At 39.5% G+C, this 72,089-nt stretch overlaps 1 protein-coding gene across 1 annotated transcript; it reads right to left on the reverse strand.

Moving 5' to 3' along the window:
• Nucleotides 1-9,033: 9,033 nt before the first annotated feature.
• On the reverse strand, nucleotides 9,034-27,074 carry LOC136857066 (transmembrane protein 230). The gene is made up of 4 exons (XM_067135437.2): nucleotides 26,942-27,074; nucleotides 19,934-20,043; nucleotides 14,269-14,391; nucleotides 9,034-10,595 (listed from the first exon to the last, which is right to left on the reverse strand). The coding sequence occupies exons 2-4, from the start codon at nucleotides 20,030-20,032 to the stop codon at nucleotides 10,458-10,460; spliced, it is 360 nt and encodes a 119-aa protein (XP_066991538.1). The 5' UTR covers nucleotides 20,033-20,043; nucleotides 26,942-27,074; the 3' UTR covers nucleotides 9,034-10,457.
• Between the last annotated feature and the right edge of the window lie 45,015 nt (nucleotides 27,075-72,089).

The following is a 72,089-nucleotide window of genomic DNA, read 5'->3' on the forward strand; positions in this document are numbered from 1 at the left end:
TGAACACTTCTTAAGGGAATTAACACAATTTTTAATGAACAACAATGTATTTAAATGTATAAATTTAAAAATTTGTATATCTCAAAAAATAATTAATTAGTAATTACTGAACTATGTTGTTTATATTACTTGCAACGTACACAAAATTACACAATTTCAAGATGAATTAAGAGTCATGAAAGTAAAATGATTTGCAAGATTTAGAAATTCGATCCAGGTAAGAGTTTCAGAGAAATAGCCTTTGCCTTATCTCACAGTCAGTAAAAAATGATTCACCTCATCACAAGTAATGTCTCCAACCTACTTGATTCTAAGATCTGCTGATATACAAAATAACATATTGCTTATGAAAAATCACTTCTAACATTTTAATAGATTAGCCTATGGCAAGTGTACTAATATATTAAAACAGAAGCAAAGTAAAACTGAAACATATTCTGATATGGAACAATATTATAACAAGGATAGACTTTTTATATCTATAACTATCACTACAATATTTCCAGGCATCAAAACTAATTTCAAATAAACAATGATATTCTAAATACAAAATGAGCAGGATGCCTTCTAGATCTGAAATGGTTTGTAGGTCGGTGCTGTGACCATATTGCCTAGAAACCACGATGATCTACGATAGAATTCTGAGGGCAAACAATTTTAACTCACTTTCATTTAGAATATTCTGCTTAAGGAAAATATATCTTCCAAAGCTATTTCTAACACACAGCATTACTGCTGGACTGAGCAAAGCCTCCATTTTGTATTTATTCTCACTCAGCCCATTCATACAGTCCTAAGAACAGATATGAAGGTAGGTGTTCTTAGTTTACCATAAAGAATGTCTCTGAAAAACCACCATATGTCACCCAGAACTTACTGTCTAGACAGGTTCGTTAAAGAAATTTAGGGAATGATAGCGCAGAGACTTTGTCAACTTCTCATCAAAGTGGCCCAACAATCGTTCAAATCCTAGTCAAGGTAAGAAAGTTTTTCAAAATTGATTCCATGTCCCTGTGGCTGAGATTCCACATTAAACACTTTAAAGTCTTATAAAACTGGAGTCTGATGGATTGCTGTTTTTACTGAGTTCCACGCAATGACAAAGGTTTTCCTATCTTAAAGAACAAACTGGTCAGTAATGGTAAAACAATACAAGCACAACAATGACAATAGTAATAATACTGTATCAAAATTGATCAGAAATAAACAAAACTGTTACACAACACAATCTTATTACATAAAATAGTAGAAAAGCCTCAATATTTTATAACTTATTTTGTAGAAGAAAATGTCTCAAGACACTTACTTCACTGGCCAAAATTCATCGGAAAACATGCTAAAATTAATGTATGACCATCCTATGGGCTACATAATTTACCATGAAAAGATATGGAGTAACCAACGAGCTAGAACAAGGACTATAGGGTAGCTAACATGGCTGCTACAGCGCCCTGGGTGGTGCCAAAGCAAAATAGCGATGCCATAGTTTAAGCGCCATCCAAACAGATTCTTCCTCTTACAGTACGCTACTTTTAATAGATTAGATCAAATAAACTGGATAAATTATGCATACATTGTTGAGAAAACACAAAGGATATATCTTATTCCAAATAAGTTTTGTTTACTAAAGTATATAGTTTTTGGCGATTAGCAGAATTACGTTGCCTGTGCTTGTAACACAATCCAGCATTTGTGCAGCAGGCCTACTTTTATTTTCTTGTAGGAACTGACCAAACAGCAAAACACGTTAAACAGTATAGTGCCTGGCTGAGCGCCTCAGACGGCAGAACATTGGCTTTCTGAAACTAAGTTGGTATTTGAAGTTGCTCAAATACGTCAAATACGTAGATTTACCGGCCCGTAAAGGAACTCCGGCGGGACAAAACTCTGGCACCTCAGCTTCTCCAAAAACCGTACAAAGTAGTTTGCAGGACAAAAAAACCAATAACACTATTACTAAATTGTATCCTACAGAGCACAGTTCCCGGCATATGAAGAACAACGATGATACAAAACTTTTGCTCTCCAACATTACACCTACAATGTTTTGAATTTCCTAGTCACCTCATCCCTCTGCTAATGATACAGAGTAATATGAGGACTTTTAGTCCTACTTCACCAACACTACTGAGCGAGTTGGCTACATGGTTCGTGGCATATAGCTCGCAGCTTGCTTTTCGGATACAGTGAGTTTGAATCCCACTGCCCTCTTGATAGCCCTGATAGATGGTTTTCTGTGGTTCCCATTTTCACATCAGGCAAATGCGGGGGTTGCTGTTCCTTAATTAAAGCCACTGCCACTTCCTTTGCAGTCTTAGCCTTGTAATATTCCATCGCAGCGGTAAGACGTGTCAGTGAGTGCAATATAAGGCAAATAAAAAGAATCGGCATCACCAGAATCTTCGTCCAAAAATATTGAAGTGAATTATTCAAGTAAGTATGTAATTTAAGATCATTAACGCAAGAAGGACTGTCCTCTTTTTAAACAATTATTTAAAATTGTTTATCCTACAACTTCTTGCTCTGATTTTATTTTTTTTAAATTATATTTATTATTATTATCGGATACTCTATTACACCATTGATCACTTCAAACCTTGTACCCCATAGCTCTAGAATATTGTACTTATTTTTCATAAATTATATATTATTATTATTATTATTATTATTATTATTATTATTATTATTATTAATGCTTAGAGTCTGGCTCCTTGGCTGAATCATCAGTGTGATGGCCTTTGGTTCAGAGGGCCCCGATTCGACCGGGTCAAGGATTTTAACTGGGTAGTCGATAGTTAATTCCTCTGGATCGGGGATGGATAACCATCTTCACCTACATACAACAGCACATACTACAAACCACCATTGAAACACGCGATAGTGAATACATAACTCCACTTAAGGTTGGTATCAGGAAGGGCATCCAGCCATAAAATTGGGCTGAATTCATACAAAATGTCGAATCCAGGTACCTGGGAAGAGACCAGGTATTATCATCATCATCATCATCATCATGAATGACTTCTCCATGTTGCTATATTATTTTGTTCAAGGTTTTCTGTTCTATACTTTCATTCTCTGTAAGCACGGCTAAATTTGTTCAATGGCAAGGTATTGTGATTTCTTTTGTAATTACTGGAAATGTGTTAATTTTCCTTCTTTATATAATATGCAAGTATGTAGTCCTATATCTTGCATATTTAATGTCCTTTTAAAAAGACATTATGCATCTTTGAGTACTTCACTATCACGAAAACTGTGAAACGGTATTTATTCCCGCAGCCAGCTTACTTGTTTCATCACCATACCCACATGTTTTGATCACTTAAAATATGGCGGACATGGCGTTCGAGTAGATTCAAATACAGCAATCCAATAGCTACTCTATAGTCCTCTTTCTAGCTCGTTGGGAGTAACTGATGATATACAGGTAAATCATTAAATGATCATTTTAGGTATAGAAAATATTAAGAATTACAGTAAAACCTCATTAATTTGAAGTCGTTGGGATGCAAAAGTCAGACTTCAAATTACGTGATTTCGAATTAACCACCAACTCGTAATTCAGAAATGCCAACCCTTGCCACGTCTAAAAATATTCTAAGACCCGTTACCGCATGCAGTTAACCTTGATTCAGAGTTTAAACTTTTCAAATGTCATGGAAAAAAAGCTATTTCTATAATATATCCAACAAGGTGTATTTACATTATTCAGTTATGCACTTTGATAACTCACTGACAAACATAACCTCACGCAACGAAAGAAAACTAAAGCATGATTCAAATACGAGGAGAAATCTATGCTGGCTCCCTTGTGTAAGTGCTTTATTCATTGGATTAATGTACTGTATGCATTTTAGATGCCCCGTACTTGCGCGGAAAGTACCCGATGCCCTTAAAACATCGTGGCTTATCAAACTTTTCTATGATAAGGGGAGAAAGTCTCTCGTTTCCGTCTGCATCGTAATTCAGAAATGCCAACCCTTGCCACGTCACAATGTATTCTAAGGCCCAGTAATGCATGCAATCACCTTGATTCACAGTTTAAGCCTTTCAAATGCCATGGAAAAAATTATTTCCGAAATGTATCCAACAAGGTGCATTTATATTATTCAAATGTCCGCCTCCATACTGTAACGGTTAGTGTTATTAGCTGCCGTCCTCAGTGGCCCGGGTTCGATTCCCGGTACTGCCAGAAATTTAAGACTGGCAGGAGGGCTGGTATGTGGTTGAAATGGTACATGCAGCTCACCTCCGATGGGGGTGTGCCTGAAAAGAGCTGCACCACCTCGGCATGAGGACACGAGTTTACTTTACTTTATTATTCAAATAATGCACTTGGATAAATCAATGGCAAACATAACCTCACACAACAAAACAGACATAATTTGGAGAAGAGGACAAATTATGCTCACTCCCCTCTGCAAATGCTTTATTTGTTGGATTACTGCACTGTTTGCATTTTTTGGATGCCTTGTACTTGCACGGAAAGTGTTTGACGCCCTTAGAACATCGTGGCTTATCAAACTTTCCTATGACGAGGGGAGAAAATCTTTCACTTCTGTGTGCATTGCAACACTATACTCTTGTACGATTTTCTGGCTGGCAATTCTTTCTTTTAAAACCATAAGTCTGTTTGGTCTTGGCATTTAAAAAAAACAATGCAGTTTCATCGGCATCAACAATACTGTTCGGTGGCTACGAATGGATGATATAAGCCATGATTTTTCGCCAATTGTTGGCATCGCCAGTGTTCATGATTTTGCTGCTCTGCACACTGCCTGCTAAGTGATATTGTGGTGTTCCTTAAAACGCAGAATACAAAAGAATTACGATTTCACTTGAACTTAGAAATAATGAGCACACTGTAGACACACCGAAGTGAGTGAAAGTGCGGAAAGCTACCCCTGCACGTTCCGGAAGACGTGTTCTATCATGATGTGGATAAATTGTGAATTTAAATTACTCTGTAAAATACTACTTCTTTTACAATTTAAAGGCAGTTTTGAATTAAAAGTCTGAATTTCGGTAATGGGACCAACACTGTTCTTCGAATTACGAATTATCCGTATTTCAAATTAAACAATTTAAATAACGTGCAAAACTGTATCTCATGTTTCCAGCAACGAAAGCTTCTTCAAATTAGGTGCAATTTTGAATTAACAGATTTCAAATTATCGAGGTTCTACTGTATTCTCTTTCCATTAGCAAGAATTACAGGAAATTTAGAAGAAATGCATTTCTACAGATGGAAAGTAAATTTAATTAATAACTATTGAAAAGGATATATCTACTTCTATATAAATAAGTATGGGAAAGGATTCCATGTCCCTGTGGCTGAGATTCCACATTAAACAATTGAAAGTCTTATAAAACTGCCAAGCTTACTAGTGAGATGGCTTGCTGTATTTACAGAGTTCCACTTAATAGCAAAAGCTTTCCAATTTTAAAGAGGGAGCTCCTTTCCCCACACTGACCCGGCATTGTATTCATCCTATTATGGCCTCTTGTTCATGACACAAATGTTTGCATGAACAGTAATTCTGCCAGCCGGTAGGTAAACCGCGTAGCCTTGTCTATGGAGATGGAAGGTGTACGATATTCCACTCCAGTCGAGGTAAGTCTATGGTGTAGATTGGATGTATACATGCTTATCGCACTATACTACTTTTACAAAAAGAGACAGTGGTGACGTAGAAGGTACTGGGTGCATCCTGTGTTGCAAGACATTCAAATTTGGTGCATTTAGCACATTGTTTGAAAAACTACGACAGGACAACACAAAGCATATTAAATTTGTTAGAATGTCAAAATAAACATCAGACAAGTTAATAAATATTTTGTTCATCCATTTGAAACATGAAGACACCAATATGCGTAACTGTATTTCTCCTCCTGAAATGCTAGCTGTGACACAAAGGTGATTACACATTCATATTATTCACCTGCTTCACTTTAAGTGAAGAAACACTCTGTAAAACAAATGAAAAGAACAAAAGGTAAACAATTCCTTTCATTTAACTTAGCACTGAATCATATATCATTCAAGTGGTGGATGATGTTGGCTCAACAAAACTTCAAAGGATTGTAGATGCATTCCACTATTTCGAAGTTTTGATGTGATACTTTTAATCAACTTCATGACTTTGTAATGAAAGTCGACAAGATCTTCGTCATAAAGTTTGTCTACAGTTGGTGCAATTCCCTTAAAAAAGGACATACTTCTACTTAGTTCCTGTTCAAGTAAAGCATCAATGATAGTTTTTTTTTTTTTTTGTCCAATTCAGTTGTAGCCCTCTTGTTTGGCAGTTTTTCACAAAAGAATTTAAGATGAAATAACATACCTATCTTGTTTCTTTCTTTCTCTCCCAGTTTTTGAAATCTTTCAAGTGTGAGCATACTTCCTTCAAAGCTTGCAAATTTAGCAGCCTGTCTTTGTACTCTTTGATGTCTTGTCCCAAAGCACTGATCTTTCCTCAACAAGCATAATTAATAGTTCACTGTCAATATTTAAGTCTGCACTCATTATAATCAAAAGAATATCGCAGATACTCTGTGAAACACTCGAACTTGCTGCCAAGTGATGACTATAACAGCAAGTTCACTGGCTTATGGATGTGCTCGTACTATTGCACGTGGAAGTGTTAATACAGTGAACAATCCAGCTGCCAGACTACAGATGGCAAATATTCATATCATGGACAAGAAGCCTATGTGTTATTCCCCTCCCTCTACTTCTATGTATGTATGTATGTATGTATGTATGTATGTATGTATGTATGTATGTATGTATGTATGTATGTATGTATGTATGTATGTATGTATGTATGTACTGCATTACTAGGATCAAAAAGATTCCCAATTTTATTTTATTTTCTCTCACTAAAATGTAGAACAACATTTGGGATATTATTGCATTAGTTGTTGGCAGCACTCATGATGCAACTTCCAAACAAATGTCATGTTCATGACCATAGTTGCTTCTGTGAGGCAATTTTCTTATTCCTTCGTCACATTTGAGAATGTCGGTTACAGAGCAGCGTGCAAATATCAAATTTTGTGTTTGGTTACACAAATCTCCTTCAAAAACATCATAACAGTGCTTGAAGAAGCTTCCGGTGAAGCAGCAATGAAAAAAATGCAAGTTTATGCCTGGAATAAATGTTTTTTGGGAAGGTTGTGCAAGTATCAAATACAATTCACAACCACTGAAGAAGTCACTCCAAATGCAACAAAAGTACTGAAAGTGGTTTCACAAACTGGTTTCCAACAATGCTTCAAAACATTTTACATGCATTCGAAGAAGTGTGTCACTGTGGAAGAGAACAGTTTTGAAAGAGTATTATCTAAATGAATGTAGACTGTTTTATTTTTGTGTTATTAACAAATTCTGGAAACTTTTTGAAGTCAATACAGTATATATATTTATTTCAAACAAGCATTCACATTCCGATGAATTTGTCTGGTCAATTCTAAGCAATCTGTAATTTTTTATAAGGAAAATCTGAATATTTCAGTATTTTATGCACAACAAAAAATGCCCACTCTCTCTCAGAACACAGAATCTTCAATTTCTAATGGTAAATCAGAGATTTTGTCAGTCTAATTCTTGACCACAGAATCTTCATTTTCACTAATACATCAGAGATTATGTCAGTCTGCTAAAGAGAGAGACACATCCAGATAAAGCAAAAACTCCACATTTACTTTCCACTATTTTTTTAAAATTATCATTCTTATTGCAATGTGGCTTTCAGAACTGGTAAAGTTGAAGCTGATCTGAGCAGATCAAAGAACTGTAGTCAGAAACTCCTGGAGTACAGTTAGGATATTAATACCAAACTACATTCTAGATTGATGTCCTTTGCATCATCATGATAAGCAACACTAACATAATGAACAAATAGTCCAGTAATTTTTGGAAAGCCAGTAGAAATCTCTGTATAGTAGTTAGGTATGGTTCCTATTTAGTGGGGGCAAATATGTTTGAGAAGCAAAACTTCTTGGACTGAAGTACATTGAACTTTGTTTTGAAAAATATAGCTGTTGAAACAGACAGAATTCACTACAAAAATCTGTCAAACTGTACAGGTCGATACCGGCTCGTAAAGTGAATGACAGTAAGTAATGTAAGGTGGTTGTACACTGTTCAGACTTGCCCTCTGGCATCTGAAACCATTGCTAATTATATACATTAAATATCCATGACCTTACAAGTAAAGAATAATAATTTAAAAATCAAACCAAATTAAGTTACTGTACATAACAGAAAAAAAGAAATGAGAAAAACAAGCCTGATCATAGCTACAGGGTCACCACTTCCCAATCACCAACTGTGAGCCATTACAGATAAGCCTATAGCCCATCTATAATTACCCTGTATGCACCATAGAGAATTATGCTTTCTAATTACCTAACATTAAGAAGGAATACATGCTGTAGATTAGATTAAGTGCCCAACCCATCAAAGAAAATCTTGTGACCTCATAAAATTAAAGTGTTACTCAAGAAAAAGGAAAGGAACTAAAGGGCCACAAAATTTTAGTTATACGTACAAGATCTTGGATATTCTAACATTGCTCTGGTTCTGAAGGAGAACAAGTATTGACAGACACAATAATGTTAATGGTTTTACATCCCATTAACTACATTTGCGGCTTTCGGAGAGGAAAAAGTTACGGAAGTTTGTCCCAGAGGAGTTCTTAAACATGCCAATAAATCTACTGACAAGAGGCTGGCTTATCTGAGCACCTTCAAATATCACCAGACTGAGAGACCCAGACAAGGGACTCCTATTCTCGAGTCTCATGGAGAGGAGAAGAGCATAATGTCCCAAAAGTCACCAATGACATTCCAGGCCAAATATTTTAGCATTTGGAGAAATGCAGTTATGCACAATTACAAAAATAATACAGATGATGAATATTAACATAAGTAAAATATTCCAGGAACACATGGAAAGTTTGTATGTGAAACTCCCGAATACAAATTTCTAGCACATCTTAAAAACAAGAAGAATTTGTTAGCACACACACAGACACAGAAATTTCAATTAGAAAAAAAAAAAAAAAAGGTCAAAACCTCTTTAGAAAAAGAGAAGGCAAGAAAAATATAAAATGTGAGCTCATATGGTACAGAATATATTTGAAAATGGAGATTACAGAGTAAAGAATGTACACAGAGAGAATTTTGTTGTTTAATAAACAGTTAAAGAAATGCACATTTTTTGATGCAGCAGAATTCTTTCGGGAATACACAGTGGGACTTGAAGTTGAGAATAACATTAAATTGACCTGGGTGTACATAAAACTTCTTTCGTAATCTTAGCCATGAGAAAAGATAATCATCATCATGTGCTTCTCTCTTCTGATCTCTTACAATGTCCAAATGGTTTAGATCACTTTCCAGCTCACCTTGTGATAGCAGCCTTGGTTTATAGTTTTTCCTGGTATTTCCTCCAAGTTGTAGTGCTTCTGTACATTATAGCTTCCTCTACAGGCTATGAACATCTCAAGTCATCAAACCCATTTACTTGAAACTTATGTATTTTTCTGTGCAGCCGTGAAGGCTGCTGCTGATGTGAATAAAAAGTGCTCTGAGAAAGAGACATATCTGTCAAACTTACATAATACAACACTTCTAATAACACAGCCTCAGCTATCTTGAATAGGTATTTTCTTTTCATGCCATTTAAGTTGGCTGCATGTCAATTTCAATGTTCCATTCTAATCTAGCAGATGGCAAAAACATCAGAACTCCCTTGGATTGCCTATTGCTGATTTTTAATTAATTTTGCCAGGTAAACACTGAATGTGTCATCATATGATGGCTGAATGGCCATCTTTTTACCCTTCAAAAATGTAACTACCTCTGCCAGGTTTGAATCTTGGGATTAGGATGCAGTCATTTTACCACAGATACACAGAGGGAGCTACTTCTTGTGATCGTTATATACTGGACTATATAATTAGCAAGAATTTTCTGTGGATTAGTACATTTTAAAAGGGATCATGGCAATCCTGAAGAGTAAGTACTATACAAGAACACTGCCAAAGACAATGTTTTAAAAGATGAACATGGTTGTGAATCAATGATCAGTAAAAAATGGCAAAGTATTCCAGTTTTCCCAGTACAAATTTCATAAAATCATACTGAGTGAAACTACATCCAAGAGATAACAGTGATGAAAGGCCACCAAATCATGAACCAGAAAGGCGAATACCATTCCCTCAAGTATAATATTGAAGTTCTTTAAATACTGAAAGGCAGCTGTAGCATCACTTACACAAAAATGAAATGAGAGCTAAAAGTTCTCCACGTTTAAGGTAGATATGCAAGAATTCATAAAAAATGAACTCTTCTCCAATTAAAACGATCCCCTACGATGATATTCAAAGATGAAAAGATTAAAACATCAACAGCAGTTAAAAATCACAGTGGGGTATGCAGAAGGCAGCCTAACTGAACTCCGGGATGTCATCAAACGAGTACCCAGGATACTGACGGTAGGCGCAGTAGGCAATGCGCACATGATACGCTCCAGGGAGGAACATAATCATACCCATGATTATGAGAGGCCACGTCCGGTCTGAATACTGTGACAAACAAAACAATCTATATTAGGGCACTGTCCTTGTGGAGTACCAGGCTAACTCGCTGCTAATCTTGTCGTCTATTAATGTACATTACATTTCATTCTACATGCCAAGAATATCCCTGCAAGTAATCAAGTAGACTCCAGAGTTCATAACCACAAAGCATAGTGAAAATAATTATGTCAAAGTCAATGGTTTCATGCAACAGATGATGTGCTGCATAGTGCCACAGACAATTACCCTACAATTACTAGCCACGGCGAAAACCTTCAATAGTGTACAGTATTCAAGTATAATAAAAATTATATGAGCAAAAAACTTTCCACAACATAAATTAAAAATCAAGTCACTGAGCAGTAGCAATAGTAACAACTGTCTGTAAAGTATCAATACAATGTATAAACCCACTAAACGTTAAGATCTGTCAAGACCCACCCTTCTGAAGAAGCTAAGAAGTAGAAGCAAGCTCGCCAGAGACTAAGAAGAAATGAATGTAGAACAGCAGGGACCAATGAGGAGGGAACCTATCTATGTGAACATAACAGTGTATGAAGGTGTGGAAATTGTCCCTGTCCTTTGTGTTTCCTTGTTTGTCCCTGTCTCCACCTTTTGTTACTCACTCTCCCCACACTGACTTACGGAGTTTAACCTGTCATATATTCCTACTCAAGTTCCTATCTTTCTCTACCCGATTCATCACTTGTTTGTTCCTTACCATTACTTACATTGTCCCATAAGGCTCCTTTTCTCCTTCTGTGTTTCTCATCCATCACTTCCCACAAAGACTGCAGATCTGTTAACATGGTCCCTCAATGAGTGTCAATGCCCACCCTTCTAAAGAAGCTGGCAAGCAAAAATTAGCTCACATCAGTGGCAGAAAAGAAATGAAAGAACTGGGATTGTTCCTTTACATTACTTCCTCATATTTTACAGTTTGTTTTGTTGGAAAATACTGTTGAAAATTTTTTGTTTCAAATTTTTCCTTGTTTAGTAACAAAAATCAATGTTGTTTTGTTAAATCATAGATAAAAATCATTATTTTTCTCTAGTGATATGCAACAGCATGCAGTAGTGCCACTTTTTCTTTGTGCTTTGTATTCCCCATCCATAAAATTTGTGATTTTCTGATGGAAAGTAAAATGAATTTTTAGGTCTGAGCACATACAAATTGATACACTGAATATCAAGTAATAGTATGAGGCTGGAATGCAACTGAAAATAGAATGCTCTTGAATTTCCAAAGTAATACCCATTCTAGATCCACTTTTCAAGAGACAGGTGTAAATGGTGTAGGCTACGTCTGATTTTGAAAGTGATCACAATCAAATCAATGAAATTTTCCTTCTGCATCAAATGGTAGCTATTTTAAGGTAGTGAAAAGTAAAAGGAAGACAAAAGAAACAAAAATTGTTCAACTCACTTCCCATCCTTCAAAACATCATGAAACTACATGTGGTCAAGTCAATGAAAATTCTAGCCGTGAACAGCCAGAATGTTGGACAGTAATACAAAAAGATATATGTATATATTTCTGTTATACAACTGGTGAAGAATGAAATATGGGGCTCTAAAGTATGTAAATACGTTTGTAATCTCACTGTCAAATAACAGATGGAAATTAAAATATGTGTAGAGTGTAAAATAGGCAAAATTAATGATTCTGGAGAAATATTAAAAAAGAAATGGTGTCTAAGTTTAAAAAATACAAACACAAAGAAAATACGTCTCACAAAGAGACAGAAAAAAAATAAAAGCTGAGGCTGAAAATATAACATCAGAGAAAGTCTTCTTAAATAAAAGTCTCACAGTAAAGCAGTGACAAAGTGTTCTGTACTACACATAAACTTCCCAGGAAATCAAATTTAAAAATATCACAGACAAAATATATTTACATTGCACAAGAGAAAAATATTAATTCCAAACAAAACAAATATCAATAAGAACCTTCTTGGTTGCAAGGTCAACATACCGGCCTTCAATTTAGCGGACCTAGGTTCGAATCCTGGCCAGACTGGGGATTTTAACTGTGTAAGTTTAATTTATTTTGTTCAGGGACTGGATGTTTGTGTTTATACACTTATCTTCATTTACATTCAACACTTCACACTACTAACCATCACAGAAACATGGGAATGTTTATTTTCTTGTGACTTATAATGGTGCTGGTGGGCTGCAGGTTATTTGCTGTACATAATGGTGTAAGGAAGTTGATAATGTAAAAGAAAGATTTCTATGAGTTATTTTCCAACAGTGCACTAATCATTGTCTTAAACTGTCTGTTGCTGGTAGACCTACAGTGAGCAGAGTGACTGGAGTGAACTGTTTTGAAGAGTTTTATGGACAAAGTTTATGTAGGCTTTGCCAATGGGTCTGACAAACAGCTTTGACAAAACCTATTGTAAAGACGGCAAAATATGGCCACTCGCCAATCTAGGACGCAGCACAAAAGCCCCAATTACCGTGGAAAACAGTATTATCTCTTAACGCAAAGTCCACAAAGCAAGTTTAATGTAATCTACTGTATGTCATGTAAGAATATACAGCAATAGAACAGCAGCTTCTAAAATCTGGCTACCAGTTACTGAACAGTTTATGCACGGTAGCAAGATTATGAAGTCTAAGTGTGATACTTTTAGGAGGCACAAGAAGACAGTAACCCTGTTGCATATGTTCATATGTTTCCTCAAAAAGTTTAAAACAGCTGGAAAGTGTTTGCTAAGATGATCATGCTGATTTTTTCTGAGTGTGCCAAGGTTTTAGATCACAAATATTGGTCAGAAAATCCCAAAAGCCAACTGACATTTTTGTGGAACTTTCAAGGTTATCTTTGTTTTAACACACAATTTGTGCAATTATGTTCACCTGGAAAATAGAATCTTATCTCCTCTTACATAGTTCAAATCTACCAAACATATGGATGCTTAGCTGCTATGGAAAGGTCATTCTGTGGCTCGTACAACAGAACAAGAGGCATCTAGAGAAGACAAGTCTGTTTTCAAGGATATGATAAAAGCTACAGTAATTTCCGTACAAGTTTCTTTTCCAGGAAAAATGAACAGTGAGGAAGAACAAAAAAAACCACGCCTGTACAACCTCCATATTAGAAGCTCAACATGAGAGAGAGAGAGAGAGAGAGACCAGACCGTAAAATAGTGATCATCCTTGCAAGCAAATATCAGTCAAAAAATTAGGGGTGTGTAATAAAGCGTCAGTTAAAGAGAATGCACTCTGCATAACATTATACTACAAAACTGTACTTCAAAATGGAACAAGGATATATTATCAAACACTTCAGGAATCCCCTCAGTCTAAAAACATTCAATTATAATTATCCTCAACTGAACTCTTGGTAAAACTGAATGAAATACAGTACTGGAGAAAGTTGTCAACAAGTAAAGCTATGGTACTGGGTATTTCTAAAACAACAGAGTAAGTACAAAGTGACATTCATATCCTAAGAAATAGGGATAAAAACACAGAATCATATGACATCTTATAGTGCTAGAATACATTAGACACACAGGTTTCTCTCATTACATTCAACCTCCTCTCACTAAATTCAAACAGTTATTTAAAAAAACACCTATAATACTCACATATTTCAAAGTTCATAAAAACATTATAAAGAATGCAATTCCTTTTCACCAAATGGTCAACAATGAATTATACTTACTTTAACTCCAAAATATCCACTGACCAACAGGCTTCCCATCACAAGTAAAACGGTTCCTCCAACACAGAGAAGGAAAGCTAATATCAGGGCCTTCCATGGGATCTCCGAAGGTGGACTTTCGAACTGCACAGCAAGAAAATATGTATTGAATTATTCATACTACTTCTTTATATTATCAATATATTGCTAATAATAATAATAATAATAATAATAATAATAATAATAATAATAATAATAATAATAATAATAATAATAATAATAATAATATCAAGCATATTTACTTTTAGAAAAAATATAACCCTTGTGTCGAACAAGTCAAGAAGAGACACTTTAAATGAGGACGTTTCTATTGATGACAATTCAGATGGTAGTCATTGAAGTTTTGATCCTTCTATAAAGATACAAAGTCAGGGGTTGATAAGGTGGATCAGATGAAATGCATTGTACTCTATGGCAAGAACATCACAACAATGAACTTTGGTTGTGTTCTTTTCTTTCCTAAATATTACTGTTGTAAATGGCTATATACTGTAATTTTCAAAGACAATACAGTCACAAAGAAAGCACCTCTTTTTTGACTACTGGAAATCAAAGGTTCAACTTAAGCACATTTCAACTACAATCAAGCTTCATTTTCAAGAAATCTTGGGACTTCCTCATGTAGGGCCTGTAAGAAGGCCAAAAGTAGAAACGACACAAGGACGATGCAATTTCTGTGATTGGAAGAACTAACAAGGTTACAGTCCAAAGACTGTGAAAGTACACTTGCCAACACAGAAAATAAGCGTGCTGAAAAATCCTAAGTCCACCTATTCAGTGACAAACATTGTCACGTGCAGCATGATGTTGTGGTTTGTAGTTTAATACTCAGAGGCAGTGAAATACTACACATACAGAAGTTGCCATCATAATTGGAGTATTAACTGGTGTAGGAAGCAATTAGATAGCACCGTTTCCAGTAAACAGCTTTAAATACTATTGAGGTGGTAGGTAGCAGCAAATACAGTAGAGACAATACACGACACTGAGCGAGATATCGAGGGACAGCTATTGGAGCTCACTCTAGCGGATAGACCTGAACGGTACTGATTCTGTCATAAGAGCACGTGTATTTTTGTGTGAAGTTTTTGGTGTTATTTTTGCGTTTTCAGTGAGTTGACATAATTAAATAGTAGCGTGTGTCATTCCTTGATATCTCCTCTCAACATGAGGGGAAAGGTATGTGCTGTGTTTGGCTGCAGTAATTACGAAGTAGAGAAAAATGCGCGCTCGTTCTTCAGGTTCCCTCGTGACAAGAACATGTAAGTAATATTGTGTTTTGCATATATATTCTTCCAGTGACAGAGATTTTTATAGTACTTCATAATCTTCTGACCTGCTCGACCCATGTTTTAACGGGCTTAAAATATAATACGCATATTTTATTGTATAGTGCAGCAGTTAACCTTCAATACCGATGTGTTGTTGTAGGTGTGATCTGTGGGTTTTGAAATGTCACAGAAGCAATTTGGATAAAGTGTACAAGAAAGAAGGGACGTTACGCTTGTATAAGAATTATAAGATCTGTTCAGATCATTTCCAGGCCAGCGACTTTAAAAATCCTCGACTATACAGCCAAGGGTATGTTACATTTTTACTCTAATTGTACGTAAATATTCCTCAAAGCATCGCTATCAACAACATTTTCAAACTTTTCTTTCTTTTATCCCTCTTCTCAGATTAAAGCCGGGATTTTATAGATTTTCTTTCTGTTAGTAGGCTTCATGTTAAGAGGAAAATTGTCCAGCTATTAAATGTTAATTCATTGCATCATATGTGTAAGGAATGTGCCGATATTTTTATTGACAAATGTCTTAATGTGAAGATACATTGTTTTTAAATGAGGAAAAAAGACAAATCCAACAGTACGATTTCAGGCAGGTATGCTAAAGCTAAAAAAGTAATGCATAAATGAAAGATCAAGCCATTTCACACCTTGTTTATATGTCTAATTTCAGTCTTTGAATAATAACCTTTTAAATAATTCTTCATTCATTTATCCAGAATTGCTTTAGCAACTTCGAAGTTAATATCTCAATACCACTGTCTTTCTAGACGTAATTTATTTATCCATTTCCGTATATACATTTCCATTGATATTTGAATTTAGCACGATTTGTTCAGGTCAAGTCACTAGGAGCGCCACCGTCGAATTGTCTCCCATTTTAGCAAGGCGAAATCCGTAAGTGTCGTGTATTGTCTCTACTGTATTTGGTAGCAGGTAGACTAATAAGTGTGTTATGTGTACTTGTTCACTGATGTGCCATAGCCCAGTGGGTATGCACTAAAGTTTACAGTGGGAAGGTGGGTGGTTCAAATCTGCCAGCAGCAAAAGTTGGCAAACCAATCAGATTGCAGGATGCCACTGCATTAATTACATACAGGTAGATCATTCTACCAGCAACTGTGGCACATTAAGGCCCTCACACCTGTGAGCAGGTAGTTGCTCTTGTTAAACAAGGAAATCTCACCACAACAGAGGCTGGGCGACATCCCAAAGAGGACAGCAACATACTGGATAAGACATTTTTGAGAATTGGGAGACGTAAGTCAACATACTGGCTTGGGTTCATGGTGGGTCTTGAACCAGGAACAAGACGATCACTGAGGCCCATTTGACCTCATTCATGGGCACCATGCAGCTACACCAGGCCAAGTGATTACCTGGCAGCTCGAGGACAGTCTTGAGATGCCTGAATGAGGCAGGGTTACAATCTCGGTGAGCGGCTAAGAAACTAAAGCTCACTGATGACCAGAGGGTGTACTGCTTTGCATTTGCTGGGGATAACACACTACATGATTGGTCGAATATCATATCCTCTGACGGGCAAATTTTCCTCGGCGAACACAACAACGCATGTTTCAACCTTTTTGTACCTGGCACAATACAGCATATATGGCCACACATTGGCGCTCTGGCTGTGTACCTGTTGCATGCTGGGGTTGGATGAGCTATAAAGGGATAGGAATGTTCCACAGAATCGAGCAACGTCTCACCACCGGGTAATATGTGCACATATTAGAGATTATTATGATCCCTTTCATGTGAATGCTTCATCCCACCAGTGTTATACCATATCAGCAAGACTCATCTCCAACCCACATGTCCTGATCAGTTCAGAAATGGTTTACAAGGCAGGGTCAGGACAAGATTATCGACCGGCCTCCTTGTAGGGCAGACAGGAATCCCATTGAGAATGTGAGGGCCAAGATAAAGAGAGTAATGGTGGAGACCTGGCCCGATCCTCTGCCAAATACGAATGACACTCTCTGGGATATTGCCTATGCAGCCTGGATGATGTAGCAGGCAAAGAGAAGACGTATGCTTTTGCTCTTATCGATTACATGGCCACCACCACACGGTGGTGCGTGGTTGACCACCCCATAGCCCTTTTTAGGGCCGCAAATAAGCCCACTCACTGTCAATAATGGCATGATAAAACAAAGGAAGTTATGTGACTCGTCATATAAGTCAGTGTAGGAATGAAAATATTTAACCCTACTGAGACTTGAACTCTTGACTTCAGAGGCAAGCAGCATAACTCCTGATTTAGCATGCATGGCTACTGCCTTGTCTAATAGAACCTGCACGTTTAGAGGCACTTCAGAAAACTATAATGCGACCGCTGGACAAAATATAGCGCATACATTACATTACAACTAATGTGGCCACTAAACAGATGGTATTACGCTCCAGGCCAAGAGATGTAACAAGCCATGTCCTGTGGCCATATAACGGCAACAAAATGGAATGTAACTCGGCAAGGCCATGTTGCTTGTCCTATCTCCCCACCAAATGTGCAACTATGTAACTTCCAGGGGATGATCACTGTCTGTGTCGGCAAGTGTACATTTGCCTAGAACACGCTGCCACACACTTGTGCATTGACTGCTGCAACAGAACACAAATTATGATCGACATGGAGTAAGACAGTGAGAAGTAAAGCCGGAATCAGGAATACCCACTTTTAAAATTTATGGTGATTGAACCAGTCAGGAATGGGTTTCACAGTTATATTCATTTATCAAGAACATGTTCATATTGTGTGTTTTTTCACAATTATTTTTGTTTACTGTTATTACTTCTAAGCTTTTATTAGATTTTGCACTTCAATTGAGATACCTTGTTTAGAGTTTAGATTCATTATTGTGTTGATTTAGATTTGGTTTAGCTAAGTCCTGGTATTTGCATGTAAGAAAATGTTGAATATATCCTAAAATATGCAAATGTTCCCATAAATATAGTTTATGTACTGATTTAGGAATATAACTGAAGTCAAAAGAAAGTAATTACTATGTAAAATAGACAGATAAAAAAGAGAAATGAAAAGAAAGGGAGCATACAAACAGTTGTTGACTGTCAGTCTATGCACATGTAGTGGTTTTATGCTGGGCGCATGTGAAATGAAAGTTTAAGGTATCAAGATCAAGACCTGATGAAATATGCCATTTTTGGGAGTGGACCCTAAAGAACTCCGGATTACTTATGATTCCACACTTGATGCTGATGAGCTTCTGCGTTAATTAGATATCCATATTGCTAGAAATCAATGTGTAGAGTAGAACCTAGTCTCTGAACTCAGAGCAACAATAGATATCAGGCCAACAATACTATTCACCTGTCGATAACGTCCCAAGGACCGCCTCTGAAACTACACCTTCAAATTTCACATACACTGCATGCTAATTGTACAGGAAGAGGCAACAAAACATTACCTACACTTTAGCTAGTGCTGGCATGGAGGTGGACTGAGGAAATGCTTGCTTTGTTCCCAAGTGGTGGGGATAAAGTGTACAAATAGGCAGCAGAGCGAGCATGTTTAACAGTAAGTGTATGGAAAGAACGTTCAGTTTATGAGTGAAGTTCTTGTTGAATGCACATTATTAGCATTATTTGTGTTGCATCTCTTCACCACTGTTGAGCATTATTTGTTTTACCAGTACGGTGACGTAATTGGACAATGGACATTTTTAATTGAGACTTTCTCCTAAGAAATCAAATAGCAGAACCGTTTGCAATTTTCTACATAATTTCCGTAACACTGCAATGCCTTCAAAACAATACATAACACTGTTGCTCAGGAAACGGCAAGAAAAAGAATGTGTAGAAATATGCAATCGGTTTTGTCACAACTTCATCTTTCGGAGAAATGTCTCAACTAGAAATGTCCTTTGTCAAAACTATGTGTCACCATCCTGATAGCTAACACAAATAACATTCAACAAAAAGTGCAGGATTGCAACACTAATAACGTGCTCTCAAAAAAATTCCACTCGTAAACTAAACATTTATTTTGTACGCTTACCGCTAATCTTACTTCCTGCGCTGCCTGATTGCGCACTCTATTCCTACCACTCGGGAACAAACAAAGCATTTCCCCAGTCTACCTGCGCAGCAGCACCGGCTCTAAGAGTGGGGAACTTTTTGCTGACTCTCCCTGTATCACACATCTTACATAGGCTAATTGTCTAATAGTGGATGCATGTTCACCTGCAATATAGGTCTATTGCATTTTATAGTGGGGGGAACACTTTGTACATTTTTCTTCCAAGATACATATTAGCTCCAAATTCAAATGCTAATATATCAAACAACCTAAAAACATACTAAAGAGGGATACTTTACCTGAGCATCAGTGAACTCACTGTCCCTGGACTCCCGATCTTCGTTAGAAAGCTTTTGGTAGTTAATATTGTTGAATGTAGTCACTCTCCTCCTAGACATTGTCAATCACGCTGCAACAAAATGAATAGTAGACCTAGGTATCATACAGCTTTGGATCACTAAGCATAAAACTTAAATGATGAATATTTCAGTGGAGCAGCAAATTCCAGTATTGGGCAACTCTTCACTTTCAAGGATTATTGTACCAAACAACCATTTAGTCCCACAGGAGTTCTTTTATGTGCCAGTAGTAAATCTACCAACACGGGGCTGACGTATTTGAGCACCTTGAAATACCACCAGGCTGAGCCAGGATTGAACCTGCCAAGTTGGGGTCAGAAAGCAAGGCCACAAGATTGGCAAGCAGTTCTTGAGGTAGGGCATTCCATTCCTCTACCAGCGCAGTTGACAACTGCTGGATGGTCGTTGGTGCATGTGGACGTTCTGCAATACGTCTACCCAACATGTCCCACATGTGCTCGATGGGATTTGAGTCAGGGGAACGGGCAGGCCGTCCACTCGCCGAATATCCTCTCGTCCCAAAAGCCCCTCCACCTGCACTGTTCGATGCAGTTGTGCATTGTCATCCATAAAAATGAAGTCAGGGCCGAATACACCTCTGAAAATACACACATGGGGAAGGAGTATACTGTCACAATAACGTTGACCGGTGAGTGTACCCCATTCGAAGATTTGGAGGACGGTACACCTATGTTCGACAATGTTCCTGGGTGCATTACGTGTTCCCACCTCTCGCCAGATGAGGGTACGTTTAGAATCACTACTCAGACCAAATCTGCTCTCATCTGAGAGCACGCAACCCCACTCCTCATCGGTCCAGACCCGACGCTCTTGGCACCATCGCAAAAGTTGCCGTCAAAGTGCGGGTGTCAACGGAACACAACATAATGGTCATCGGGCAGACAGACAGATCACCCCCATACAGTCGCTGTGCCACTGCGGAGCGAGATTGGATGCCTTGCAGTCCTGTTAAATATGGTTGCTATTGCACCCGCTGTTTGACGTGATTCTCTTCCTGCCTGTTGCATAATGTAGCAGTCATCTGCTGCTGTACTTAACTGTGGTTTGGAATGCTCTGCATGTATGTGAAACAATGCTGTGAGCAATACCAAATTCCTCGGGAACACCCGTCACACACTTCGTCCTCCTTCTAGTTTCCCGATCATTCTTCCCCGTGGGAAGTCATCCAAATGTTGTCTCCAGGCCATGTTGTAATGAATAACACCACCACAGTGCACCATAACAGCTCGCTGATTCACTTGCACTGTCTTGTCCCGTTCCTTCAACTGCCTCATTTTGTGGAGCCAGACCTATTTGGTGCTATAGTCTCGCTAACCTCACACCAGATTTCTATGCACGTGTGGGAGACCTCTGACAACATGTTACTGCACTTTCATTCATTTACACCAAGTAGTTGATATGTTGCTTTATCTATCTTGTCCTTAAGTTTTGCACAGCAGTGTATATAAAAGCCAACATCCTGAGTGATTGTCAATCAACGCAAGGTTGAAATTTCACATGATGGTTGCTCCTATATGCCGTAGATTTTAAATAAGAAGTGTTCTTAAAACAATACACCCCTAGGTTTTTTTTGAATGGGCGATGAGGTGTGATGATAAAAATATTAATTTCTATGAAACTGTTCGACATACTAGGTTGAAATTTCACATGATGATTGCTGCTCTAAGTATTAGATTTTAAATAAAAACATTTAAAAAAAAATTAAAACAGCACACACCTAAGGGGGTTTTGACTGGGGGGGGGGGGAGGCTGATGACAGAAATATTCAATTTTCTGAAACCATTTGACTTAACAATGTTAAAATTTCAAATGATATCTTAGGTGTTAAATAATAACAGCAGGTCCAAAAAAGGAATTAACCCCTTAGGGAGGTAACTGACGGTTAAGATCTGAAAACAAAAGGATTCATTCCTCCAAAACCTTGTAACTTAATATACAAAGACAAAATTCCAAATGGTGGTATATATTTAAAATCCTAGGTGTGAAATAGGAAACATTTTAAAATATTTCAATGCTACGGAATTACATAAAACAAATTATTCATCCCTCAAAAACCGTTTGACATACAAAGTTGTAATTTTACAAGAAGGTAGTTCTTTTATGTCCTAGGTGTCAAAGATCATATGCTTCACAATATTTCTTCCCTAAGCTGTTTAGATGGAGGCTGACTTGTGGAATAAGTGATTTCAAGGCAACTTCATGACTATAGAGAAGTTGCAAATACATAGAAAATCTGTACAAAGATAAAATGAAAGAAAACAGAGTCCTGGAGAGAGAGGATGAAGTGGAAGAAAAACCTTACTTGCAGTATAATGAAAGAAGAATTTGATGTAGTATTTCTTTTTACAAGTGGTTTTACGTTGCACCGACATAGGTAAGTCTTATGGTGAAGATGGGATAGAAAAGGGCTAGGAGTAGGAAGGAAGTGGCAGTGGTCTTAATTAAGGTACAGTTGCAGCATTTGCCTGGTGTGAAAATTGGAAATCACAGAAAACTATGTTCAGCGCTGCCGACGGTGGGGTTCGAACCCACTATCTCCCGAACTGACCTAGTATTAAAGAAGACTAGGTATTGATAACCTGAAAACAGAAATCTTAAAGATAAGTGGACCACGTATGAAGGAATGACTTTTCAAACTGGTCACAGTCATCCATGAGAAGGGGGAATTATCATCCGATTTTGAGAAAAATGTAATAGTTCTAATACCAAGAAAGCAGAAGCTAAGAAGTGTGAGCAATATTGCACAATAAGTTTGATGTATAGAAAGGCAAGTAGAAGAATTTATAATTGAAGACCAATTTGGTTTTAGAAAAGGCAAAGGAACACAAGAAGCACTTTTAGCATTGAGACTAATACTAGAAAGAATAGAAAAGGACAAAAAACTTTTTTTTACGTAAGTTTTGTGAACATAGATAGAAGCATAGGAATCCGGTATAAACAAAAGAGACTTATCTGGAACATGTATAAAACTGGAACTGCAGTAATCAAAATTGGAAATGAGCAAGAGGAAACAGCAGTAAAGAAAGAGGTGAGACAGGGATGTGCTGTCTCCCATAATTTTTAATGCTTACATTGAAGATCCATTGTACAGGGCCAGGGAAGAAATAAATGTGGGGGTACAGGTACCAGTAAATAGAGGAACAATAGATATGAGTCAGTATGCAGATGACATTGCAATAGTCGCAGAGTGAAAAAAGATCTTGAATAAATGCTAGAAAAGAAGGAAAAAATCATGGGAGACGAATATAATTTGAAGATCAATAATTTTCTAAAACTAAAGTGATGATATGACAGAAAAGACTACTGAAAAGTAAAAATCACAATGAAAGAGGAAACTTTTAGATGACATGAGAGAATTTAATAACCTGGGAACCAAGGTTACAAAAGATGGTAGAAGTAAGAAGGAAATAAAAAGTAGAATCAGTCAAGCAAAAATTGCATTTAATAAAAAAATAAAACCTCTTTACCACAAATAGCATTAGTTGGGTTACAAGGATAAGATAGTTAAAAACAGATGTGTGGAGTGTTGCCCTCTATGGATGTGAAACCTGGACAACAGGAAAAGAGGAAAAGAAGAGATTAACCGCATTCGAACAGTGGTGCTATAGAAGAATGTTAAAGATCAGCTGGAAAGATAGGATAACAAATGAAGAACTGTATAAGAAGGTAGGGGGAAAATGATATTTGAAGGAGCATAAAAACTATATAGAAGGGCAAATTTAATAGAGCATATCACTAAGACATCGCAGCCTGCATAAATTGATATTAGAAGGAATGATTGAAAGGAAGAGATACCGACGAAGACCCAGTATACACTATATTCAGTAGTTAACTTAATGAGAGACGTTAAATATGTAAGCTATGCTGAACTCAAGAGGAAGGCAGGAAACAGAGCTGACTGGAAAGCTGCTGCAAACCAATATCTGGCCTGAACACTTGAGAGAGCAAGAGACTTTGAAAGCCACAATATTTATTCTTTTGAAACCGTTTTACGCACAAATTAAATTTTTTACATGAATGATGGTCTTCTACATCCTAGATTTAAAATAAGAAATATTTTAAATCACTCTACCTCTCCTACACTGTTCAATATACAAAGTCATCATTTTACAAATTGGTCACTTCTACATCCTAGATGTTCAACAAGACAGGGTTTTAAAACATTCCATTTCTATGGGATTCAAACGAGTGTCAGACTCCAAAATAAATAAATCCTCCAAAACAGTTTGACGTACGAACTGTGGGTGTATTTTACAGGCTAAGCCGACAGTGAACTCTCCAAAATATAAAACTTTTAATGATAACTGTCTCTTTAAAACCAAAACAAAGCACTGGTATCTTGTTATATATATTCCCTGGTGCACTGTCACTACTTTGTCCAACAAAGGAGGATTGCAGTGGTGTCTCAGTGACGTACTAGCTGCTGCGAGCTTCTTGAGAAGGTGTGATATTCCAGCTGATGAACCCTCTGACACATTGGGGCAAAATGTTTGTAATTTCACAATTTAAAAGGCTTAAAGAGCTGAATAGGCTACCTTAATACAAGCAATCATTGAAAACAGAATTATAGTTCCCTTTGTAGTGACAAGTTTCCTCATCCCCCACAAATAACTCTACTCATTCTACAGTGTTAATCAACTAGCAACTTGTGACAGCTCGTCGCCTCCAACTACGTAACAAACTTATGGATTCTTCTCAGCATATCGCTCTCTCTCCTTGCTACCCATTGGCTCACTCTTATACTGGTAACGTCACCTCTACCTTTCCTGTCCACATTTTACAGTGCCAGTTAAGGGGCGAGACCAGCAGAGCCAGAGAAACAAAGGTAGGGGAGAGCTTCCCCCTGTGAGGGAATAATGAAAAAATGAAAATCCGCAGCCTGTTTCCAGTCATTCGACCGGCTCATGAATGGAATGAATGAAGCCCCTATCTAGCGGCGAGGATAGGAATTGTGCCAGCTGCCGAAGCCTGCTGCAATGAGGGAATAATAATATGCCTAATAATAATAATAATAATAATAATAATAATAATAATAATAATAATAATAATAATGTTTATGTAACATATATTATTATCATCACCATTCTAATTTGCTTCCATGGACTTTACAAAGCAACCTTAAAAAAAATATTTTTTTTTCCCTCATTCATTCTGTACCCTGATGGGGTAGAGCAGGTCTCTTGGAGGGTGACACCTTCTCTCAGACAAGGAGATGTGTGGTGATTTGCAGGACAAAGGAGAAGAGATCAGCCTATAAATAGGAACTGTCCCAGCATTCAAGTGAGAATGGGTAAGTACAGAAAAGCATTCTCAAGAGAGTTGATGGTGGGATTCAAACCACTTGCCTCCTGTATGCAGAGTTATACCATAATGATCTGCTCAGTCATGAAAACTTAATGTGGACTTTGGTTTAACTAACAGTGTTCTTTATTCTCCTGAGAGTTTCTGTTACAGCTCTATTTGTTAGTGCTGGTTTGTAAGAGATACGATGACTAGTGCAGGATACTAATGACAGTTTTGCTTCAGTTCCACCGACCAGACATACTTAATGTGTGGATTGTATATGATACTCTGACTCTCTTCTCAATCAAGTGTGTTTTGTACTGGGCTTAGAATACCCATTCAGCTTGAATACTTCAATATATGCAATTGCTGAAACTAAAATAACGGTTCCCTCCTGGGAACTTAATTTTGGATATAAAAACTACGCAATAATCTCAAATGTACAACCATGTCAAATGTTACTGCACCTCCCTCTTTAAGGAAAAGATCATCAATTTTCACAGTAGCCATTATTTAGATGATTACTTTAGAGTTTCACATAATTTTGAACCTTGTATTCACCATTCACAGGACATAAGAGTTTAACATAATTTTTTACTAACAAAACTGATCAGATGACAAGCACAAATCATGTACCAGTATATTTTTTTTTGCCTTGATATTCTTTACCTATCACAATTTACAAAGAAAACAACAGATGAGATAATTCCTGAATTTTATCTAGGAATAATAGCTTTTGTAATGATATAGGTCTACAACAGAACTATTGCATCAATTAAAGCCAAGGAACTGAAACACAATACTAACATGATAAACAGGACTGTTAACTAAAACATTTTGTGAGAAGGTGCCAATGTTCAAACAACATTCCAATAAAGCAAATTGTCTTTAGAAATAAATATTCCTGACATTCTGCACCTTGTTTGCCAACTTAATTTGCCTAGAAAGATCTTGTTTTCTGAAGAAAAATACCTTCGTTTAGGCAAAACTGTACTTCCAGCTTGTCTGCCCAAATATATATCAGTAGTGCGATTTAATTATTTTTGGCATCTTATTTCACTTTTCCCCCCACTTTTCCTGACCTCTTGACCTGAATCTATACTTTTCCATAATCTTGAGGACCGGATAGTAAAACTTTGCCTTGAATTTCAGAATTCAGAAATCTACTGTTCAAAATAGTGAAATGGAACAAGTTGAAAGTAATATGTTATTCTATACGTTCTCGTGTATAAACAATAGCCTATAGTCCAAGCGTGGTAGGAACCGTACCTGCTTGTTCCAGGCTTACTGGAAAAGTATTCCGGAATTAGGAAACTGCCCAACTTGTCAAACATCAAATAATTCTTTTTACATAAGCAGTTAGCATATAAAATAGAACAGCATCAACCTCGTAATTTCTATTTTCTCACAATCATATCACTCATGATAACCTCATACCTAGCTATGGTGAGACTAAGGGACACAAAACAACAGAAATTTCAGAAATAGAGCCTTTCTTACATTGTTAAATAGTGACGGATAAGTTTAAAATATCGGTTTCTATATTTCAGGGGTATTGACACAGGTTTTAAATTTAAAATCCATAACACATAGATTACTGTACTAATGTCTACAAAAATGATGTCTCATTTCATTAACCGTTACCTGTCATTAGAATAGCCTAGCTATTTACGCTGTCACGAAGAAGCATGAGGAAAACTAAGGGGGAAAATTTAAGTTAAACAAATTATTTAGCTGTACGCGAAGTTTAACAACAGCTGATTCCACCTGATTCTTTACGGCTCAGGGCAAACAACTGTTTGAATATACAATCAGACATTATCAACAGAATAGCCAACATTCCAACATGAAATCGAAATGTAATCCTACGATCACTATGCTATAAAAAATAGGTTATTTAATTGAAATAACGTTCACGACCAATGCTATTTCTTGATAGATCACACCTATTTACCTTGAGCATTACTCTACTATAATAATAATAATAATAATAATAATAATAATAATAATAATAATAATAATAATAATAATAATAATAATAATAATAATAATAATAATAATAATTCACAGAGAATGAACAATGTCTGAATGCAGTTTTGCTAGGTTCAGTACCGGTATTGAGAAAGTAGTTTATACCTGGATGGAGATTTATAGTCTACTGCTATTGTTTCAACCAAAGACTTTCTCGGACAGGTGAGGGATTTTTACCTGGATCTGAGGGCTGGTTCGAGGTCCACTCAGCCTACGTGATTACAACTGAGGAGCTGTCTGACGGTGAGATAGTGGCCCCGGTCTAGAAAGCCAAGGATAACGGCCGAGAGGATTCGTCATGCTGACCACACGACACCTCATCATCCGCAGGCCTTCGGACTGAGCTGCGGCCGCTTGGTAGGCCATGCTCCTACGGGACTGTTGCGCAATGGGGGATTTTATTACTGTTATTATTATTATTATTATTATTATTATTATTATTATTATTATTATTATTATTATTATTATTATTATTATTATTATTTTACGCCAATATACATTTGTTCTTTTTCTCAATGTCATCAATCTATATAGATAAATCAGGGGTTCCGTTGTCTGTAATTTCGTTTATTTTGCCAATTTTTAAGATACTTATCCGCTTTAAGGTCAACTCAAAACCGTATCAGTGGTTTTTAGCTTTCCTGTCTGTTTGTCTGTTCCATCACGGCGAAACGGCTTGACAGATCTCGACCAAACTTCATATTTAGATTATACTCTTCCAGGAGCAGGTTTTGATATGCACAGGATTGTAAAATGACGGAATAGACTGGAGGTTATAGGAAGATCACACGAGTTATTCGATATTTTCTCACACTATGGATTTATTCTAAAATCTGTGAAACGCCCCATCATTGAAAATAATGTTTGTTATCTCCAGTACGTAATTTCGCTTACTCTTCAAATGACGGAGGAAATTACTATTTTCTACGGGTTTCATTCTCTGATTCGAGTGATTAACACCTTCGCAGACCGACAACGATTCTACTGATTACCATGGCAATGACTCTGGCTGCTTGCTAGCAGGGAAGTAACATAATGCCGTTTTCGTCAGTATTCCTGTAAACTCGTGGTTGTTCGTTGGGTAGAAAGCGAAAGAGTCGTAAATCTGCCATTCTGCGGCATTTTTTCGGAATACCGTTGGAAGTTATCAATAGAGACAGGAATTTGCCTATTTTATTCCTGTGTTCAGAAGCGTAGGCTTTTGAGATATAAATCCGTTTAGGGTTCTTTAAGCTAGATTTCGTTGTTTTGATTGTGCCTATAAATGCCTATTTCAGGGGTTTGTATAATTGCCTATATGATGCCTTTTGAATCTATTTTAAAGAAGCCGATTTTCTTCCAGTGCATTATATTGTAACTGATGTGCTCGACAGTATTATCTTCTCATTTCTCAATATCTGTTTACCCCATGAACAAAAATGGGAATTCTTGGGAGTCACCAGAAATAGTTCCTGGGAAATTTCCGTCAGGAGAAACAAGGAACAATTTTACCTCGAAGCCTTCAACCCCTCCAACCTTCTTCCAACCTTCTAAGAACCAATCAACGTCGAACCCTTATATCTCCTCGATGTGAACTGATGTACGCGTACGCTTTATCTTCAGAACGTGTTGTGATTTATTGTGAAGAAGTGTGTCGGTGGCAATGCCCAAAGAAAAATCACCGGGCGAGTTGGCTGTGCGCTTAGGGGCGCGCAGCTGTGAGCTCGCATCCAGGAGATAGTGGGTTCGAGCCCCACTTTCGGCAGCCCTGAAGATGGTTTTCCATGGTTTCCCAGGCAAATGCTGGGGCTGTGCCTTAATTGAGGCCACGGTCGCTTCCCTCCCACTCCTAGGCCTTTCCCATCCCGTCATCCCCATACGAACTGTCTGTGTCGGCGTGATGTAAAAAAATGTAATTGCAAAGAAAAATCGTCGAAGTCCTACTGGCTAAAGCGGTGGATCACAGGGGATCCCAATTTCACTACGGAGGGAAAGGTAGTCTTCTGCCAAGCTTACTGTAAGGAGGTAAGTTCGTTTGTTCCATTTATCTCTTTTTGTGACTGAACTACGATCGCATTTCATTGTAACATTCGTAGGCATATTAATTTACGTATTGTGGAAAGTTGTTTTGTTGCAGTGCTGTATCAGTCGTGAACTTTCAATAATTTATATTGCTAAAATGTAAATAATCAATTACTGAACGAGGAGTTAGAACGCCGGTGGTCTCTTGTCGCAGAGTGGATGAAAATTAAAAATCGGTATTTTGAACTCTGATTCAATTCCCGTGAAAATATAGATTTACAACTGATTTTCTTCCTTCCTTCCTTCCTTCCTTCCTTCCTTCCTTCCTTCCTTCCTTTCTTTCTTAATCTGTTTACCCTCCAGAGTAGGTTTTTCCCTCGGACTCAGCGAAGGATCCCACCTCTACCGTCTCAAGGGCAGTGTCCTGGAGCGTGAGACTTTGGGTCGGGGATACAACTAGGGAGGAAGACTAGTACCTTTCCCAGACAGCCTCGCCTTCTATGCTGAACAGGGGCCTTGTGAAGCCGTGGGAGCATTGGGACAGACAAAGAAGGGGGAAGGAAGTGGTCGCGTCTTTAAGTTAGGTACCATCCCTGCATTTTCCTGGAGGAGAAGTGGGAAACCACTTCAAGGATGGCTGAGGTGGGAATCGAACCCTCCTCTACTCAGTTGACCTCCCAAGGCTTTATGGACCCCATTCCAGCCCTCGTGTCACTTTCCAAATTTCGTGGCAGAGCCGGGAATCGAACCCGGGCCTCCGTGGGTGGCAGCTAATCACGCTAACTACTACACCACAGAAGCGGACCACAACTGAAATGTGTTGTTTATTTTATTTTTTTTTTCGTGAGTAACTTTCTCCAGCGCTATGTGTAGGCTCTAGTGAACTCTATTACGCTTCCCCTAAGCCTTCGCAAAACATAGGTTGAAGAGCGAATGTGATGCAGCTAGGACGATGTCACAGATGCTAGAAATACAAGATGGCACGGCTTGGACGATGTCATAGCGTGTTTAACAAGGCTACAAAGACTCTATTTACAAGACCAAGCCAGTGAAAAGACCGTTGGTCTGGATTGGTGATGTCCGGTTAGTAACTGATGTGCTGGGATGGGAGGGGGGTGCGTAAGCTCTGGCATCTCATCTAGAGTCTTGCTAAATTGTGACAAAAAGTTTATGTGTGCATGCCACGACAATTTCAAATCACGCGGTTTTCTAATTTTCAACGAGGGTGGCAGCCTTGTGGGCATACATGATGCAGGATCTATTGCAGGCAACAGAAAATAGTCTTCATGACAGCTGACCCGGCTGACCAAAGCCGGCGAATAGCAACATATAAAATGTTCACAAATCTGATATTTGTAGTGCCTCCGTTTAAATTCTTTTATATAAGTAGGAATACTGCTAGGGGCAGTTTGGTGAGTCTCTGACAAGCACATAAGAATGATCTCTCCTCTACGCTACTCAGGTATCGTTTCACGTCATTTTAAGTATTTTTTTCACCCGGTGAACTCGACAGGAAACTGCCAGATTATAACTGAACATTTTTGAGGTCATATTTCCATGTGAATTACGAATTCTCTTGTTCCTACTTTAAAGTTTTTACTTCTAGAAACATCACCTCTAACTAATAGTCTTTCTCGTTTTTTAATGGAACAAATGCATGTTTATACTGTCCGACTCGTTGGCTGAATAGTCAGCGTACTGGTCTTCAGTTCACAGGATCCCGGGTTCGATTCCCGGCCGAGTCAGGGATTTTAACCTTAATTGGTTAAATCCAGTGGCTCTGGGGCTGAGCGTGTGTGGCGTTTTCAGCATTAGAAATCATCCTAGGTAGGACCCTCATTTTCACAGACATGCAGGTCGCCTAATAGGCCGTCTACGAGAAAAAGACCCGCACCAGGCCTCTCCGGAGGCCATACGCCATTATTACGTTTATGCTAAGCATTATTGCCAATTAGCCCAGCTGTAGAAATATAAGAACATTATCATTTAAGTCAATTTTATTATTTTTCAGATCAAATGTGAAAAGATACCATATAGATCAACAGAAATACTGCGATGCAGCGGCCAACAACAATTTTCTATAGACCAGTGCACTGCAATGGTGGGAGCTAATATCCCCCTGCATAAACTGGAGCATCTTCAAACTTCAACAAGCTGCCGGGACCAATCACCGGGTTATAGACGAGTGGCTTTCCCCCAGGTGGAGTAATTTAGGGTTGTGGAAGAAGTCAGGAGTTTTGACCGAAGCTCTGGAAAGGTAGTCGCTGTCAGCAAAAAGTTCCATAAGAGTTCTGCAGCAGAATCCATGATGGAAAACGACGGTAAAAGTAGCCAGGGTGCTATGAGGTAGATGAAGTGACTTCATTGATGTTTTGTCCAATCACTTCCTGTGATGCTGAGAGATTTCTCTCAGTACAAAACATTCTGCCCGACAGGAGAACAAGATTGTTGCCAGAAAACATTGAAACGTTGCTTGTTGTAAATTCCTTTTATAGTAATTGAGCGTGTTATTACATTATAAGTATTTTTCATGCCTATTTTACACGTTAGTGCCTATTTAGATGCCTATTTTGGCTAATTTAAGAGCCTATATGCCTGCCTATTTTAACTGTTTTTTGTGCCTATAATTCTCGTCTCTAGTTATCAATCACTACTGATCTACATTTAGGGCAGTCGCCCAGGTGGCAGATTCTCTGTCTGCTATTTTCGTAGCCTTTTCCTAAATGATTGAAATTGGAAATTTATTGAACATCTCTCTTGGTAAGTTATTCCAATTCCTAACTCCCCTTCCTATAAAAGAATATTTGCCCCAATTTGTCCTTTGAATTCCAACTTTATCTTCATATTGCGATAGTACTAAGGGTGGCTGATAATATTTCAACATTACCGCGGTAGTGCAGCCCATTATTTCACACCGTAAGGTGTTTCATTGCATTTGCAATAATTTTTACTGTATTTCTCTTTTTCTTCCGTTTTCTGCTTTATTTTCTTGCCTCTGCCTTGTCTCTTTAAGTTTGCTAGCAGGGAAGTAATATAATGCCATTTTCATCTTTATTCCTGTAAACTCGTGGCTGTTCGTTGGGTAGAAGGCGAGAGAGACGCCAAGCTGCCATTCTGCGGGATATTTGCGGAATAACACTATAAGTCATCTCCTTATCTAAATACCTAAGAAACCCTGACCCTAAATGTTTCCTCTGTTACCGTTCTTAAATCCGTAACTCATAATAATCAGAATTTATTGAGTGACATTTCGTGTTTCCAATATATCCATATCGTATTTACATATTTGTCCTATCTGGCTGCCCTCAGTTATTATCCTATCTTCAATTAATATCAACCTTCTTTACTGTCTTACAGTTGTATAATGCAGGGATTCTGCCGCCTCCTCCGCCGCCCGCCTCCTCCTCCTCCTCCCGCGGGAAATTTGAATTTTGGCGGGAGATTTGAATTTTGGCGCGAGATTTGAATTTGTAAACAAAGCCACGTGCTTTTTGACAGCTGTCATCGACAACAACGCATCGCTAACCTCACTGCTGCCATCTTGACGGGCCTAAACCTCACTAGTACCAACTTAACCTAACTAGCATGAGGTAAACAAAGCCACGTGTTTTTTGACAGCCACGTGCTTTTTGACAGACAACAACGCATCGCTAACCTCAGTACTGCCATCTTGACGGGCCTAAACCTCAGTAGTGTCAACTTAACCTAACTAGCGCGAGATAAACAAAGCCACGTGCTTTTTGACAGATTTGTAAACAAAGCCACGTGCTTTTTGACAGACAACAACGCATCGCTAACCTCAGTACTGCCATCTTGACGGACCTAAACCTCAGTAGTACCAACTTAACCTAACTAGCATGAGGTAAACAAAGCCACGTGCAGCTGTCATCCGCCATATTTGAGCACTGTGCTGCCCTCTTTCGTCACCTGTCATCGGCAGTGCTGCCATCCTGACGGGTCTAAACCTTAGTGCTACCAACTTAACCTCACTAGCGTGAGATAAACAAAGCCACATGCTTTTTTGACAGCTGTCATCCGCCATCTTTAAAGTACAGAGCACCGTGCTGCCCTCTTTTTCGCAGTAGCTGTAAATTCGTCACCTGTCATCCGCAGTGCTGCCATCTTGGTGGGCCTAAACCTTAGTGCTACCAACTTAATCTCACTAGCGCGAGATTTGAATCGGTAAACAAACCCATGTGCTTTTCTGACAGCTGTCATCCGCCATCTTTAATCAACAGAACACCATGCTGCCCTCTATATCTTTGAAATGTGGTGGCGGATAATTTGAAAAATGCTTTTTGATAGCAGCCATCTTTAATCAAGAGAGCACCGTGCTGCACTCTATGTGGTAGCGGCAATTTGAAAACTTCTAAGTGCCCCTGTTTGGAAACAAACCACGTGCTTTTTTGACAGCTACATCCGCCATCTTTAATCAAGGGAGCACCGTGCCGCACTCTTTAGTTGAAATGTGGTGGCAGCAATTTGAAAAATTCCACGTGCTCTTGTTTGGAAACAATGCTACATGCTTATTTGACAGCTACCGTCCGCCATCTTTAATCTATAGAGCACAGCGCTGTCCTCTTTAGCTACTTACCTTTGAAATGTGGTGGCGGATAATTTGAAAAATGCTTTTTGACAGCAGCCATCTTTGAGCACCGTGCTGCCCTCTTTAGCTAGATACCTGTGGCGGCAGGCAATTCCACATGACAGCAGCCATCTTTAATCAAGAGAGCACCGTGCTGCCCTCTATATGGTGGCGGCAATTTGAAAAATTCTACATGCTCTTGTTTGGAAACAAACCCACGCGCTTTTTTGACAGCCGTCATCCGCCATCTTTAATCAACAGAGCACAGTGCTGCCCTCTTTAGCTAGATACCTTTGAAATGTGGTGGCGGCAAATTCCACGTGCTCTTGTTTGGAAACAAAGCCACGTGCTTTTTGACAGCTGTCATCCATCATCTTTAATCAATAGAGCACTGTGCTGCCCTCTTTAGCTAGATACCTTTGAAATGTGGTGGCGGCAAATTCCACGTGCTCTTGTTTGGAAACAAAGCCACGTGCTTTTTGACAGCTGTCATCCACCATCTTTAATCAATAGAGCACTGTGCTGCTATCATGCGGGCAATTTCGTCAGCTGTCATCCGCCATCTTTAATCCACAGAGCACAGTGCTGCTCTCTGTAGTAGCGGGTAATTTGAAAAGTTCTGTTAGCTGTCATCCGCCATCTTTAATCAAGAGAGCACCGTGCTGCCATCTTTAGCTAGATACCTTTGAAATGTGGTGGCGGAAAATTCCCACGTGCTCTTGTTTGGAAACAAACTCGCGTGCTTTTTGACAGCTGTCACCCGCCATCTTACATCGCAAACCTCAGTGCTACACTCTTTAGTTGAAATATGGTGGCGGATAATTTAAAAAGAAAAATTCTACAGCAGCCATCTCTCGACGCTAATTGCACAAGATGGTGGCTATACATGACTCCTTAAAGGTGCTTATGCAAGATGGCCGCTATACATAGGTTCTTATGAGACGCCCTTGGGATGCTTGCGTAAGATGGCGGTTATACAAGGCTCCTTATGAGACACCCTAGGGATGCTTGTGCAAGATGGCGGTTGCTCTTATGAGGTGGCTTAAGGGTCCTTGCACAAGATGACTAGAGACGCCCTAAGGATGCTTGCGCAAGATGGCGGACGCAAGATGGCGGCTATACACGACTCCTTATGAGACGCCTTAAGGGTGCTTGCGCAAGATGGCTGCTGCTCTTAGCTTAGAGGCTAACGTGTCATGCTAGTTCGATTCATTAAATTTGGGGCTTAAATGCAAAATGTTAAATATCTCGAAAACGGTACATCGTAGAGCAAAACGAACAAAATTTTTCTGCCCAATACCTCGGTTCGCAGTACGAGGAACATGATAGCATAAGTCTAATGATGAGATCGACGGTTCGGTTCCTACTTAGGCCCTTTGGCATTCACTCTGTTTTAGCTTGTATTGAAGCAAGTCTTCGTAACATGATCAGGTCTAGCTATGGTAGAGAGTATAACGTGCCGTGCAGTTTCGATTCATTAAATTTAGGGCTTAAATGCAAAATGTTAAATATCTCGAAAACGGTGCATCGTGGAGCAAAACGGATAAAATGTTTCCACCTGATACCTAGGTTTTCAGTATCAGGAACATGATAGCATAAGAAAAACATAGTCTAATGATGAGATCGACGGTTCGATCCCTACTTAGGCCCTTTGGCATTGGCAGCTATCTAATTCTACAAGATGGCGGCTATACATAGCTTCTTATGAGACAGCTTAAGAGCGCTTGCACAAGATGGCTGCTGCTCTTATGAGACGCCCTAGGGGTGCTTGCGCAAGGTAGCAGTGACAAGACGGTGACTATACACAGCTGCTTATGATACGGCCTAGAGGTGCTCACACAAGATGGTGGCTGCTCTGATGAAGAAAGCTAGCTTTGCATCGTGCAGGTATCTTTACAGCACTAAACCTCATACCTTTGAAATGTGGTGGCGGGTAATTTGAAAAATTCGACGTGCTTTTTCATAAGCTGTTAAGGCCTCCTCTTATGTCAAGGCATAGCTCTATCGAACAAGTTTAAACCTGCATCGGGATAGCTAGAGTAAGCGCGTGCTGCAGTGATGATGTCATTATGCATGTTTAGACTTGCAAATCACAGAAGAAACGTAACAAGGCTGGAATCGAAAACTGCACTCTATGCTGTTAACTTTATCATGTGATCGAAACATTGATTGAAGTATTTAGAACACGCAATAAGTAGAACCAAACACTGTACTCGATACAACATGTGTTTGGAACATGTCAGGGGATATCTTTGTTCTAAGAAGATTAGTTTACCGCACATTCCTTGGCTAAAGGGCTAATGGGCTAAAGAGCTAATGGGCTAAAGGGCTAAAGGGCTAAAGGGCTAATGGGCTAAAGGGCTAAAGGGCTAAAGGTGCAACAACCTCATCGATCGCTATCAGCAAGAACGCTTGTACTTTGTTAAGTGTAGAAAATTAATCTTTATTTGTAAATGGTTTCATGTTCAGAACAAGGAATGGAACCTAGGGGTTACGTCTTACCTAATAAAATCCCCGAGGTGCGATGAGTTACGTTTTTCGAACTAGTGTTTGGAACACTGAACTTTTCAAGATGATAGCAGAGAGTTTAGCAATGGTCTGTTGTTGGATTATAAATTCCGCGCTACAACATGCATAAGGTAGCAGCCTTGAGGTTTACCGCCGTAAAGATGGCAAGAGTGAGGTTAGCAATGTTCCGTTGTTGGATTTTAAATTCCGCGCTATAACATGCATAAGGTGACAGCCTTGAGGTTTACCGCCGTAAAGATGGCAGCAGTGAGGTTAGCGACGCTCTATTGTCCTTCAAAGTGAGGTTAGGGTTCGTCAAGAAGACAGCTGTCAAAAACGCACGTGGCTATGTTTACCAAACAAGAGCACATGGCTGTGACGTTACGGTCATGTAATCAATCCTTAGCTCGACGTCGTTAAGAGCAGCATTAGGATTAGCTATGCTTAAAAGTCTTGGGAACAGAGCAGCATTATGAATTGCCATGTTTCAAAGCGTGTACACATCACCTATCGATTTTACATGCATCGACCATCGTACTAAACTTCTTCCGCTATATCGTGCTGCTATCTTAGCATAACCTATACACATAAAAGTAAAGTACAATGAATAGCCATGTTTCAAAGCGTGTACACATCACCTATCGATTTTGCATGCATCGACTCTCGTACTTAACTTCTTCCGCTAGATTGTACTGCTATCTTAGCATGACCTTAAAGTACAAAGAATAGCCATGTTTCAAAGCGTGTACACATTACCTATCGACTTTGCATGCAACAAATATCGTACTAAACTTCTTCCGCTAGGTTGTGCTGCTCTCTTAGCATAATTTTATACACATGAACTTACAGTGCAAAGAATAGCCATATTTCAAAGCCTGTACACATCACCTATCGATTTTGCATGCAACAAATATCGTACTAAACTTCTTCCGCTAGATTGTGCTGCTATCTTAGCATAACCTATACCCATGAACTTAAAGTACAATGAATAGTCATGTTTCAAAGCGTGTACACATCAACGATCGATTTTGCATGCATCGACTCTCGTACTAAACTTCTTCCGCTAGATCGTGCTACTATTTTAGCATAAGCTATACGTATTAACTTACAGTACAAAGAATAGCCATGTTTCAAAGCGTGTACACATTACCTATCGACTTTGCATGCAACAAATATCGTACTAAACTTCTTCCGCTAGGTTGTGCTGCTCTCTTAGTATAACTTATACACATGAACTTAAAGTACGAAGAATAGCCATGTTTCAAAGCGTGTACACATTACTTATTGATTTTGCATGCATCAAATATCGCACTAAATTTCTTCCACTAGATTGTGCTGCTATCTTAGCATAACCTATACCCATGAACTTAAAGTACAATGAATAGTCATGTTTCAAAGTGTGTACACATCAACTATCGATATTGCATGCATCGACTCTCGTACTAAACTTCTTCCGCTAGATCGTGCTACTATCTTAGCATAAGCTATACGTATTAACTTACAGTACAAAGAATAGCCATGTTTCAAAGCGTGTACACATTACCTATCGATTTTGCAAGCATCGACTCTCGTACTAAACTTCTTCCTCTAGATTGTGCTGCTACCTTAGTATAACCTATACGCATGACCTTAAAGTACAAAGAATAGCCATGTTTTAAAGCGTGTGCATATTACTTATTGATATGACATGCATCGACCCCGTACTAAACTTCTTCCACTAGATTGTGCTGCTATCCTAGCATAACTTATACACATGAACTTAAAGTATAAAGAATAGGTATGTTTCAAAGCGTGCACATATTACTTATCGATTTTGCAAGCATCGACTCTCGTACTAAACTTCCTCCTCTAGATTGTGCTGCTACCTTAGCATAACCTATACGCATAACCTTAAAGTACAAAGAACAGCCATGTTTCAAAGCGTGTGCATATTACTTATTGATATTACATGCATCGACTCCCGTACTAAACTTCTTCCGCTAGATTATGCTGCTATCTTAGTATAACTTATACACATGAACTTAAAGTACAAAGAATAGCCATGTTTCAAAGCGTGTACATATTACTTATCGATTTTGCAAGCATCGACTCTCGTACTTAATTTCTTCCTCTAGATTGTGCTGCTACCTTAGCATAACCTATACGCATGACCTTAAAGTACAAAGAATAGCCATGTTTCAAAGCGTGTGCATATTCCTTATTGATTTTGCATGCATCGAATCTCTTACTAAACTTCTCCCGCTAGATTGTGCTGCTATCTTAGCATAACCTATACCCATAAACTTAAAGTACAAAGAATAGCCATTATCAAGGCGTGTACACATTACCTATCGATTTTGCAAGCAACAAATATCGTACTAAACTTCTTACGCTAGATTGTGCTGCTATCTTAGCATAACCTATACCCATGAACTTAAAGTACAAAGAATAGCCTTGTTTCAAAGCGCGTACTCATTACCTAATGATTTTGCATGAAACGACTATCATACTAAACTTTTCCTATTAGATTGTGCTAAAATCGTGTACGTGTGCTGTTATCTTAGCATAACCTATCGATTTTACATGCATCGAGTATCGTACTAGGCTTCTTCCGCTAGAGCATGTAGCAATCGCTTTTGTGTATCCCTAACCTATGTGCATGAACTTAAAGCACAAAGAAGAGCTATGTTCTAAAGCGTGTACACATCACCTATCGATAATGTATGTATCGAAAATCGTACTAAACTTTTTCTGCTAGAGCGTAAGACTATCGCTTGTGTGTGCACGAACTTAAAGCATAAAGAATAGCAATGTATAAAAATCTTGTAAACATGACAGCAGCATTAAGTATAGCCATGTTTAAATGCACGTACACATCATGTATCTATAATGCACGCAGTACTAAACTTATTCCACTAGAATGTACAAAGTTCGCATGTGTTTGTGCTGCTATCTTAGCATAGCCTATGTGCATGAACTTAAAGTACAAAGAATAGCGATGTTTAAAAATCTTGTGAACATGGCAGCGGTAAGAATAGCAATGTTTAAAAGCGTTTTGATAATGCATGCATCTTCTACTAGAGCGTGTGACCATCGCTTGTATCTGGTGCTATCTTAACATAACCTATGTACACGAACGTAAAGCATAAAGAATACTTACGTGTAAAAAATCTTGTGAACATAGCAGAGTGTTAACTACGTAGGTGTAGACATTGATCGTTTCATGCTGACGCAGCATACCACGTAACCGTGACGTCACAGCCATGTGCTCTTGTTTGGTAAACATAGCCACGTGCGTTTTTGACAGCTGTCTTCTTGACGAACCCTAACCTCACTTTGAAGGACAATAGAGCGTCGCTAACCTCACTGCTGCCATCTTTACGGCGGTAAACCTCAAGGCTGTCACCTTATGCATGTTATAGCGCGGAATTTAAAATCCAACAACGGAACATTGCTAACCTCACTCTTGCCATCTTTACGGCGGTAAACCTCAAGGCTGCTACCTTATGCATGTTGTAGCGCGGAATTTATAATCCAACAACAGACCATTGCTAAACTCTCTGCTATCATCTTGAAAAGTTCAGTGTTCCAAACACTAGTTCGAAAAACGTAACTCATCGCACCTCGGGGATTTTATTAGGTAAGACGTAACCCCTAGGTTCCATTCCTTGTTCTGAACATGAAACCATTTACAAATAAAGATTAATTTTCTACACTTAACAAAGTACAAGCGTTCTTGCTGATAGCGATCGATGAGGTTGTTGCACCTTTAGCCCTTTAGCCCTTTAGCCCATTAGCCCTTTAGCCCTTTAGCCCTTTAGCCCATTAGCCCTTTAGCCCATTAGCCCTTTAGCCCATTAGCCCTTTAGCCAAGGAATGTGCGGTAAACTAATCTTCTTAGAACAAAGATATCCCCTGACATGTTCTAAACACATGTTGTATCGAGTACAGTGTTTGGTTCTACTTATTGCGTGTTCTAAATACTTCAATCAATGTTTCGATCACATGATAAAGTTAACAGCATAGAGTGCAGTTTTCGATTCCAGCCTTGTTACGTTTCTTCTGTGATTTGCAAGTCTAAACATGCATAATGACATCATCACTGCAGCACGCGCTTACTCTAGCTATCCCGATGCAGGTTTAAACTTGTTCGATAGAGCTATGCCTTGACATAAGAGGAGGCCTTAACAGCTTATGAAAAAGCACGTCGAATTTTTCAAATTACCCGCCACCACATTTCAAAGGTATGAGGTTTAGTGCTGTAAAGATACCTGCACGATGCAAAGCTAGCTTTCTTCATCAGAGCAGCCACCATCTTGTGTGAGCACCTCTAGGCCGTCTCATAAGCAGCTGTGTATAGTCACCGTCTTGTCGCTGCTACCTTGCGCAAGCACCCCTAGGGCGTCTCATAAGAGCAGCAGCCATCTTGTGCAAGCGCTCTTAAGCTGTCTCATAAGAAGCTATGTATAGCCGCCATCTTGTAGAATTAGATAGCTGCCAATGCCAAAGGGCCTAAGTAGGGATCGAACCGTCGATCTCATCATTAGACTATGTTTTTCTTATGCTATCATGTTCCTGATACTGAAAACCTAGGTATCAGGTGGAAACATTTTATCCGTTTTGCTCCACGATGCACCGTTTTCGAGATATTTAACATTTTGCATTTAAGCCCTAAATTTAATGAATCGAAACTGCACGGCACGTTATACTCTCTACCATAGCTAGACCTGATCATGTTACGAAGACTTGCTTCAATACAAGCTAAAACAGAGTGAATGCCAAAGGGCCTAAGTAGGAACCGAACCGTCGATCTCATCATTAGACTTATGCTATCATGTTCCTCGTACTGCGAACCGAGGTATTGGGCAGAAAAATTTTGTTCGTTTTGCTCTACGATGTACCGTTTTCGAGATATTTAACATTTTGCATTTAAGCCCCAAATTTAAAGAATCGAACTAGCATGACACGTTAGCCTCTAAGCTAAGAGCAGCAGCCATCTTGCGCAAGCACCCTTAAGGCGTCTCATAAGGAGTCGTGTATAGCCGCCATCTTGCGTCCGCCATCTTGCGCAAGCATCCTTAGGTCGTCTCTAGTCATCTTGTGCAAGGATCCTTAAGCCACCTCATAAGAGCAACCGCCATCTTGCACAAGCATCCCTAGGGTGTCTCATAAGGAGCCTTGTATAACCGCCATCTTACGCAAGCATCCCAAGGGCGTCTCATAAGAACCTATGTATAGCGGCCATCTTGCATAAGCACCTTTAAGGAGTCATGTATAGCCACCATCTTGTGCAATTAGCGTCGAGAGATGGCTGCTGTAGAATTTTTCTTTTTAAATTATCCGCCACCATATTTCAACTAAAGAGTGTAGCACTGAGGTTTGCGATGTAAGATGGCGGGTGACAGCTGTCAAAAAGCACGCGAGTTTGTTTCCAAACAAGAGCACGTGGGAATTTTCCGCCACCACATTTCAAAGGTATCTAGCTAAAGATGGCAGCACGGTGCTCTCTTGATTAAAGATGGCGGATGACAGCTAACAGAACTTTTCAAATTACCCGCTACTACAGAGAGCAGCACTGTGCTCTGTGGATTAAAGATGGCGGATGACAGCTGACGAAATTGCCCGCATGATAGCAGCACAGTGCTCTATTGATTAAAGATGGTGGATGACAGCTGTCAAAAAGCACGTGGCTTTGTTTCCAAACAAGAGCACGTGGAATTTGCCGCCACCACATTTCAAAGGTATCTAGCTAAAGAGGGCAGCACAGTGCTCTATTGATTAAAGATGATGGATGACAGCTGTCAAAAAGCACGTGGCTTTGTTTCCAAACAAGAGCACGTGGAATTTGCCGCCACCACATTTCAAAGGTATCTAGCTAAAGAGGGCAGCACTGTGCTCTGTTGATTAAAGATGGCGGATGACGGCTGTCAAAAAAGCGCGTGGGTTTGTTTCCAAACAAGAGCATGTAGAATTTTTCAAATTGCCGCCACCATATAGAGGGCAGCACGGTGCTCTCTTGATTAAAGATGGCTGCTGTCATGTGGAATTGCCTGCCGCCACAGGTATCTAGCTAAAGAGGGCAGCACGGTGCTCAAAGATGGCTGCTGTCAAAAAGCATTTTTCAAATTATCCGCCACCACATTTCAAAGGTAAGTAGCTAAAGAGGACAGCGCTGTGCTCTATAGATTAAAGATGGCGGACGGTAGCTGTCAAATAAGCATGTAGCATTGTTTCCAAACAAGAGCACGTGGAATTTTTCAAATTGCTGCCACCACATTTCAACTAAAGAGTGCGGCACGGTGCTCCCTTGATTAAAGATGGCGGATGTAGCTGTCAAAAAAGCACGTGGTTTGTTTCCAAACAGGGGCACTTAGAAGTTTTCAAATTGCCGCTACCACATAGAGTGCAGCACGGTGCTCTCTTGATTAAAGATGGCTGCTATCAAAAAGCATTTTTCAAATTATCCGCCACCACATTTCAAAGATATAGAGGGCAGCATGGTGTTCTGTTGATTAAAGATGGCGGATGACAGCTGTCAGAAAAGCACATGGGTTTGTTTACCGATTCAAATCTCGCGCTAGTGAGATTAAGTTGGTAGCACTAAGGTTTAGGCCCGCCAAGATGGCAGCACTGCGGATGACAGGTGACGAATTTACAGCTACTGCGAAAAAGAGGGCAGCACGGTGCTCTGTACTTTAAAGATGGCGGATGACAGCTGTCAAAAAAGCATGTGGCTTTGTTTATCTCACGCTAGTGAGGTTAAGTTGGTAGCACTAAGGTTTAGACCCGTCAAGATGGCAGCACTGCCGATGACAGGTGACGAAAGAGGGCAGCACAGTGCTCAAAGATGGCGGATGACAGCTGCACGTGGCTTTGTTTACCTCATGCTAGTTAGGTTAAGTTGGTACTACTGAGGTTTAGGTCCGTCAAGATGGCAGTACTGAGGTTAGCGATGCGTTGTTGTCTGTCAAAAAGCACGTGGCTTTGTTTACAAATCTGTCAAAAAGCACGTGGCTGTCAAAAAGCACGTGGCTTTGTTTATCTCGCGCTAGTTAGGTTAAGTTGACACTACTGAGGTTTAGGCCCGTCAAGATGGCAGTACTGAGGTTAGCGATGCGTTGTTGTCTGTCAAAAAGCACGTGGCTGTCAAAAAACACGTGGCTTTGTTTACCTCATGCTAGTTAGGTTAAGTTGGTACTAGTGAGGTTTAGGCCCGTCAAGATGGCAGCAGTGAGGTTAGCGATGCGTTGTTGTCGATGACAGCTGTCAAAAAGCACGTGGCTTTGTTTACAAATTCAAATCTCGCGCCAAAATTCAAATCTCCCGCCAAAATTCAAATTTCCCGCGGGAGGAGGAGGAGGCGGGCGGCGGAGGAGGTGGCAGAATCCCTGCATTATACTACTTCTTACTTTCTTTCTTAATTTCTCCGTATGAATGCGAGTGCTAATTCCAAAACCTGGACTCTCTTTCCTTTGAGTGATACTATGTAACTATGCACTGTTTATTTCGTGCACTTTTTCCTTCGCAGTCTATGATTTCGCCGATTGAGTCTCATAACGTACTTACCGTTACCTAGAACTTATTTAGAGTCAATAGGTAAGTTATGACACTGATGAGAATTGGTGCCTCTTTCTATGACAACTAAAATACAGGCTCTCTTTGGAAAATCTTCGTTCTAAGCCGAAAAACACCAGTCGACGTCTAGGGCGTCTGAGAATACTTCTGAATGAGAGGCCGGTTTGAATGTGCTCATCGAACAGAGGCAGGATCAAACCCATTACTGGTTTTGAAATTTGGGGCTCGACATAAGAACACAAGTGTAAGCATTTCTTTCACCAATGAGGTATATTTTTCCAAAGCGATGATCTATAGTTTTCATGAGCTTAACAGTTTCCTGAAAGTCCTAATTTTTACCCTTCCCATTACCAATCAAGATGACGGACACAATTTACGAAATTGGCGTAGATTTTAGCCTGTAACCGACGTAAAAATTCCAAGATGTTCAAATGTTTAACATTTTACTCCGGAAAAATATCGAAATATGGAGGCAATTTGAATGACGGTGCAGACCTTCGTTTCGAGGTAACTGGTGGTTAAACGGTAAATCATGTCACAAAGCGGTTAACACAATCCCTGCCGAATTTGGAGCGATCTACAACTTTGGTCCTATGACTTTATGTAGTATCTCGACCTTCTACGTTAGATAGAGCTGCAATTCTGGATTGTATGGAAATTTTTTAATTTTACATGTATTTTTTTATAGTCTGACACACTTATAGAAAATATAGAATCATCGAATTCGGCACGCATATTGGTACAAACAGTGGCCACATACGAGTCAAATTTTATGATTCTAGTTGCCACATAACCAGTAGCGGCGATAGGGAATTAAAAGTGGGGCAGCAAAAATGTACAGACGACAAAAAGTACCCCGGTTAGTGAGATTTAGCGGGCGGTAGAGGGGAGGAGGCGGTGTGCGCGGTGGGGTATACGCATGAAAGAAAAGAAAAAGCTACAAAGTGGTAAGTTTTTTATGCTCTTTGATCGAATTTCCACAGCGAGGTGAAGGTTTTACCAACTTCATTGCGGTAATAATAGTGTTTGAGATTTTGATCCAATACTAAACTATAGGATAAAACTTTCACCAAAGGAACAATTTACACATGTATTACAATTTTATTAAATAGAAGTACGGCGTGATTATGCAATTAAAAATAATTTAGTATTTGATTACATACTAAGAAACTAACAGACACCAAAGAGACTGCCAGACGGACGAATTGCGCGCGGCAAGTCTTGGCAAAAAGTATACCCCTGCTACCCTTTCTCAGAGCACATGCAAAGTCTACACTGCTTGCTGTAGCACTGCAAATCGGTTAGCCGCGACGAACGACATTTTGCGCTAGTAATTAAAGAAAATAAAGATTTAGCTGATAAGACAACAGGGCTTGAACAGATTGCCTTTTTAATCATTCCTATAATTCCTAGCTTCAGCCGGCTAATATGAAATAGAAATGTAGTTTTCTCCACAAAGTGGGGGGCGACTGCCCCCCTCGTACCCTCCCCTAATCGCCGCTACTGCACATAAGTAAGTAAAGCAATGTGTGAAAACTGTACCCAAATTTCACCCTATTCAAAGTCTCTAAGGCATAAATAGAAGAGATACGAGAAAATGTCATAGGACCAACCATGTAGACCACTAAGAATGGCGTCTGATGGCGCAGTCGGTTTGTCCATATGACGTACCGTTTATCAGGTCCGACTCGTTGGCTGAATGGTCAGCGTACTGGCCTTCGGTTCAGAGGGTCCCGGGTTCGATTCCCGGCCGGGTCGGGGATTTTAACCTTCATTGGTTAATTCCAATGGCCCGGGGGCTGGGTGTTTGTGCTGTCCCCAACATCCCTGCAACTCACACACCACACATACCACTATCCTCCACCACAATAACACGCAGTTACCTACACATGGCAGATGCCGCCCACCCTCATCGGAGGGTCTGCCTTACAAGGGCTGCGCTCGGCTAGAAATAGCCACACGAAATTATATTATACCGTTTATCAGCATGTAATCTCGAAATGAAGGTCAGTAAATTATAAACGTGCATGTACTTTCGTATGTCTGTATGTACACTGAAGTCGATTTAGTAATCTAGAAAGGGGGGCTGCCATCATAATTAAAACTCCCCGAATCGATAGTGACTGTCAATAGGAGAGGGGTCAGCAATTATAATCAAAACTCCCCTTGTCGACTCTGACAGACAGTAGAAAAAGGGGATCTGACATTATGACGGAAACTCCCCAACTCCACTGTAACTGATATTAATAAATGAAGCCTGCCATTGTAATGAAAAAAAAACCCTTCTCGATTTGACCAGCAGTAGGCAAGTGAACCTGCAATTTTGGTCAACACTCCCCTACCCTATTGTATCCGTCAGTAAGCAGGGGAGTTCGCCATTATAAACAAAATTCCCCAACTAGATTGGGACGGGTAGTAGGCACAGTGGCCTTTTATTATAATCGAAACTCCCCTACTTGAATGTGACTGGCAGTAGGAAAGACGACCTGCCGTTATAATAAGTACTCCCCAGCTCGACTGTGACTGGCAGCAGGAATGTGTGCCTTTCATTATAATGATTATGTGACTGGCAGTATGCAAGGAGGCGTGCCATTATAATAAAAGCTCCCTATCTCGATTGTGACTGGCGGTAGGCAAGTGTCCCTGCCATTTAATTAAAATTTCCCAACTCGATTGTGACTGGCATTAGGAGAAGGGGCCTGGCATTATGATGAAAACTCCCAACTCAATTTGAATGGCAGTAGGCAAGTGAGCCTGCCGTTATAGTAGTAACTCCCGAACTCGATTATGAATGGCAGTAGGAAATGTGGCCTGTCATAATCATCAAAACTCCCCAACGCGCACCTTGCATCGGAAACAACGTATGGTTATTATTACTTTTAAAAACAGTGGCGTGTTCTGAACACCATCTACCGCAGCGCTGCTGGGGTAAAGAATTTTGTATTAACATTTTCTAATTATTCCTTAGAACACTTTTTATAATGTTTAAAAAATTGCGAACATCTAAGATAAGCCAAGTACAGCTGTCTCGCAGTTCAGCTTCTCCAGCGAGCTGGGTTTCCTTGCCTGCGCAAAAGACAAATTTAAGGTCGCTTGGGTGACGCGCTTGAAGCTTCCTTGTCCTGAGAGAGGGGCGGAGTTATAAGCCCTCCCCCGACAGCAATTTACGGTGGCAGGCAAGCCAGCTTAGGTAATATTAATGGCGTGTGGCCTCCAGAGAGACCTGGTGCAGGTAGGCGACCTGCGCGTCGTGATGAGGATGAAATAATGATGGAGACGGCACATACACCCAGTCCCCATGCCAGGGGAATTAACCATTTATGGTTAAAATTCCCGACCCTGCTGGGAATCGAACCCGAGACTCCTGTGACCAAAGGCCAGCACGCTAAACATTTAGCCATGGAGCCGGACTCTATTAACACTAATCAGAGGGAATGTGGAAGATGCCCGACTTTCAAAGAACGAAGGCATCGGCAAAAGAATGGGAAAGGCCACGAAGGGGTGAAAATTTAAGACTCCCAAAGTCTTGAAAATCTAATAACGTAGGGTCGGAAGAGAACAGAAGTTGACCAAGGGTGGTCGGATAGGATATCTGTGAGGATGGAGATCTATCTAAGATATGATGAAGACGACACAGAAGAATTAACAGTAATGTACAACGGGTGATTGTTTGGTCCGCCCTGGCACCCGTTATACATTATTGTTATTACGAGTCAATACGGACCAATTAAGGACCGATATGGTCAAGTTTGTCGACAGAAGAATTAACCAATGAGGGTTTAAATCCCCGATCCGGTCGGGAATAGAACGCGGAACTCCTTGCTAAGAATTTAGCCATGGACCCAGACACAATTTGTGTTCTCGTTCCCATATGGTGCATCTCTTTTCAGATACACCCCGAACGGAGGTGAGCTGCATGTGACATTTTAACCTCGTACCAGTACTCCGGCCATTCTTACATCTCTGGCAGTACCGGAAATCGAACCCAGGGCCGATTATCGCAGCTAACAGAGCTAACAGTTACGCTACGTAAGTGGACGTTGCATTTTTTAACGTAATCTGAAAGTAATAATCACCACTGTCAACAAATAAAGCGCTGTAATTGTACTTATAAAATAGATTTAGTCGAGTAAAAAATTCAAACCTTTTTAGAGCAGTACTATTTGCAAATCAACGGGTTAACTGGAAAGGTAAAATATCCGTGGCATAGTGGGCGGCGTACTCTATACCATGAGTACGCAGCACAAGACAGACTTCTGTCATTTGCTTAAAAATGGAGAAAACCAGTTTTTCAATATAATTATTATAAAAGATATTATCAATTTTGACACATTTTTGAAAAACTCTTATAGTGGCTCCATCGGCGTGTTAACGTGCTACGGTTATTGAGCCAAGCTCTGCATTCGTCAGACGGGTGGGTTCGAGCCCCACCGCCCGCTGTCCTGAGAATGGTTTTCTGTGGTTTACCATTTTCACTTCTAGGCAAATATCAGGACAGCTCCTATTCATAGGCCACAGCCGATTCCTTCCACCTCCTTACCTATTTCATTCACTATCATTCATTTCATCTTCATTAACTCCTCAATTGAGGTTGGCGTCAGCAGTAGCGGCGATTAGGGGGCGGGGGGGCGAGGGGGGACAGTTGTACACCCCCCCTTTGTGGAGAAAAAATAAACTTGTTTTCCATTTTAGCCACCTGATACTGGGAATTATTTTTAAAAAACATTTGCATAAACCTTGTTGTCTTTTCAGCTAATTCTTTCCTTTAATTTATTCAATTATTAAGAAAAATACTTAGCGGAAACACGCACAAAATGTCGTTCGCCGCGGCTAACCGAATCCTACATCGCCACAGCAAATAGCGGAGACCCGCGGAGCTATGTGTAGCATGTTCTGCGACGAAGGGTTGCCAAGATCACCCGCTTGACGCGCATATTCGTCAGTTTGGCAGTCTCACTCAATGTGTTTGTGTAGTTCTATCTATTGTCTGTTACCTTGTTAGTGTGTAGTCAAATACTAAATTACTTTTTAAAATACGCCGTACTTCTATTCAATTGTAATACATGCGTAACTATTGTCCCTTTGATGAACGTATTACTGTATAGTACGAGTATTACCGCACTGAAGTTGGCAGACTGTCAACCTTTACGTCTCTATCAAAATTCACTCAGAGAGCATCAAAAACCATTTTATAGCATTTTTTTTAAATTTTTGATGTCTACAACCCCCCTGCCCCCGCCCTGGTACATCCGTTGGACCCCTGTCGTTTTGTTGTCCATACATTTTTGTGCCTCCCCACTTTTAATTTCCAATCGCCGCTACTGGGCGTCAGGAAGGTCATCTGGCCGTATAACATATCGTATAAATTCATATCACCTCATCCCCAACCACGTATCACGAAACGGAGCTAAGGAGTAGACAAACTAAGTGGGTCGATAACATGATAATATTTCTGTATATTTATTAACAGTGATTATTTTAACTTAAAAGTAATTCAATAGTTTGTTCTTGTTTAATAATATTACACGTGAATATCTTTCGTTTATAACTTGCATTTGGAGATTTATGATTTTTTTTTGAACATTGCATAAAATTAATTTGTTAACAATTTTTATAACAGTTTGTATTTGAAAAGTTACCTTTAGTCAACACACAGTTCTTCTGCTACTATCGGGTAGTGCTTGTGAAATAAGGGGGCACTTCATAGATTTTGACCATGTATATTATAATTTTCACTTCGTTATGAAGAATGTCACGAATTAATTTTTCAAATAATGTACAGATGAGGATATTTTTTTTCGTAAGTAGCTTACCAAATGTTGAATTTAAACATAATGCTGTAAGTTTGTACCAATTTTGAGATTTAAGAATAAATATATTCACTAATACGCAATTTTTAAAACGGGAAATATTATAGTTTCTGTTCGTAGAAGAGATATTTCTGTAAGAAGAGGTTAATATTTCATCAATTGTTATACAAATAAATGTATACATATCAATATGCAGCAAATTTAATTATTTCCTAACGTCTACTTACACATGCATATTGTTGCATACAATCAATTTAAGATCAATTCATCCCCACACTCCAATAAAATAGATACAGTATAGCACTTCACGCAAATAAATATGAATTATACCAATGTACCGGTATATACATTTCCGTAAAACTTGCAGGTGTGTTTTAATGTTCAAATAATTAACTCAGAAGATCACGATACCTTTTACCTTCAGGGGGTCCCTACCCTAAGAATACATAGTCACGTGTCTCTCCATCAAAGGTCGTTAATTTCAAATAGTTACTCGTTTAAAAATTGGCACAAATTTTCATTTTATTTCGTGATTTGTACGCCTTTGGAAACAAGGCAACATAGCGATGGGCACACGGACCGATGCGCACTTGCTGGCGCATTCATTTAACATCTCATACATTCAGCTGAGAGAGAGTATCTGGTACGTTGTGTTCCTGTATGTTTCCCATGAAATGTAGGCTACTATGTAGAGTTGTAGTTAATGAATTCTAGCATGAAAATAAAGTGTTTTCGGAGGAATGTGGCCATACGTTATTGATACTCTCTCTATACCGTGAACGTTCTCAGAGGGTTTACTGGAGTTACTGTTCCAGCAACGACTGTAGAAACCGAAAGATCCTTCTCGATCTTGAATAGGATAAAAATTGTTTGTCAGAAATTCCTCGCGGAATGAGAATGAACGCATTGGCAATACTACCCATTTGTATATTTTAAAAAATAAGAGTTTTGTCTGTACATTGCTCAGAATTAAAAAAGGGTGGTATTTCTGTATCGGCCATGTCCACAGTAACATGAAAATTTTAATTTTAATTTTTCGCAATTTCTGTCTGTCTGTCTGCCTGTCTGTCTGTCTGTCTGTCTGTATGTATGTATGTATGTATGTATGTATGTATGTATGTATGTATGTATGTATGTATGTATGTATGTATGTATGTATGTATGTATGTGTGGGATCTGGTAAATGTAGCACGGGTGGAGTTTAACGAAGCGGAGATTGTTATCAGTGGAATACTATGTAGGAGAGATACTGACTGGAAGGTGATTGGGGATTTAAATGGGACTATGGAGTGGGTATGTGGGAAACTGGGAGTGAGATTTCTAGATCCTAATGGGTGGGTAGGAGATAGGGATCTGCGCTCCAATGGCCTTCACTTAAACCACAGTGGTTCATATAGGTTAGGAAATTTGTTTAGAAGGGTTATAGGGAGGTACATTCAGGGGAATGGGGTGGCCTAGGGAGCGGTGATAATGGTTCAGGGAACTGAAAGTCAAGTAGGGATGACATAAACATTTTAGTGCTGAAATGTAGAATTATTGTAAAGAAAGGAATAGAATTAAGTAATCTAATAGATATTGTGATCTTTCACGCATCTCTAAATTCAGGGTTCTTGATGATGAAATTATGCCTCGGCCGGTGTCACGCGAAGATACAAAAGGTTCCACTCTAGGGACGTGGAAGTTCATTGAGTCGGGTCACAGCATCGTATCATCGGCTCAGAGTTGATTCGACCGACGTAAAAAGACGATTGCTAATTATTATGTCAATCTAGGCTATCATCATGACGTACCTTGCACTATCAAACGAGAACACCGAAAATATAACTTTTCATGGAAGGATTTTCCGTTTAATTACTAAAATATTTAAAATAGCATCTACAATGCTAAGGGAAAAAAAAGAAAGCAGCACAAATGGATGTTGGAAATGATTGCACGTTACGTTAATTAAAAGGAAACAATCTTAACTTCTGATTCTTGTCAATATTTCGTTTACAACATCAATGATAATTAATCAGAAAAATCAAAAAAAATCAATATCACAATGCTGAAGGCTTAAATTCTAACTCTATCATTCACCACATTCATCTTCAAACTGATGGTTAAAAATCATAAATTCTTGTTGGCTTGGCATATCAATTCACTGACCTCAAATAAATGCCTCAACATCCCGTCACTGTGCTTAAAATCATCGCTTAATTCATTTAAAAAGTATCTAACAACTTGAACGCACCGGTAACCTATGCTCATCATTATCATTCAAGTCAAGAAAATGATCGAATAACATATGACAACATCGTAATTCTTCAAACAATAACATTGAACAAATAAGAAATGAAATTGATCTCGTCTGAGCTTCATCGGCATCTGCACCTAAATAATGAACATTTGAAAATATTATCATCACCAACTACAATGGTTTCAAGACTACGATGACTCTGCAGCACTGGTGTCCTCCGTGAAATCAGCCTGTAAAAACTACATCAGCTCTAAGCGTCAACTCAACAGTCTATAACAAGGAATTCATCTAGCAAGGAAAATTAATCGACTCACCATATATAAATGAAGATCACACATTCCATTTGTGACATGGTTCTTAACTATGTAGTGTCATTAACTCGTGAAGATCTTATATCAATCCAACATTGTGCGCAATTAACTATACTGTATTTAATTAACATATTTTAGACGATCATACTACCAGTATCCTCGAAATGCCTCGAAATATCATTGTAAATATCGCCTTATGCCTAAGTAATTACCATTCATCACAGCAAATCAAATTCATACGCATGACTAAATCAATCTCCTCTACAATAAATATCATCAGGACCTCTACATCGCATCATTCTATAAAATGCATAATCCCAATAACGCATTCACGACGATCCATATAACGTTACATTTTCATATCTCGACGACCCTATTACAATAAACCTTTCATCATATTACACACAAACCATGCTCAACGAATTCTCATTTCATTAAAACAATATACTCAGGCACTTCACATTACGAAGACTATTCATTTTTAAACCATTATGAACACAATATCATCGCAACAACATCATAATTACATTCGCGAACACTACGCTTAATATAAAAATATGATCGCAGATGAATCTAAATCACGCACATGTTATTACCGATTCCTTCTAATATATATTCGGACCATAAATTAAACTGAATTTCTTCATAATGACACTGTCCTTAACACGGGTATTATCCATGCCTAAATCTATCTGCATAACATTTACTAGCGACTGCTTAGATTCACACGACATAGCGTACGATATATCATAATTCAGGATCATTCACGACACAATTTACAACATTCCTACCATATAGACAATGATTAACGAATAAAACGGTTGCCTTCAAGTTGTGTTATTTGGCATGTCACAATTTGACATAATGAAAATATACTACTCAACTTAAAAGCAGCTACATAGCGGGGTAATAAGACATTAAATTTGGGTACTCATCATTCGTTGGCTTCAGGAAGAAGACACCTCTCATCCTCCAGTATTGGTACTCTAACTATTAGTATCCATCCCAGTTCTCATCAGATCTTTTGAGACCATTACATAATTTAGCACGACATGCTGGGATTTATAACCATCTCATAATCATTTCCAATGGTCCTTGGCTTCATGATACCTCAAACTCGTAATAAGCTATTAGAATAGAGTTACACGCATTAATATCATTCACAATATTCTTACACAACACTTGCATTAATATTCTGAGAGAACCAGATACGTATCTCGTTTCTTTACAAAGGTTATTTCTTATTACAGTTGACAATATTGTATTATAATCTAGCTTCACGTCTAATCTCCTTTCGATACGGTGTGCAACACTTCTACTGTAATACCCTCTAAGTTTTCAACAGAACTGTAAACTTCTCTTATTTCGAAACAAAATGTAACACTAGATTACAATAATAACAGGCGGTTTGCTTTTAAAAGACTTCTCCATATTTCCTAGCTTTCTATATGTTTTTGACAATTAAACACCTGACTTCTTGACACGGAGTACTCTTGCATAATCATTTACGTCGGCAAAGGAATTCATGTAATAATCCATCACACAATATATCGGTTACCAATCGACAATTTCATCACCAGTCTCGATTATCGAATCGTATCGGACTAGATCGGCCAGGTATGGCCATCATATACAGATTGAACTTAGCCCATTTAATCCAACTCATTCCATGGCCTCCGATACATTTCTATCATTGATATTCTTGCCATTTATTTACATTTTTTAAAACTTTTACTTGAGGAAACTGTGATATATACTTAATTCTTATTTCGTGCCACGACATATTATTATCCACCGTAACTTAACGAGATACCACGGGGTTCAGAGCTTATCATTTTTTCCGATACCTTCTATCCGTTGCCTGTTGTTCATATAGTTGAGTGAGCTATTTGGGTTTCTGTCACACTTGGACGTATAGTAATCGGATATGCGATTTCTTTTTTTTTTTCACCATAAACTTCCAATGTCTTCGCCGACTCTAATCCAACATTCATTGAAAGGTTATAATATACTTACCAGATATTGTAATATGAGTTGAATCATGGCTGAGAAATGATATAATGGATGCAGAAATATTATCACGGAAATGGAGTGTGTGTAGTAGAGATAGGATAGGAATTAGAGATGGGCACTATCGACTGATAACTATCGAACTAGTCGATAGTTAAAACTATCGTAACAGTCGACGACTTTAAAAAACAAGTCGACTAAATTCAGTCGCATTCACGCCACGCATCTCTCCACGTTTCACTGTCCAGTCAGCACAAATCAAGTCGACTGAATTCAATCGCACTCAAGTCACAGCGACATGGAAGCGAATGGAACTATCGGTTTATGGTCACTTCGGATATGTAATATATAATTATGTTAACTTCATATGTACCTACGATATATGGCGATTTTCTCTTGTCGTTTATATGCTCTTTATTTCGTTGCATATTTGTTTATGTTAATTACGTTAAGCCCTATTCATACATAAGGTATAACCATAGCGTATCGCTATGGTATAACTATAATAATAATTATAATTTGAATAACTATAATAATAATCTAGAAAATACGGTAGTATTGTGTTTGGCTGTTCTCATCTACAGTATATCTTGATTGTGTACTACAGCAACGAGTTTTACATATTATTATTGTTAACATTGTTCGGGAATAGAGCCTCATTGTCGTCTTTCTACGTTTCACTGTCCATTTACCACCAAGAAAGGCCATTCGTATGATGTTGGTTCGTATTAAGGGCATCTCTCTATCTATTAGCCCCGTGTACGAACGAGTGCATAAATCGGATTTTAATGCGTGTCTATACAAGTGATTTCTAATTATTGGTAAATTGCGTTAAAATGAGCCGAATTCGTAAAAGTACGACTCTCCACTTTTGATACGGAGAGTTTCGACTAGAAACATTCGAATGTTTTTCATGGACTGACTAGTTGCGTTATATGAATACTTTCATTCGACTGAAATCATTCGACTGTTCAGTCTTATCGACAGGAAGTAATGAATACTTTTGTACGACTGAAAACATTCGACTATTTAGTCGATAGTTCGAAGTGACTATCGCCCGACTAGTCGATAGCGGTTTTCAGTCGATAGTGCCCATCTCTAATAGGAATTGTAGGAGGGGGAGTATTCATTCCGGTGAAAGAAGAATTTGTAAGCTACGAAAAAGTTAAACATAACACACATGAAATTCTAGGTGTAAGACTCATATCTAAAGATAATAGGTAACTTGATGTCTTTGGAGTGTACAGACCGCGAAAGGGTAGCGTTGTTGACGATTCTGAATTATTTGATAAGATAATCAGCTATATGGGAAACGATATGGAGAGGAACGTGATAGTAGCGGGTGATCTCAACTTACCAAATGTCAATTGGGAAGGTAATGCGAACGACAGGAAGCATGATCAAAAAACGGCAAATAGGTTAATATGGGAAGAACAGCTGATTCAGAAAGTGATGGAATCAACCAGAGAGAAGAATATTCCGGATGTGGTGCTGGTAAAACTAGATGAGCTCTATAGAGAAACCGAAGTAATAGATGGTATTAGTGATCACGAAGCTGTTTTTGTCGTAGTTAAAAATAAATATGTGAGAAAGGAAGCATGGTAGCTGGTAGGGACCCTCTTGGAGGCAGCCCTGTCCAGGGAGTGGCGCCCCTGCTTATGTGAGTCCCAGAGCACACTGACCCGGTGTGCAGCATCTGGAAAGGGTCCCTTGCCAGGGTTACGGTGAAGACCTCAACGGCAGCTATGGTGGAGAAGATAGCCTTCGGTACAGCATAGATGGCGGAAGAGGCAACCTAACTGTCCAGGGCTAAATGGACATCTCCTGTTGGAGGGCAGCAGCTCCAACAGTACCATGTAATAGCACATGAAGAAGGACTTCATTAGTGGTACTACATTGGATGTGAGAAGCGCAGCTGTAACAGCCTCCACGGTTCTCACACTGCGGCACAGAAAGGAAACGGAAGTCCTACTGAGCTATATTTCCAAATCTTTCAATGTGATTATGGTTACAGATACTAAAGAAACGGCCCTCAGTCCGGGGCACCCCTTAAGTGGGGAGAGGGTGCTAAGAATCCCCCCAAGGTCAAGTGTTGATAAGTTTCAAATTTATAACAAAAGAATAAGAATCGCCACATGGAATGTGCGAAGTCTATATATGGCTGGGAAACTTGCAAACGTTGAATCAGAAATGCAACGCTTGGAAATCAAGATTTGGGGCCTTAGTGAAGTTCGATGGCCTGGGTCAGGAACACAACAAACTAATCATGGAGTTCTGTATTACTCTGGTGGTAACGATCCTCAACATCAATATGGAGTGGCTGTGCTCCTCTCGTCTGATCTGGTGAAGTCTGTCATCGATTTCATTCCCTTTGGAGAGCGTGTCATGTTTCTTAAATTACAAAATTCCCATCGTCCCATGAATATTATCCAGGCCTATGCTCCAACCGGCGATAAGGATGACGAATTAGTCGAAGAATTGTATTCCATTCTAGAGGAGGCAATGTTCCTTACAAAGAAAGGGGATGTAACTCTTGTCCTTGGTGATTTCAATGCTAAGATAGGTCTCGGTGCAGAGGATGAAATTGTTGGACAATATGGCCTTGGTGAGAGAAATGCCAGAGGTGATCGTCTAGTTCAGTTTTGTTCAGAACAACAGCTCTCTGTTATTAATACCTTTTTCAAGCTACATCCCCGGCGCTTGTATACATGGACGTCTCCTGCAGATTATGAAGGTCATATTGTAAGGAGTCAGATAGACTTCATTCTCATCAAAAGTCATCTGAAAAGACACGTGAAAGCTGTCAAAACCTACCCTGGGGCGGATGTTAACAGCGAACATAATCCCGTCGTCATGGACTTAACAATTCATCGTTTTGTCAAGAACATACGCTCTGACAGACCTAAGCGCATCGATACAAAGAGCCTTGACAACCCCGTATTTCGAGCTCAAACAACCTTGAAGCTCGAAGAGCGTATGAGAACAATAAACAACTTGGAAACAGAGGATATTGAATCACAATGGACTGCACTAAAGAACTTACTCTCTGATACTCAAGAGAATGATATAGGATATTCGAACAGTTCAAAAAACAACCATGGATGACAGAAGCTTATGGACCAAAGAAGGAAAGTGAAACATGTAAGTAAAGTCCAATACCAAGAACTAAACAGGACAGTAAGGAGGAAGTGTAGGGAAGCAGAAGAACTATGGCTCGTGGAGAGATGCAGAGAAATAGAACTTCTCCAAGAGAAACATGACTTGTTTAATCTCCACAAGAAGGTCAAGGAACTTGTAGGGAAATATCACAGGCCATGTAAAGCTATACTGAGGGATGCCAATGACACCATTTTGGTAGGAGTCGAAGACAAGTTGAAGTGTTGGAAAAAATATGTTGAGAAACTATTTAGCGATGTAAGGCCAGACAAACCACCTTTTATTGGCGAAGGCAGCGAAACAAGTCCAAATATAACCCAAGAGGAAGTACTGTATGCAATCAAACTCCAGAAGAATGGAAAAGCTGTAGGTCCGGACAAGATTCATGCAGAAACTCTCAAACTCATTGCTGAAGGCCATGGCAGAGGACTAGAGCTGTTAACTACATTATTCAACGCAATATATAAATCTGGTAGAATTTCATCTGACTGGCTAAGATCTACTTTTGTCACCATACCTAAAAAGGCTAGTGCATCACATTGTGATGATTATCGTATGATCAGCCTAATGTCCCATGTGCTAAAGGTATTTCTGAGTATTATCTACACTCGAATCTACCTCAAATGCGAACACCAAGTTGGACATACTCAGTTTGGCTTTAGGAATGGACTGGGTACTCGTGAGGCTCTTTTCTCCTTGAATGTTTTGACGCAGAGATGCCTAGATATGAATGCAGATGTGCACGCTTGTTCCATCGACTACCGAAAATCATTTGATTGCGTATCTCATGCAAAACTTGTTGAGATTTTAAAATCTACTGGTGTAGATGTTGGTGAACTTCGTATCATTTCCCATCTGTACTGGAATCAAACGGCAGAGGTCAAAATAGAAGGAACTACTGTTGAGGACATAGCTATACGAAGAGGTGTCCGCCAGGGATGTGTCCTGTCCCCACTCCTTTTCAACATCTACTCTGAAGCTGTGTTCAGAGAGGCTATGGAAGATGTTAATCTAGGTATCAAGATCAATGGCTTTGTCATTAATAACATCCGATTTGCTGATGACACGATTGTGTTAGCCAGCAACCCTAGTGATCTACAAATCATTATAAACAACATCGTGAGGACCAGTGAAACCTACGGTTTATCCTTGAATATTAACAAGACCAAGCTGATTGTATTCTCAAAAACACCAAAACAGGCCTCTATTACATCAACAACAACATCGTCCAACAAGTATCTTCTATCAAATATCTTGGAACTCTAGTTAACCAGCATTGTGATTCAAAATGCGAAATCTTATCCAGGATTGGACAAGCAAAAAATATGTTCAATACCATGAGGACCTTATTCACCAGCCGAGAACTCAACCTCCCGCTCAGAGTTCGAATGCTACGGTGTTATGTCTTTCCTGTCCTTCTGTATGGTTTCGAAGGGTGGACGCTTAGCCCTTTATTGAAGCGTATTGAATCTTTTGAAATGTACTTATACAGAAGAATACTCCGAATATCTTGGGTAGAAAAGAAGACAAATGAAGAAGTCCTCAACATCTTGAACAAGAAGAAAGAGCTTCTCATAACCATCAAGGAGCGTAAGCTCAGCTACCTCGGGCACATCATGAGAGGTGAACGATGCGAACTTCTCCGACTGATCATTCAAGGGAAGATTGATGGGAAAAGATCTGTGGGAAGACGGAGAAATTCCTGGCTGAAAGACTTGCGGCGGTGGTATGGACATACGTCGATAGAAATCTTCCGTGCTGCCGTTTCGCGTGTAATCATAATCAATTGGATCACCAACCTTCGAAGGGAGACGGCGTCCTAAGAAGAAGAAGAAAGGAAGGTATTGAAATGAGGACTATTAGGCAGTACCAAAGAAATAGCTGTGGAAGTAAGAATAAATTTAAGGAACTTACTAGGAAATTGAACCTAGCAAAGAAGTCAGCTAAGGATAACATGATGGCAAGCATAATTGGCGGTCATACAATTTTTTTGTGAAAAATGGAAGAGTATGTATTGGTACTTTAAGGCAGAAACAGGTTCCAAGAAGGACATTCCAGGAATCATTAATGAACAAGGGGAGTGTGTATGCGAGGATCTTCAAAAGGCCGAAGTGGATAATGTCCAGATAGAGGAAGTGACTAATACTAAAGAAGTACCGGTATAAAAATTTACCTAACACTGATATTTACAGTAAGTTACAAAAGTTGAAAACTAGAAAAGCGGTTGGAATTGATAAGGTTTTGGGGGATATATTAAAACAATGGTTTGGGATATAGAACCATATCTGAAGTACTTATTTGATTATTGTTTGCATGAAGGAGAGTTACTAAATAGCCCCTGTGTATAAAGGACAGGGTGATAGACATAAAGCTGAAAATTACATCCCAGTAAGTTTGACATGCGCTGCTTGTAAGCTTTGGGGAAGCATTCTTTCTTATTATATTATACATGTTTACGAAATTAATAACTGGTTCGATAGAGGGCAGTTAGGGTTTAGGAAAGGTTATTCCACTGAAGCTCAACTTATAGGATTCAAGCAAGATGTAGCAGATATCTTGGATTCAGGAGGTCAAATGGACTGTATTGCGACTGACCTGTCTAAAGCATTTGATGGGGTGGATTATGGGGGACTACTGGCAAAAATGAGTGCAACTGGACTAGACAAACGAGTGACTGAATGGGTTGCTATATTTCTGGAAAATAGAACTCAGAGGCGAAGCTTTATCTGACCCTGTAATAATTAAGAGGGAATTTCCTCAAGGCAGTATTACTGGAACTTTATGTTTTCTTATATATATAAATGATATGAGTAAAGAAGTGAAATCAGAGATAAGGCTTTTTGCAGATGATGTTATTCTGTACAGAGTAATAAGTAAGTTACAAGATTGTGAGCAACAGCAAAATAACTTCGATAATGTTGTGAGGTGGACAGCAGGTAATGGTATGATGATAAACGGGGTTAAAAGTCAGGTTGTAAGTTTCACAAATAGGAAAAGTCCTCTCAGTTTTAAGTACAGCATTGAATGGGAAAAAGTTCCTTATGGGGATCACTGTAAGTACCTAGGTGTTAATATACGGAAAGATCTTCATTGGGGTAATCACATAAATATGATTGTAAACAAAGGGTACAGATTTCTGCACATGGTTATGAGGGTGTTTAAGGGTTGTAGTAAGGATGTAAAGGAAAGGGCATATGTCTCTAGTAAGACCCCAACTAGAGTATGGTTCCAGTGTATGGGACCCCTCACCAGGATTACTTGATTCAAGAACTGAAAAAAAAAAAAAAAGAAAAACCAAAGGAAAGCAGCTCGGTTTGTTCTGGGTGATTTCCGACAAAAGAGTAGCATTACAAAAATGTTGCAAAGTTTGGGCTGGTAAGACTTGGGAGAAAGAAGACGAGCTGCTCGTCTAAGTGGTATGTTCCGAGATGTCAGCGGAGAGATGGCGTGGAATGACATTAGTAGACGAATAAGTTTGAGTGGTGTCTTTAAAAGTAGAAAAGATCACAATATGAAGATAAAGTTGGAATTCAAGAGGACAAATTGGGGCAAATATTCTTTTATAGGAAGGGGAGTTAGGGATTGGAATAACTTACCAAGGGAGATGTTCAATAAATTTCCAATTTCTTTGCATAATTTAAGAAAAGGCTACGAAAGCAACAGATAGGGAATCTGCCACCTGGGCGACTTGTCTAAACGCAGATCAGTGGTATAATTTGTACACGCATCACGAGGAAACGGCTGAAGAGAATTTTACTAAAATCGGTATGAAAAACCGGGAATGAGTCGCCACAATCTAGGCCTTAAATAATTTTAGTCACACTGAGAGAAATGGTAGTTTAGGGGAAGGCCTAAAATTTTATTGTCAAAGATTTATGTTATTAGTTTTCCTATCTTAATGAAAACCGGTACGCAAAGTTCGGGGAATAAGTCACTACAATCTAGTCCATAAATGATTTTATTCACGCAGAGTGAAATGGTGGTTTAGGGAAAGGCCTAAAATTTAACTCAAATATACATATTTATGTTTTTAGTGGTCCTATCTATAAATACTACATAACTAAAGTTATATAGTTTTAAGTTTCGTATCAAGTCTTATCATCATCATCATCATTATCTGTTTACCCTCCAGGTTCGGTTTTTCCCTCGGACATAGCGAGGGATCCCACCTCTACCGCCTCAAGGGCAGTGTCCTGGAGCTTCAGACTCTTGGTCGGGGGATACAACTGGGGAGTATGACCAGTACCTCGCCCAGGCGGCCTCACCTGCTATGCTGAACAGGGGCCTTGTGGAGGGATGGGAAGATTGGAGGGGATAAGCAAGGAAGAGGGAAGGAAGCGGCCGTGGCCTTAAGTTAGGTACCATCCCGGCATTCGCCTGGAGGAGAAGTGGGAAACCACGGAAAACCACTTCCAGGATGGCTGAGGTGGGAATCGAACCCACCTCTACTCAGTTGACCTCCCGAGGCTGAGTGGACCCCGTTCCAGCCCTCGTACCACTTTTCAAATTTTCGTGGCAGAGCCGGGAATCGAACCCGGACCTCCGGGGGTGGCAGCTAATCACGCTAACCACTACACCACAGAGGCGGACATCAAGTCTTATACTGTACATTTTTACCGTACCAGCTATGATCAATGAGATATTCGTGAATTTCGATATTTGTTACTGAGTGCATATCAGCGCCGAATCACGAGATAATGTATAGTCAGAGAATAAGGAACTACAGCCTAGGCTATAAATAATTTTGTAAGACGCCCTAATATCACAGAGTCGAAAGAAAACTAAATGTGAAGGCCTGCAGTATAGAAAGGTCATAAAATTGATCAACAATAATATTACAATGACCATTGTTTGTTGTGATGTGCTTTGTATCTTCTGTTGCTACTCATCTCCGATAGATAGGATTACTGGTGCGTACCGAGTATTTTTAAAATTTGCTTTACTTCGCACCGACACAGATAGGCATTATGGCGACGATGGGATAGGAACGGGCTAGGAGTGCGGCCTTGGCCTTAATTAATGAACAGTCCCAGCATTTTCCTGGTGTGAAAATGGGATACCACGGAATACCATCTTCAGGCCTGCCGAGAGTGGGTTTCGAATCCACTATCTCCCGGATACAAGCTCACAGCTGCGCGCCCCTAACCACACGGCCAACTCGCCTGGTCGTACCGAGTGAAACAACTTGCCTGAATATTGGCGGGAGGTAGATGGGGAGTTAGATAACTTGCTTCTTTAGCATGCCATTCCTCTGGTTCATAATTTTTCTGATACTACTGGTACGTAACACAATGGTTCATCACAGCATTTGAGCTATTCAATCCCTACTCTGAGGTACTGACTTGAATGAGCAGCGTGCATATTTAACGGAATAATGGCAGAGGAGTGTTCACGGCTGTCTGTGACCTGGTCACTCCAGCTCTGGAACTTTGGACCGTTGTTTCGGCACCGTAGTATGGTTCGTTAAAAGTGAGAGAATGTGCGGTTTTTCATTTGGTCGAGTATTTCATATGGTAAAATTGCTTTTAATCGCTACATTTCTACTGACGTTTTTGTAATGATCTATGTTGACTTCAATTAGGAAAACCACAAAGGCAGTCTTTCTGAGAATCCCATAGCGAAGCAGGGATACATCAGCTACCGGTAGTTGAGAATAAGATGGTATATTCCCTTCCAGACTTCAACATGCAGGTGATAGAGGAGTTCGTTTTAGCTAAATATACAAGGATAGAATTGGTCAACAATTAATGATGTGACAAGGTGAGTTTTGGTTAGGAAGGATTTTCCATATTTAAAAAAACAATTCAGGTGTGCCCCTCCATTTCTTAACCTCACGAGTCGCCACTGCATTTACTATAATCATGTACATGCCTGCCATATGGAGCTAAACTTTGACATAATTCACTTCTGTTTGTTCCTTAATTCGATGGTGCCGCTACGGTCTATTACGCCCGTTTCTCATCAACCGCCTACTATTAATAATCGCGCAACGCGTATCAAGGTCCATGTCTGTAGCACATGAAGACAAAAACAACAGCTACAGTATCTTATGTTCAAAACAAGTGTTCTCTTTCTTTTTTTAGGACGAGAGCAAAAAATATAATATGTCACAAGACTGCCTAGGGTCATGTAGACAGTTAGTGTCACAGACTCCTCCGGAAGGACTTAACTAGTCAAAACAATTTATTAATGAAGATAATCGTTGCGAATTAATTAAGTTATAAACAATTCTTCAGCGAATCTGTTACGGACAGTGGAAAAATCAACGTCAATTTTCCTCCGTGAGTTGCTAATTAATTTAACTCATATGGTAATTACGAGGATCCAACTGAGCCTAGCATTACTTCCATGTACTTGTATCAGGGTGAGTCTTTCCTGTATTATCTCTCGTGGTGAAATCTTGCTTTCTTCAAATCCGGCCGTATTCGGTTTTCCAAAGCCTAAGAAGTCGTTATTTTACTTTTTATGGCATTTGCTTTCTTAATCAAATACAGTACAGTACCATCATTCTCTGCGAGTTCAGAATTATTTCTCTTCTTCTTAGGATTCCCTGAAACAAGTTAACAAACATCAGCTCATTAAGTCCTTGGCCTGTCAATATGATTGCTGCCCAACCAGATGACCTGCAGATACTGGGCTGCCAGTGGTCACCTAACGACATCCTCAGTCCTATTACTTAACCAGATTTTTAAACTTGTCAGACAGCTTCTCAGTTGGCTTCGCAAAGCTGAGTGAACCCCGTTTCAGCCCTCAACCCAGAATTGAAATACCTGGACTGGCTGGAAATCGAACCCGGGGCCTCCATGTAAAAGGCAGGCACGCTACCTCTACACCATGGGGCTGACTAAGGATGGTGGTGATGCTGGTGATTTTTGTTTTAAGAGGAAGTACAACAGGCCAATCATCCTCTCTTAACACTGATCAGAGGAGAAATGGAAAAGGTCCGGCAATCGAGGAATTAGGGTATCCTCAAAAGAAAGAGAAGGGCCATGAAGTACGTGAAAGTGAAAGACGACCTAAGGCTTCACAAACCTAATTCCAGCGGAGTCGGAGAACAAGAGTTGACCAAGGGAGGTCGGGTAGGAAAGATGAAAGTGATGAGGAATGCCAGATTTAACTTGGGGCTCCCGTTATGAGAGCTCCTTGGGGATGGCTGAGGATCCCTTCATCTATTCCTCTATAAGGAGCCAATGATATATACTCTATGTCGTCTTCCATGGAACTATTCATTATCTCAACATTCCAAAGACTTACGTTTTTTAACGTCACTTTTCGCCGCACCTACACAGATAGGTCTTATGGCGACGATAGGATAGGAAAGGCCTAGTTGTGGGAACGGCCGTGACCTTAATCAAGGTACATCCCTAGCATTTGCCTGGTTTGAAAGTGGGAAACCACGGAAAACCATCTTTAGGGCTGCCGACAGTGGGGTTCGAACAGACTATCTTGCGAATACAAGCTAACAGCTGCGCGCCCCTAACCGCGCGGCCAACTCGCCCGGTTAGACTTAAGTTCAGATGACCTTGTAATCTGCTGGCATTTGGGCTGAGCAGCGGTCGCTTGGTAGGCCATAAACCATCGCGGTAGTTGCGCCATGGGTTTTCTTTCTTTCGTTTTTTTTTCTTTTTTCAGATGAGAAGTTGTAAAAAAAAAAGGTACTCAGAGTTTCAGTTTTAATTAAGGTTTCATGCTGAGAAAATCATTGCAGTACACTGGTAAATAATGTTTTTGGTTTATAAGCTTACTTTACGATTGTTAGCGTTGTAAACGGTTTACTTGTCAACTTTAATCGGAAGTTGATTATGACTGTTATTTGAAGGGAACGTCCACTCTGATATCAGACATCAATGGTACAGAAGAGACCATCATCAATAGCTGCGAGCAGAACCGGCATGAGATAAAGAAAGAAAGAAAGGTGTAAGCTAGAAGAAGCAGACAGACAAACTGTACCTAAAAGTAATTAGAAGGCACACTTGAGTAGACTATGATATTACTCTCACATGCTATTTTCGCTAGTGGTTTTACGTCGCACCAGCACAGCTAAGTCGTATGGCTACGATGGCGAAGAACAAGACTATGACAGGGAGGAAGCAACCATATCTTTAATTAAGGTATAACCTGGTGGGAAAACGGAAAACCACAGAAAACTATATTCAGGGCTGCCAACAGTGGTGTTCGAATCCACCATCTCCCGAATGTAAGCTAACAGCTACACGGCCCGAACCGCGTAGCCAACTCACTTGGTCTAATGATTCCAAAGTAGGATGTATTACTGTAGTTTGTGCGACACGTGTTCAGCATCAACCTTAGGAGATCACTGATCACAGGAAGGAACATAAAACTCCTATGGCTGCAATTGCATTTACAATTCTGCATCATCATCATCATCATCATCATATTATTATTATTATTATTATTATTATTATTATTATTATTATTATTATTATTATTATTATTATTATTATTATTATTATTATTATTATTGCGTTTCTTTCCACTCTCTAGTAGGATCACCGGTGCGAACTGTGTTGCAAATGTGGACTTGACCCTGTTTTACAGCCGGATACTCTTCCTTATGCCAACTCTATGAGGAGGGATATTTTCACTATTATGTGTCTGTGGTGGTTAATTGTGTCGTGTATTCTGTGTATATGAAGACGTGCGCACTGAGACAAACACAACAAATATCCAGAACCCGAAGCCAGAGGAATGAATCAGACGCGGCTGAAATTCCCTACTCGGCTGGGAATTGAACCCGCGACCATCTGAAACAAGGCTACAACGCTAACCATTCAGCGAAAGAGCGGGGCAATTTCCAGTTAGAGGTAGCATAGTCAAAATAAAGTGTAAAAATGACCTTCATTCTTTGCCTTTGTGTATGTGACGTTGGCTACATTTCATCCTGCCATTAAATTTCAGGGGTCGTTGTGTCAAAGAAAAAGAAGAACCGAATGAGGAGAAGAAGACTATACGGGTTTTCTCGTTCGTTAGAATGAACTCTTTACTGCTTTCTGTTTGCTGAGCAGCACGTTTTACATCACTCTGTTTAGCTGAATCACACGAGAAAAAGTACTCACTGGCCGCCAGAGTAATAACTTAATGGAGTTCTTAAACATACAAATTGACGACAGATCGTAGTGGAGTATTAGCAACTTACTATCGCATAAACTAACAAACAGACGTTGATTTCTAGGGTTAAAGTAGGAAATTTTATATACATTAACGTTACATAACACAAGATAGGAAGTTGTATAGAATGACCTTCCAGCTGCCAAAGAACGGACAAAAAAACTGTAGTCGCTTTTCAAACCGTGTAATATCACATCGTGTTATATAAAGATGACAGACACAGGTTGGCAACAACATGAGTTTCAGCGCTGACAATCACATTCTGGATTAAGCACTGTGAATCGAGCTGTATCCACTGAGTGAACATAGGATGTCCCTGCTCAGTAGCGAGGATTGTGAAGTACTCTGAGTCGAGCTATATCCACTGATTGAACATAGGATGTCCTGCTCAGTAGCGAGGATTGTGAAGTACTGTGAGTCGAGCCATATCCACTGAGTGAACATAGAATGTCCTGCTCAGTAGCGAGGATTGTGAAGTACTGTGAGTCGAGCTGTATCCACTAAGTGAACATAGGATGTCCCTGCTCAGTAGTGAGGATTGTGAATACAGTATTTATAAAACATGCAGCTCACGTAGTTATCAGCTTGCATTCGATAAATAGTGGGTTTGACCCCCCCCCCCCTGTCGGCAGCCCTGAAGATGGTTTTCCGTGTTTTTTCATGTTCACACCTTGTAAATGTTGGGGCTGTACCTAAATTAAAACCACGGTCGCTTCCTTCCCACTTCTAACCCTTTCCTACCCCTCTTCGCCATAAGACCTATCTGTGTCGGTGCGACGTAAGAAAAAGAACAAAGTTTTCTCTTCAGTGTTCAGATCCAGAACATGTTACAAAGTATCAAATCTACACACGTACTTACCTAAAAATTGGAAAAAATGTTATTACTGTTAAACAACGTAGAGTTGTAATTGATAAAATTGTTAAAACTGGTAAAATAATTTTGACCTAATCCTTCATTTTCTTCTTTTCCCTGGTTCTTTATTTTATACTTTATTTGGGTCAGCATTTGACGTTGGTTTTAGCCCAATGTTACGGCCGGAGGCCCTTCCTGACGCCATCCCTATGGGGAAATGTATTCACGATAGCGTGTTTCTGTGGTGGTTGGTAGTGTGTTGTGTTGTATGTAAATAAAGAGGAGGGTAAACAAACACAAATACCCAGTTCCCGAGGCAGAGGACTTAACCATATACAGTGTTGGGAATCGAACCCCAGGTCCTCTGAACCGAAGGCCAGTACGCCTACTATTCAGACAAGGCCCGAACAAATGAATCCTGTACATAAATATATTCATTTCTTACTCTGTGTTACTGCTGAAAGCTATGGTCTACGAATTATTGAATGGTCTTGAAGCTACGGTCTATAATAATGTAATGGATTGTACAGGGGCTGTCTAGCCGAGGTGGTAATGGCGTCCTTTGTTCACTAGGAAGGACATGGGTTCAATTCCCCGTCAGAAAGGCGAACAATTTAGAAACGATATTCCCATTCCCCAAGAAGCGCAGGGCCGGAGGTTCACTCAGCCTACAATAAAAAATGAGTACCAGGCTAATTCCTAGGGGCGAAGGTGACCGGGCATAAAGCTGACCACTCTACTCCACTTCGTTCCGAGGTTACGGATAGTGGAAGACTTTACTTTCCACTCCCCCGGGAGCATCCATGTCCTTTACGGAGACGGCCTCAAATAGATTATTACATGAAGGGTGCCACAATAAACTTAATGATGGTACAAGAATGAACACGATACTGCTTGCTGATAGAATTGAGATTTGAGGAAAGGATAAGAGAAGAGTACCAAGATCAGCTTGATACAAAAGAAGTTGAAAGAATAGAGAATGGGCGTTATGGAGAAAAGTAAGACCAATGTGCTGGCAGAATAAGCGGGAGAAGAGAGATGAATAATGGAATATGGGGGTACAGATATTAAATTGTGGAGTGTGCCAAGTAATTACAAAGTAAATAAATAAATAAATAAATAAATAAATAAATAAATAAATAAATAAATAAATTGTGATCTTTCCTACTTTTAAAGACACCACTCAAACTTATTCGTCATCTAATGTCATTCCACGCCATCTCTCCGCTGACAGCTCGGAACAGCAGCTCGTCTTTTTTCTCCCAAGTTTTCCCAGCCCAAACTTTGCAACATTTTTGTAACGCCATTCTTTTGTTAGAAATCACCCAGAACAAATCGATCTGCTTTTCTTTGTGTTTGTTTTTTTCCAGTTCTTGAATCAAGTAATCCTGGTGAGGGTCCCATGCACTGGAACTATACTCTAGTTGAGGTCTTACCAGAGACATATACCCTGTCCTTTACATCCTCACTACAATTCGTAAATACCCTCACAACTATGTGCACAGATCTGTAGGCCTACTCAGTATTTACAATCCCATTTATGTGATTACTCCAATGAAGATCTTTCCTTATATTAGCACCTAGGTACTTACAATGATCCCCAAGAGGAACTTTCACCCCCATCAACGCAGTAATTAAACCTTAGAGGACTTTTCCTATTACTGAAACTCACAACCTGATTTTTCACCCCGTTTATCATCATACCATTGCCGACAGTCTATCTCACTACATTGTCGAGGTCTTTTTTGCAGTTGCTCACCACCTTGTAACTTATTTATTACTCCATATACAACATCGTCCGCAAAAATCCTTATCTCTGATTCCAGTTCTTTACACATATCATTTACAAATATAAGAAAATACAAATGTCCAATAATACTACCTTGTGGAATTATCCTCTTAATGATTGCAGGACCGAGCTCGATAGCTGCAATCGCTTAAGTGCGGCCAGTATCCAGTATTCGGGAGATAGTAGGTTCGAACCCCACTGTCGGCAGCCCTGAAGATGGTTTTCCGTGGTTTCCCATTTTCACACCAGGCAAATGCTGGGGCTGTACCTTAATTAAGGCCACGGCCGCTTCCTTCCCACTCCTAGCCCTTTCCTATCCCATCGTCGCCATAAGACCTATCTGTGTCAGTGCGACGTAAAAACAACTAGCAAAAAAAAAAATGATTGCAGGATCAGATAATGCTTCGCCTACTCTAATTCTCTGAGTTCTATTTTCTAGAAATATAGCCACCCATTCAGTCACTTTTTCTAGTCCAATTAATCAAATAAGTACTTCAGATACGGTATTATATCCCAACCCATTGTCTTTAGTAGCTGAATCAGAACGTGATGGGGCCAACTAGAGGAGGAAATATTTTAGAACTGCAATCCATGCTCCAGTTCTTTGAACATGAACAGCACGGCGATTCTGCGTTGACTACCAAATAACCAGAGACATAGAACTAGGCCTCTTTTGTAAAGAACGTGATATCAAGAATTTCAGCAGCTTTCTTTACAATAAAAATTGTAAACCATTCCTGCAACAGATTCGCTTTTCATTATCCGCATCATTCAATTCTTGCACTGCTTTTGCCTGGTTTCCGAACCGCTTTTGCAAGCCTGATATTTTCTTGTTGTGCCAGCTTGTGCAATAATTGTTGATGGACACGATAACATAGAGTCAGAAACGTTCAACAACTTATCTTCGTTCTGTTAAAGTGGCCTTCCACTTCGTTCACCATCTAATACTGACCCTGTCTCTCAAAATTTCGCAATATGTCGATGAACTGCATTCCGATGAGGTGCCGTACAGTTGTTTCTGTGAACTGTCTCTTGCAAATGTCTCCTGCACTAAATATGTGTCTTCATCGGTTTGTCGAAAGACATTCAATAACGAAACGATAAAACACATTTGCCAATTGAACGAACCACCACTAGAAACAAAATGGATCAACTCAACAGTATAGTTTGTTCTTTATTTATTTATTTATTTAATTTATTTATTTATTTAATTTATTTATTTATTTATTTATTTATTTATTTATTTATTTATTTATTTATCGTATGGCTTTTGGTTCCGAGCGGAGTGGCCGTGCATGTTAACACGTTACGTCTATGGAGCCAAGCTCTACATTCGGTAGACGCGTCGGTTCGAATCACACCGTCGACTGTCCTAAGATTGCCTTTCTGTGATTTCCCATTTTCACTTCCAGGCAAATGCCAGGACAGCTCCCAAACATAGGCCACAGACGATCCCTTCAACCTCCTTACCCAATTTCATTCACTATCATTCATTTCATCTTCATTACCTCCACAACTGAGGTTGGCGTCAGGAGGATATTCGGCCATAAAACATGGCATATAAATTAATCCCACCTCACTCCCGACCCTATATCAAGAAACGGAACTATGGGGTAAACAAAGTATGGCTTTTGGTGCCGGGAGTATCTGATGGGCGATGACATGTTCGTCAACCTGCAAGTCTCGATGTGGGGTGATGATAATCTAGTGATAAGAAATTGTACACCACCACCTCTCCTACCCTACCCCAGGGGCTCATAACTTGGGAGCGTGGGTTGGCGACCACGGGGCCCCTAACTGAGCCCTGTCATTGCTTCCTCTTACTTGTGCCAGGCTCCTCACTTTCATCTATCCTATATGACCTCATTTGGTCAATTCTTGTTCATTTCCGACCCGACGGTATTAGAGCATTCGAGGCGTAGGGAGTATTTCACTTTCACGCCCTCCGTGGCCCTTGTCTTTCTTTGGCCGATGTCTTCATTTTTCGAAGTGTCGGATCCCTTTCATTTCTTCCCTCTGATTAGTGTTACATAGAGGATGGTTGCTTAGTTGTACTTCCTCTTAAAACAATAATCACCACCACCACCAATCACCACCACCACCACCGGACAACATTCTGTTGATGACAATTTATTTTCCACCAACGCGATTCGAACCAGCTAACCAAGGTGTCGGACCATACAGAATTGTCAAAAGGCGGGCTGTCATTTTTTTTTTCAATAACATTTGAACAACTGAATATTGAACTAAAACATTTAAATGTTTTGCAACAATGAAAAAATTGATACATGAAAAGTCACGCAACAATGAACAATCATTTCTACCAATATTGGTCTGTCGTGCGATAAGGTTTAGAAAAAAATAGTTTGATTCTAACTTCTAACCAAATCTACATCCATAGTCTAATTTGACATCTTTGATATCTGGACAAGAACTAACGTCTATGTAAGCATAACTGATATAGTGTCGTCAAACGCTGAGAACATTTGATATTTGAAGTGTATAAAAATACGTAGAAAATAAAGAATGTCCGAGGATAATGTCCAGATAGAGGCGGTGACTAACACTAACGAAGTATTGAAATTTAACCACGATAACAAGGGCATTTACAATAAGGCACAAAAGTTGAAAACTCGAAAAGCAGCTGGAATCGATAAGATTTCTGTGGATATTTTAAAGACAGTGGGTTGGGATATAGTACTGTATCTGAGGTACTTATTTGATTAATTGGACTAGAAAAACGTGGCTGAATGGGTGGCTATATTTCTAGAAAATAGAACTCAGAGAATTAGAGTAGGCGAAGCATTATCTGATCCTGC

The sequence above is a fragment of the Anabrus simplex genome, chromosome 1, assembly GCF_040414725.1.
Source record: "Anabrus simplex isolate iqAnaSimp1 chromosome 1, ASM4041472v1, whole genome shotgun sequence".
NCBI lineage: Eukaryota > Metazoa > Arthropoda > Insecta > Orthoptera > Tettigoniidae > Anabrus > Anabrus simplex.

Bases quoted from the DNA above. Each gene is read 5' to 3' on its own strand.
- LOC136857066 (XM_067135437.2), bottom strand. From the start codon at position 20,032: ATGTCTAGGAGGAGAGTGACTACATTCAACAATATTAACTACCAAAAG. The intron at 14,392-19,933 runs GTAAAGTATCCC...CTTGCTGTGCAG, and splicing joins GTGAGTTCACTGATGCTCAG to TTCGAAAGTCCACCTTCGGA. The intron at 10,596-14,268 runs GTAAGTATAATT...TGTTTGTCACAG, and splicing joins GTGGATATTTTGGAGTTAAA to TATTCAGACCGGACGTGGCC.